This window comes from Vigna unguiculata, chromosome 4 (assembly GCF_004118075.2).
Source record: "Vigna unguiculata cultivar IT97K-499-35 chromosome 4, ASM411807v1, whole genome shotgun sequence".
In the NCBI taxonomy this organism is placed as follows: domain Eukaryota; kingdom Viridiplantae; phylum Streptophyta; class Magnoliopsida; order Fabales; family Fabaceae; genus Vigna; species Vigna unguiculata.
The window spans coordinates 6,889,658-6,960,000 of record NC_040282.1 but is presented as its reverse complement, the minus strand read 5'-3'; the positions used below and the strand labels follow the sequence as shown (position 1 = coordinate 6,960,000).

The window sequence follows — 70,343 nt, the reverse complement described above, 5'->3', positions numbered from 1 at the left end:
TAATGCATAAAGAAATATTACAAAATTGAATTCTTAGTAAAATGAAGTTCAACTCATTTCTTTTAGAATTCATTAAATGAATTCAATAATTCATAATAATAATAAAATTCTTTTTTAATGAAGAATTCAATCAATTCAATATTTTATTGATTTGTCAAAATAGACTCTTATGATAAAGAAGAACCTCTATACAGAAACCTTGTCTTTTGGTCAAATAAAAAAAAAAGGTTCATGTCTATTTTATTTACAACACACAGTACAAATAGTAATTGATGTGATTTGTACATAAATAAAACATTATGATACTTGAATTTCTATTTGAATTTTCTATTTGCTTTAGTTGAATATCTTCTTTTATTCGATTTTTTGAATTGTTTATTTTACAATAGTCGATGATAGTCACAATAGAAATTTCAACGAACTTAGTCAATGAGCTATAATGAGTTATAAAGATCTATCTATAGATAAAAAATACACAAATAAGAAATATCATTTTATGTAAGGAGTATGTTGATTATATAAAAAGTAAGAGGCAACAATTTTTTTCGTTTACCATGGGGAAGGACACTACCATGGGGAAGAGATATTAATTGCTAAGATTCGAAGAAAAAAGGATTCTTTTTAGAAATACACCAAGGAGCACTTCGAGTTATGACTATAATATTCAAATTTCGAAATCAAAAAATGTCCCATCTATAAAAATAAAAATTGAAATATTTTGAAAAAAACAGTTTTTTTTCAAAATATTTCAATCGGTACACTAAATAAATAGGACAATTCTGAAACTTTTTGTGCAATTTTATTTCTAGTTAAGTCCAATTTTCATCAATAAAGAAGCGGTACACCTAAAAAAAAAGATAATTCGCCAGCTCTATTTGCAATTTCTAGTGGAGTCAAATTATCTTCAATACGAGTCAAGGGAATAAACCCCTGTTCTATTGTTTCCATATAAACGAGACTCTCATAAGTAAGAGTACGAGTCAAAATACTTCGTTCTTGAACTCCTGTTATTATTCTGATAGATTTAATCTTGTTCATAGGTATTTTGAGAATAATACGACGATTTTTTCCAGGAAATCCCCAACGAAGAAAACATACTTCTTCTTTATTTTTTTTATCGAAGATATCAAAACCACCGCCAATATCCCACAAAATAATCCACCACAAATAAAAACTAATAAAGAGACCCCCAATTCCATAAAAAGCCATCGCGGCCCCTTGTGGAATAAATGGAAAATTACTAATTTCCTGAGAAAAAAGGAAAAGACCCATACCGAGATAACTGGAAATTGCAACCAACAATAACCCCAATGAACCTAAAAAAATGATAAAGGCTGAAAAGATATTGCTTATTTTTCGAGACTCTGTTATAGAATAGATTAGTACTTCTTTTGATCTTTTTTTTAAAATATTCATTACCCCCTCTTTTTCTTTTTAAGAATAATAATTGTGGAATAAAAAACCCCAGAATTTTACTTGTTTCTAAAGTAATTTTCATCAACTGGCGCTACTGAAATGTAAACCTTTAGGGGGAATTCATCCAATTGCTTCCAGCTCTAAAAAAAAGATCTATAATATTTTTCCCTACTTACCGCCGTATCTAAAAAATCTTGTTTTTTTGAACATAAAGAAATAAAGAAGCCATTGCAATTGCCGGAAATACTAGACCCACTAAAGGAACAAAAATGGAAGGAAAGTTTATCATAAATAAGGGTACCTCGATTTACTATTTGTACTATATCTATTTTTATTTTTGTCGATTTTTATTCTTATTTTTATTAAAAAAGACAGTCTATAATCACTAGAATTCCTATATCTTTATACTTAGTATATAGGAATTCTAGTGATTATAGCTAAGCCGATATATATCAGAATATACCCTTTTATGATTCTTAGTATTTTTTTATTATTCTTTTATTTTATTACTTTGATCCTGTATGTTTTGATTTTGTATTTCAATTCCATAATTTCTTTCCTTTTTAGTCAAAGAAAAGAAATTATGGAATTGCAATAACTCAGTTACAACTCCCTTTAAAAGATTACGCGGTACGATTGAATCAATTAAACCCTTATTGAATAAAGATTCAGCTACTTGTGAATCTTCGGGCACTGTCTTATTCAATGTTTGTTCAATTACTTTTTTACCAGCAAATGCAATATAAGCGTTTGGTTCGCCAATAATGATATCCCCCAACATGCCAAAACTAGCTGTCACCCCACCCGTAGTAGGAGATGTAAGTATCGATACATAGAATAATTTTTGAATTGTTTGATAATAATATAAAGCAGAAGAAATTTTAGCCATTTGCATCAAGCTCAAACTTCCTTCTTGCATACGCGCTCCTCCGGACGAACATACGAGAATAAGAGGTAAAAGTTGATTAGTAGCATATTCTACCAAACGGGTGATTTTCTCACCTACTACGGATCCCATGCTACCTCCCATAAACTTAAAATCCATAATACCAATTGCTACAGGAATACCATTTACTTGACCTGTCCCTGTTTGAACAGCCTCAGTTAATCCTGTTTTTCTTTGATAAGAATCAATACGATCTTTATAAGGTTCTTCTTCTGAATGAAATTCAATGGGATCCAGAGAAACCATGTCTTCATCCATAGGATTCCAAGTACCCGAATCAATCGAAAATTCGATTCTATCTGAACTGGCCATTTTCAAATGATATCCATAGTATTCACAAATATTCCTTTTTGATTTCCAAAATTTTTTATAATTTAATTCATAACAATTTTCGCATTCAATCCACAAATGCGTCAATTGTTCACTTTCATGGAGATTCATATAATTTTCTCCTAGAGTGGAATCACTATCATTTGTATCATTCGTACTAGTTATTAAACTAAAACTAGAATTCTCACTTTCACTACAATTTCTGACCTTACCTAAAAAGTAACTATAAAAATAACTGTCATTATATTCGACTATATTACCAAAAATGCAACTATCAACACAGATTTGAGAATGAAAATAACTATCAATGCAACTATTAATATAATTGTTCCAACTAAAAGGAGTATCATACATGGAATGATCGTAATCACTCTTAATAACAGTATTCAGATAGCTAGAAAAAACCCTTAGAAAAGAATGATTGTTGTTAATCTCCAAAGTTTTATTTTCAATATCTAAATATATGGAATAACTGTTCTTCTTATTATCCCTAACTAAAAAAGTTTTATCAGATAGGAAATCCTGTATGTTATCGACACCTACTAAATAATCAAAAGAATTATAACTAGAATTATCACGATCATCCCACCTCTGAATTTTTTTATCTATATCAGTTAAAATTTTGGGTTCTTCGCTTAGACTGGTATTCTCAATAGGACCAAGACTCTCCATTGATTTACTTAATTCACACCTGTATTCGAACTTCCTATTAAGTAACTTAGAATTGAACCACCATTTTTCCATAGAGTTTTTTCCTGTATTTCCATAAAAAAAAATGTATAGTCATTGGATGAAAAATCAAATAATAGAAATATTCCATTTTGAATATTCTATCTCATTTATTTACTATCAAAAAAAAGTATATAAATCAAATAACTAGAATTAATAACTGAAAAAAATAAAGAGCGAGTCAATATTAAAAAGAAATAACAATAAAATAAGAAGAAATATGAAATAAAAAAATCACCTCATAGGGGCCAGGCCCTTTTATCATGATTTCTGCTCGTTGCATGCCTTGATCCGATACTGTTCGAATAGCATTTCCTGCTGCAGTTTGAGCGGCAAAAGGTGTTCCCCTTCGTGTACCCTTGAATCCACAAGTACCCGCGGAGGACCAAGAAATCACCCGACCTCGTACATCTGTAATAGTCACAATAGTATTGTTGAAACTAGCTTGAACATGAATAATTCCCTTTGGTATTTTACGAGTATGATTACGCGAACCAATACATACATTTTTACGTGAACCTTTTTTAGGTATAGATTTTGCCATATTCGATTATTTCAATACAATATTTCATTAAAAAAAAAAATAAGATAGATCTAGGGTATGGAGATATCCATTTCATGTCAAAAACGGATCCTTTTCCAATTCTTTTCGAATTTGATATTCGATTTTTTCTATATTCTTTTTATTTGCTTTTGATTAATATCAAATACAATTTTTGAAATCAAAGTTAAAAGTTGAAATATCAATAATATTTAAAAAATGGATTTTTCATTTTCATAGAATAATATATATTCTAGATAATTTTATAATTTTCTCTCTTTTTTTATCTAGTCTATTTTTTTAGAAAGCTTCTGTTTGTTCAAATATTATCCTTGTCTTTGTTTATGTTTTGGATTGAAACAAATTACTATAATTCGTCCTCGTCTTCGAATCAATCGACATTTTTCACAAATTTTACAAACCGAGGCGTTTATTTTCATATTTTACATTCCTTAATTAGTTAATCCAAAATTGTGGAAGAAAATAATGGTTCCTTACATTTTGAACGTCTATTTGAACGTCTATTAGTGGCTTTCTCAATAAAATAGAAAATAAAGTTGAGATTAAAAAACATCCTAATTCAATTGAGTGACTTCTCTTTTTTATTTTCTTATCGTATGTCCAGAAAAAGTATTGGAAACATATTCTAGAATAGAAATAAAAATCCAATTTGCATTAATTGTATATAAACCTTAAACCCCGGGCAAATAATTTATGGATAAGTTATTCATTTAGTAATTAAATCTTCGTGAATTTCCCTTTTTTTTACAATTCCAGTGAAATCCCTTCTTACATTCATCAATAAATATATCTATCTAAAAAAAATAGATATATTTCTATCTATGAGGGATGAAGTTCTATTAGAAACTTGCGTTTTATCTCTTTTTTTTTTTTTACATAAATGAAATGGATACAAGTTTCTCATCGAATTCGGATATTAGAAAGATTACCATATATAACATAAAACTTCGCCGCCGATTTTTTCTAATCGAGCCTCTCGATCTGTCATTATACCTCTAGAAGTTGAAAGAATGACAATCCCCATGCCTCCTAAAATTCGAGGGATTTGTTGATAATTGTAATATATTCGTAGACCAGGTGTACTTCTAAGTAATTGTAGATCACATATATGCATGTATGTTCACTTTGCCTAAAAAAAATAACACTAGATCATATTTACTTCATAAACCTTTCATCCAAATTGATCAAAATTTAACCCCAAGGATTTGAACCCACACCCTTTCGGACCAGAACCTGAATCTGGCGCCTTAGACCAACTCGGCCATCTCAACCTTATTCAACCTTGTTCATTAAAGTATTTGTGCAAGATTGTAAGACGATGAAAAAATGAAAATGAATTCTTAAAAAAAAAAAAGTCGGACCAGAGAAAAATGAAAATGAATTCTTAAAAATAAGAAATGTTGAGAATGGGATTTGAACCCACGCCCTTTCGGACCAAAACCTTAATCTGGCGCCTTAGACCAACTCGGCCATCTCAACCTCGTTTATTAAAGTATTTGATAACTATTATTAAGAAGATATTAGCTTAATCTAAAAGTTGAACACAACATAGTATATTTAAGTTAAATTATTGTCAAGAAAAAGATAAATAAAGTGATCATCCATGTACATTTGCCTAATAATAGTATGATCCTTTTAAGTAAACTAAAATTGAAATTGACACAATTAAAATCTGAAATCTAGCTAAAACTATTAATTATTTTTACATAAAAAAGCATAGGTAGATAAGCTAGATAAGCTGCTTTATCATTTTGTTTTTACAACTCGTGCACATCTTAATCAAATTTTCTACAACCCTTTGTTATTTTATCAAAGCTCACAAAACTAAAGAAAAATCTTATGTTGTTATGTGTTAATTAAATCTAGAGTTTGACCTTACAATATATTTAAGGCTTAATTGGTAATTTAGACTTTATACTTAGACTTTTGATTTATTTTGGTCTCTAGATTTTTTTTCCTCAATTGAGTCTCTATTAAAAAAAATCAGCTGAGTGTATTTTTTTGTGAAAAACAAGACTCAATGTGGTCCCTTCCGTTAAATTGGTGTTAACGTATTCGGGAAGTACCACATGTTAAAATCTAGGTCCATCGCGTATAAGGGGCTAGTGTCATAAATTAGGTCATCTTCTACTTGTAAAGTGCTAGTATCAAAATCAAAGGCGTTCCAAGATAGAAGATCACTCGTATTTTGATATGAGGTAGCCTTAGATTTTGATACGTAGCTTTTTCAAATGATATTAACGCAAAATAAATCCCATTAAATCTTTTTAAAAGATTTGAGAGTTATTTGAGTTAAGAATAAATATAAATACCAAAAACAAATAAAAAATCTAAATATAGTAACAAAATATCTTTTAACCATACGTGTAATAAATATACTTTCTCTAAGCAAAACTTCAAATTTAAGTAAACGACAACTCTAATTATATACTTACAATACAATACTTTTTTTTCTTCATAAAACAATAGAGCTTTATAAATGCTAGAATTAATCTAGTACTACAAGAATGTGCGTTATTAGCTTCCTAGTTATGGCGGCAGATAGGTGTAGGACGCAAATAATATCGGCCAGACCCACGCAACACCGACACTAATATAAATAATTAATTAGAAAAAAAACTTATCTATTCACACAAAGGAAGAAATTATTAATTAAAGATTTTCGACGGTTTGGCCGATGCAAAAGAACCAAATCGTTGGCGTTGGATGGCCTATGCATAACAAATTAAATTGTTTCCCTTGGCTGGCCCACACAAACACTCCTAAGGTAAAAAAAAAAAAAAAGGGGGGGGGGGGGGTTAATGTAGATGGGGAAAAATCAGATTTCACTTTTCTCCCTTTTGTTTTCACCCCACCTTCGACTTTTCCCTCGTTCCCTGACGCGCCTTTTACTCCATGAGTGGGCGATGACGAGTTACGACATGATCTTCTTCAATGACAACACCTATTGGGACGATGCAGCTGCGACATGAGAGGATTACTGTGACGAGTGTGGAGACTTGAGCGAGAGAGAACGTGACGACGATGATGAGCTTCTTGTAAGCAACACAAAGTACCAACTCTTTACATGACACCTATGATCAATGCCTTTAGTGGATCAATCCCTCTAAACTCAAGCATTGCATTCAGTTGTATCTCCATTATCATTTAAAAACACTTTCCACTTAGTAAAAAATATCATTTCAAAGAAACAAATAATTAATGTCTATTAACTACTTTAGAATTTATTCATTTATTACTTGCATTTATTGACTAAAGATTCGTATATCATTCATAATTGGTATCGAATTCATCTCACATTAATATCCATCAATTCTTTTACAATTATTTATCTAATAACAAAAGGTTAACATTTTACATTATTTTATTTATAATTTAAATTTATTCAATGAACATTAATTATAATAAAATATTTACAAATCTATCAAAATAATAAAATTTAAATACACAAAATTCTTTATACTTTAATTTATAATAAAATACACTCAATAAATAATCCAATTACTATGATTAACTAAATAAATTAGGCTCCTACCCCCTGCACCCCATCTTTTTCTCTTGCACTTTCTTAACTTTTTAAAATCTCCATTCTATTCTTTTAGTTTATAATGGCAATGGTAATTGTTTTTTTCTCTCTCCTTTGCATGTTCAATGTCAAGTAGTGGAAAATAAATCCGTTTCCGTATGTATTACCTGAACCCGTCCCCGTTTTGACAAAAAATCCCCGCATTGACTGGGTATGAGTATGGGTATGGGAATCCCTGACTTTTTCAATTGGGTATGAGGATGGGTATGTGAATGTACGTATCTCCGCCATAACACCTGTCTCCGTTTAAATTATTAAAATATTCACATTTAATTAAGTAACCATATATATATATATATATATATTTATATTTACAATTTTTTATTTCTTCTAATTATTTGGTTTGTCATGAAACTCATTCGAATCTCCATTATATTTTTCATCTTATCATAACCTTTATGTAATTATGTTAAAAAGATGCATGTTAATTAAAATTTTTTTATGTCTCACATTTGAATATTTCTATTATTTTAAATATTTTTATTTATTTTATATTTTTCTTTCACATGATAATGTTTAATACTCTCAATTTAAGTATTTAAAGCACAAACCTTTCGTTTACTAGGTAATATAAAAAAATTATTTACTCATTATTATTAGTTTTTGTTTTCTTTGAATAACTTTTTTGTTTCGCTAAAACAATTTGTGTTATTTCTCAACCATTGAGTATATATGTTGATATTTGAAAAGTTTTCTTAGATCTCTAAGGTATTTTTCATCTTATCGTACTCTTAATTATACATTTGTTTTTTCTTTGTGCGATTTCTTTCAATAGTCTTTCAAATTGTTTATAAACATTTGTTAATTTGTTAATATTTTTATTTGTTGTTTATTTTCATTATGTAGAATACTATTTCAATCTATTTTATCTAATTGTTTTTTATTTTTTAACTCATTATCAATCATACTGTAATTTTTTCACTATAATTGTATAAATAACTTTTATTTACTGTAATATAAAAATTTAATTTAATTGTCATGAATTTTTTTTATCACAATTCAACATAATTGAAGTTCAAAAGATACAAGATCCATGTTAAAATTTTATTATTATGATTATTATTTATTCTTTGTATTATTTGATCAAGTGATGTATTATAACTTTTATTAGTGTATAAAAAAGAGATTCATTAAAATCTAAAATATTGAAGTAAACAAATTTAAAATATATTTTAATTTGAATATTTGTTTTCCTTTTATATTTTTTAAAAAATATTTTTAAATTTTATCAACTAGGTTTCATTAATGTTTGTAAATTTAATAAAGGTTTTGGTTCCCATGAAACTTTATTTGGTATTATAATCTAAAATGTAAACAATTATAATTTATTTTAAACTTTTATTATGATTATTATTTGTTCTTTGTATCATTTTAATCAAATGATGTATTATAACTTTTATTAGTGTATAAAAAAGAGATTCATTAGGATGTAAAAGATTGTAGTAAACGAACATTTAAAATATATTTTAATTTGAATATTTGTTTTCCTTTTATATTTTTTAAAAAATATTTTTAAATTTTATCAACTATACTTCATTAATATTTGCAAATTTAATAAATGTTTTGGTTCTCATGAAATTTTAGTTGGTATTATAATCTAAAATGTAAACAATTATAATTTATTTTAAAGTATTTGATATCGAAAAAATAAACAACTATCCTTCTAATGTTGAATATTTGATAATATTATGTTTCCTTTACCATAATTTTTTATTATTTTTATAAAAATTAATTAAAATTAATATTGAAGTAGTAAGAAAGCGGGTATGGGTGTGGGTATAAGATTATACCCGTTACCCGGTGGAAATGGGAATGAGACAAAAATTTGATACCGGTTGGGTTTGGGTATAGAGATGTTGATGAATTGTTTTTACGGAGATGAGTATGGGATAGCGAAACATGTCCCCGCCCCGCCCGTTGCCATCTCTATATGGGGAATCTCTGAATTTTTCAATTGGGTATGAAGATGTACATATCCCCGCCATAATACTTGTCTCCGCCATATCTCCGTTTCCGTTTAAATTATTAAAATATTCACAATTAATTAACTAACCATATATATATATATATATATATATATATATATATATACTTTCTATTTTTTATTTCTTCTAATTATTTTGTTTGTATGAAACTCATTCGTATCCAATATATTTTTCATCTTATCATAAATCTTTATATAATTATGTTAAAATGATATATGTAATTAAAATTTTTTATGTCTCACATTTGAATATTTCTATTATTTTTAATAGTTTTATTTATTGTATATTTTCTTTTCACATGAGAATGTTTAATACTCTCAATTTAAGTGTCTAATAGTATAAACCTTTCATTTACTAGGTAATATAAAAAAATATTTACTTATTATTAATAATTTTTGTTTTATTTAAACAACTCTTTTGTTTCGCTAAAACAATTTTTGTTATTTCTCGATCATTGAGTATATATGTTGATATTTGAAAAAAAAAAAGATCTCTAAGGTATTTTTCATCTTATCATATCCTTAATTATACATTTATTTTCCTTTGTGCGATTTCATTCAAAAGTCTCTCAAATTGTTTCTAAGACACACATTTATTAATTTTTTAATATTTTTATTTGTTGTTTATTTTCATCATGTAGAATATTATTTTAATATATTTTATCTAATTATTTTTTATTTTCTAACTCATTATCAACCATACTGTAATATTTTCACTATAATTGTATAATTAACTTTTATTTACTACAATATAAAAATTTAATGTAATTGTCATGAATATTTTTTTATCACCATCACACATATATTGGAGTTCAAAAGATCCAAGATCTATGTCAAAATTTTATTATTATGCTTATTATTTGTTCTTTGCATCATTTTGATCAAGTGATGTATTATCACTTTTATTAGTGTATAAAAAATATATTGATTATAATTTAAGAAATTAAAATAAACAAACATTTAAAATATATTTTAATTTGAATATTTGTTTTTGATAATACATATTTCATGAATAATACATATTTTGAGTTTTTGATAAAAAGTCCATGATGGATTGGATTATTCAGTGAACAGTCTGTGATGAACTTGACTATTCAGTAATCTATTGAGAGGTCTTGATCTTTATTGATCATGATATAAAACTGATATCTCATTAATATTTTTTTATGAGATATATTTAGACTAATCTACCAAGACGAGAGCAATATCATTTCCTGAAAAATTGTGATATAAGAAAGAGGAAGAAATGAGATTAATGATATGATCCATGTATGTATACTTAACAAAGATCGAGAAACATAGTAAAATAAATCCAAAACAAGTGATACTTTTTATGTATACAGCACCAATGGCAATTGCGGGCATAACAAAATTAAGCAACTTTTTTCAACTTCATTAAATTTCTATATTTATCTCACTCTTTAGCAAAGAATTATTTTCATGTGGAACACTCTATCTTCATAATTTCTCTAACCGTTTCATCTAAAACAAACAACCTCCATTTAATAATATAAGTTCCTCTCTTTTTTATTTTTATTCTTTTACATTTCAAGTCTCTACTCGTTAGAATATTAGAGAGGAGAAGTATAATTATTATAATTAATATGATATAATACAAATTAAAAGTGGTAAATGTTGAAAAGGATATATAATAACATTAGTAGAACATTATTTTTACAAATATTGCATGATGGACTTTTATAACAAATCTAGAATCATTATGGAACAAATAATTTAATCCTTTACTAGTGATTTTTTTTGACTTTGAGATAGAAGTTCAATAAAGACAAACTAAACATTAAGATCATGAAGTATGGTGGCTATCTCCAAATTTAAAGATCTCACCTTCATGAACATGGCAAATTGAGGGGTTCAAATACAAAATAAGAATACTGAAGGAATAAGAAGAGAATGATAAAATGAAAGAAGTTTCTTTAGAAACTAAAGCAACCAAATTTGAAGAGAGAAAGATTATAACTTCCATTGTGAAAATTTGAATCTTATGGTAATTAAAGTTCTCAAAATTCTTAAAAAATAAGAATAAAGTCTCGACACTAGAAAAAGTAGAACAAGATACCATATCAACATACACAAGTTTTAAAAATTGTAAGACTGATAATAAAATTAATCGTTTTTTATTAATATGAAGCAACAAATTTCAAGAAGCCTATAAAAAAGAAGAAAAAAAGAAGACATGTATGACATAAAAGGACAATATCTTAAGCTTATTGGTAGCACGAGTAATAATGATGTGAAAGTTAACTTGTATTTTCATCGTTAAAAAAAGTTTATAAAAAATAATTAATTTAGTTATCAATATATAAACTAAAAACTAAAAATTATTGACATTTAAAATAATTTTTATTATAAATAAAAGTTGTAATTGATTTATAAATTAGAGTCTAATTAATCTTTATCATTAATTAAAATTTAAACTATCAAAAAATTAATATCTAAATAATCTCTAATTTAAAATTAGTTTAAATTGATCTCTAACCAAATTTCATGGATTGAATACAAATTTATACTTTTTTTGCAACCATCGATATTTTCCAATTAAACCCTCGATTATAATATAACATCCCTCTAATCGTATATTATAAATATAGATATAATTGAAAGACGTTAATTAGATTTTCTTTTGTTTTGAAGTAAAATCAACCCATAAATGAATATAAAACGGTGAGAATAGATGAGATAAAAAGAAGAACAATTAACCCTTGCAATGGCTCTCTTAAAGATTATCTTTGTTCCCCATGTAAAGTTCACTTGCAGTTCCAATTAGTATCTACAACGTTCCAATTCCACTACACTAACTTTATTCTTTCCGAGTAGAAAATGAAGGAGAAGCTTCTCAGTTCCCAAAATAAAAAAAAATAAAACCCTCTGATTGAAAAATGTGTGAATGATTATTAATCTTCCTTCTCCAAAACTCTGGGGAATTTCTCTAGACACCAATGTGAGTATATATATTCACTCTCCTCACTCTCAAGTAAAAGTGTCTACTCATTTGTGTTGTAACGTGGTTTTCAATGGATTATAATTGGTATCATGATATTCTGCTAGTGGGAGAGGGAGATTTTTCATTCTCACTAAGTTTAGCTACGGCATTTGGCACGGCCGAAAACATGGTTGCTACCTCTTTGGATTCCAGAGGTACATTTTTAACCAGATACATTTTTGAAACATTCTTGTATCAAACTCATTCCTTTAAGATTTTGTTAAAAATAATGTCAATTTTTTATGTGAATTAGATTCAGATCTCATTGGTATTAAATTTTTCCGGATGAATTCTTTCTTTGAAAGATTTATCATACATTTTTGTTCACTGATTTATGATGTTTAATTACATGCACAAAATTTTGAAGTGTCTTTGACGATGAAGTATGCAAAGGCAGCACAAAACTTGAATGAACTTGAGAATCTTGGTTGCACCATTGTGAATGAAGTTGATGCACACAAAATGGCCCAACACCCACTTCTGCAATATCGAAAGTTTGATTGCATAATTTATAACTTTCCTCATGCTGGTTTTCATGGTCGTGAAAGTGATGCTTATCAAATCCAGTAAGTTAATTATGCAAAAAATATGCAAACTCTGCAGTTATTTTTTCTTAGCTTTATGTCATTCACACTATGCATATTCCAAAATAAATGCAGGCTTCACAAGAACTTAGTGAGAGGATTTCTGAAAAATGCTAAACTTATGCTCCGTAATGGTGGTGAAATCCATATTACTCACAAGACAAAGCACCCTTACACACTGTGGGATATCAAGTTGTTGGGAAATGAGGAGGGTTTGTTTTGTGTTGAAGAAGTGGATTTTAATCAAGCTCTTTATCCTGGTTACAGTAACAAGAGAGGATCTGGTTCGTCATGTGATCAAAGTTTTATTGTTGGACAATGCAGTACCTTCAAGTTCATCGCTGATTTTTATCTCTAAAAGAAATATTAGTATTATATTGACCAATGTTGGTGTTGGATACTACTCTTCAAGGTAGCTTTTTGGCTTTTTTGGAAGCATGAAAACTTCAACATTGTGCTTCATTTCCAAGTGATATGGATTTTAAGTTATGATATCATAAATTTTGAATCTCCATTTCTTTCTCCTATTGTCTGAACATGACATTATTGTAGTCTGATATAAGGTGAGACTAAGACGTAGGAAAATTGTGAAAAATTAGTCTCAGCTTTTCAACTAATTCTTATACACTAATTGTTACTATTTCTAATAATTTAACTACATTAACAATTTTTCAAACATGTTTTGAATCCCATTTTTAGTTCGTATACGTTATGTGAAACCTTTATGTTTTCATGGGAATAGTTAGGCATGGCTCAAACAATTTATGACAAATAAGGAAAATGGATTTTATAACTTGTTTATACTTATAAAATGGAAAATGCACGTACAAAATATTAAATTCCTGGACCACCATTTATTAATGAAAAAGCTTACATAATTTTCAAAAAGGGAAGATAATGAGTTGCAGATATACAGTACCACCATTTATGAGGATTTATTATATTTAAATTCAAGAACTATAATATTTTGAGATTTTTTTTTAAATCAAATACGATAAGTTTATTTTTTCAACAAAACTTTTATTTTCTCATGTGTATATTGTCCAAAAGTTTGTTAATAAAACTCTATATAAAAAAATAATTTTTCTAAATTGACAACGGTTCATTACAAACTCTATTAAATTGCTATTTTGAATTGAAAAAAAGAAAGTGTTTTGTTTTTATCTCGGATGGAACCTAGATGGTTTCGACAACCGATTCAAATACGTTGATTCACTTTAATTAAAGAAGATCGATGTAATAATTTTATAAGATTATTTTTATATTGATGATAACATTAATTTTATTTTTGTCAATTATTGATAAAATCTAAATTATTTTTCTAAAATTAAGTCAGTTAGCAATTAATCAAATTCCTGTAATTAAATTACTAAATATTCTAATTTAGATCATACTCTATATATACCTATCTTAATAAGACACACGTTAAAATCATCTTTGTCTCTTTCTCTTATCATTATGTTCTTATTTTTACTATTGAAAAGAATAAAATAGGAAATTCCGCTACTATTTATTCTTAAATGATGTTTTAGATAAAAAAAACGTATAAATTAGTCTAATATTGTAAAACTGGTTGTGCTTTAAATATATTTTTCAAATATCTTTGATTAATTCTTTCTTCCTGTTTTATGACTTGAGTTTTTCTTTTATATTTTTTAAAAGTTTAATATGACAATAGCTTCTTCTTTTTTTATCAATACATGTTACTTTACTGTCAACTTTTAATTAATTTATACTTTTTCATGAAGGTGGGAAAAACTAATTTATTGTGGAGTATATTAAAAGATGTTAACTGGAACTTTTATATATGGAGTAAATTTATAATTTAGTCACTATTTTTATTGAGATGGAATAATTTAATGAATTTTACATAAAAATAAAACAGTTAAAAAGTAACAAATAAATAGTAGGTGAATTTATTACATGTGTAGTGAGTGAATTTTGGTAAATACATGCTTATCAAAGGAAGAGAAATTCATATTACTCAAAGGACAGCACATGATTGGTGTTGGTGGGGAAGAGGAATTTCATCTTCTGCTATACCTTGGTTATAGTAATTAGAGAGGAGATGGAGCTAATTGTGATAGAATTTTCTCCATTGGAGAGTGCAGAACATTCATGTTCATGAGTTATTCTTAAAAGTTTTTATAGTATAATCAGAAAATCATGTTATTGATATTCCTTTAACATCACTTTTTGGCATTGCTTGGTATTATGAAAATTGCAGCAACATTAATGTTCTTTTTCATTTCACTATTTTCATTTCTTCTAGCTCTTGACCTCTTGTAAACTTATAATTGTGCCGACAAATTGGAATATGACATGATGTGTGCTCCAACATATTTATCGCTTTTAGTTTCAAGTTTAGGTAATGTCAACTTTTTAATGTTTTCAGAAAAAATGTTTAGTTTGGCCAGACAACAACATCAATAAAAACGTAAAAGTTTCTTTTGTATTACTTGTTCAAAGTTTTGTATAGCCTAATTGATTGTATGTACAGAATTGGATTATATGCCAAAATTAGTTAATGTTATAACTTAGAGATCTACTCTACTTTTTGAATGAAACCTGTCTGTAATCTGTCACTGTTACCAATTGTTTCAAGCAAATCCTCAACAGGCTTAATTTCAAGAATTTCCCCTTCTCTGATAGATCCTGTTCCTTTGCAGGTGGAACAAGCCAATCTCCTCAGGTTGCCACATCGCTTGCACATCCACAATGAACTGCAAGTAAAACATTGCAGCATGTGGCAAAAAAAAAAAACATCAATGTCTCACTGCACAGTTCGTTTACAACATTTTTCTCATCATACTTCTACAGAATCTACTGTGTTATGTTTATCTTAATAACACAAACTCTACTCCTCAACTAAAACCATTCTGTGATGATCGCCTTAAGAATCTAGCTTTCAAAATTCACTTCATCATTCAAAAGTTTGTGAAAGGTTGAACACAATGGCATAGAATCAAATAATGAAGCACTTCTTGAAAAAGAATCACACACAAGATATATAGAGATAGAGAGAGAACCTGCGTTGAGAAGAAGAGAAGAAGGCATCGACTTTGGAGGAGAGCACCCACTCCCAAACCAGCTACTTCACTTGCTGTAATGTTTTCCATTCTCTTCCTCTATCTTCAATCTCTTTCGTGTCTTCCTTTAGTAGTCACTTCAATTACACGAATAAAAAGAATGATAGTTCTGCAATAGACAGTAATTTTTCTACAGGCAGTATTCATATTCACATGTGAATTTTGTCGAATAGCTCATATGCATGATAGATACCAGCATGCCCAAAAATTGGCAATTCTGAAACGACTTCCAACTAAACACTTTGGACCATCAGAGTATGAGTATGTTTTCCCTCATCTTGTTCCTATGTTTGTTCACTAGCATATCCATGTTAAATTACCTTTACACTGAGCCATTATACCTAGCTTCTATTACCATAGTTTAATATATTAAATAATACGTCTTTCAAGGCTTTTAGATGCGTGACGAAGCTTACACAATGCTACGTGATTTATTCTCCACACCAGAGAATGACAACATAAAGCTTCTAACATCACTGATTCTTAATATCTACATCATATATGAAAAATTATTTATTTTTTAACAAGGTTTTGACGATGTTCACGTGACAGTATTTTATTGAAAACAAAAAGAACTTGGTGTGGCCTGAAAAAAAAAGAAAAAATTTGATATAACTTAAAAAGAAAAGTTTGTCGATAAAAACTTTGTCACACTGTCATTAGCCAAACCATATTTCTCTTCTGACAAATAAGGACAGTAGCATAAGTAAACTATCAAGAGTAGTTTCACCCCATCACCCGAAAACCTGGATATGGAAAATTTGTCACAATGGAATTAAAGAGGTATAATCTGCAATTAAAAAGAAAAAAGAAAAAATCTCTTTTGTGTGATTTGGGTTTTGAGAAAGAAAAACTTGGTACGAAAGAAGAAAAACAGGGTGCAGAAAACAGTGGAAACAATTGAAAACCTAAACTCCCCTAGTGACCCGAAACTTTAAAGAGCAGGTGGAGTTTGAGGGAAAGGATCAGAAATAGATGAAGAACAGAGTTCTAAAGCATTTGATTATTCTATCATTTTGGAATGGATGACGAAGAAAAAAGCGGAGACAGAAAAGTGATACATATTAGGAAGCAAAATAGTCATTTGACTATTAAATCAAATTTCTAAAATTATTTTTAAGTGATTTTTATTTTTTCTATTTTTTTATTTTTTTATTTTAAAATAATTTAAAAGATGATGCTTCATGTTATAAAAAAATTGTTTAAATTTAATAGTTAAAATATTATTTTTGTATTATTAATATTAATGGAAGGAAGTAAATATTGTGTTTCTATTTTATTTTACCATGTTATTTTAGTTTCACAGATTTTTATTTTTATTTTTTTAAGGATAACGTTAATCGGTAGTATTTGTGAATGAGAGACTAAAACTCATAATTTCTCTCGCCCTTCATTTTTTTTTCTCATCTTCGTTTCAAATCCTTTTTTCATTCTTTCTTTTAAACCATTCTCTCGTGCTTTATTAAATTTAATATATATTTATTTAGTTATATGTGAATTTGTTTAAATTTGAAATATTTTTTTAATAAATGTCAATATAAAATTAAAGGGATTTGAAGTTACTTTTTAGAGATGAAGAAAATTATATAATATAAAAGAAAGAGCTTAGAAGTTAAAAGGAATAGGAAGAATTAAGGATCGAGTGAGCGAGAAAATTAGCTTTTGTGGTTATTTGGACGTGGTAACAAGGCAAATGAAAAAGAATAAAACGATATTAGATTAATTAACACCGTGGAAAATAAAATGTACATAAAGAAGAAAAAATATCATTTATATGTTATTATAAAGAAATAATATAACCAACATGCTTCTTAGACAGAGATGTTATCTTAAATAAATATGGTGTCATAAACTAGTAACTTTGTTCATATTTAAGTGATTTTTTTAATAATTATGTTACTTTAAAAATTAAATAATGATTTTATGCATTTTTTTTAGAATGAATATACAGTAATTCATTCATCTTTATTGAATTTTGTAATCTTTTAAAAACTCTAATCATCTTTTCTGTTTCATATCTAATTTCCTACTTCAGAATTTTTTGATGAATAAACATCATAAATCTTACACCTTATAGGTAATGCTAAAGTAAATACTAAGATCGCTAATTCCAAATCATGAGTAGTGTAGTTTTTCTCATGATTTTTCAACTATTTATAAGCATAAGCTACGACTTTTAATTATGAGTGGTGTAACTTTTCTCATGAATTTTTAACTATTTATAAGCATAAGCTACGACTTTTTCCTCTTGCGTCAACACACACCCCAGATCTTAGTGAGAAACATCACAATAAACATCAAAAGGTTTACTTGTATCTAGTATCATTAATGTTAGAATTATGGTGCTTGATTTAGTCCCACATCGCTTAGAATAGTGAGATGTGGTTCTCTATTTTACTATATAAGAGACTCTGTGTAAAGCTTTAAGATACACAAAAAATACAAATACTTCCTAGTGTAGTCGTGGACGTAGGCATACACATTGTAGCCGAACCACGTTAAATTCTCAGTGTCTATTTTTCTCTCCTTTATTCTTTCCTTTATTGCCTTGTTCCTAACAATTAGTATCAGAGCCGATGGTTAATACCGGCTCAGACGAGTGCAGTACCAGTATGGTCCTAGTATCGAAAGTCTTCCTGGCAAGGGTCCCAGATAAGGGTTCCAGGTAAGCGTGTCCCGTTAAGAAGAACGGCGGTACAGAAAAGGGCAGAAAAGGAGTACTCGTGGTTGGGCAGCTTCCGCTGGAGGGGGAGTGTACCAATGTGGTTGAAGAGACTCACCCTTGAGGGGGAGATTGTTAGGAATCCAAGTGTTAGTCTAAGTCCCACATTGACCAGAAATGAGAAAGTAGAGCACTATATAAGAATAAAGACCCATAAACCCATTGCCTTAAGGTTTTGGGTTGAGAGTGGTGTTAGTGTCTTATATGGTTTGGCTCAGATCTCATTGGTGTTGTTCTCCCCAGTGAAACCCCCTCTGTAATCCTCACAAGTAGAAAGTAATGAAAGGTAATCTTGTTGTTGCTCGTGGAAAGAAGCGAGGATCTCTTTACATGATTGCAAATGAGGATATGATATCAGAGGTTGAGACTCAAACAGGTTTAAAGATTAAATGTTTGAAGTCTGATAATGGTGGAGAATATGACAGTAATCAATTCAAGGAGTTTTGTTCAGAGAATGGGATCAGAATGATCAAGACGGTTCCAGGAACACCAGAACAAAACGGTGTGGCAGAAAGAATGAATAGAACCTTGAATGAGAGAGCAAGATGTATGAGAATCCAGTCAGGATTACCCAAGGTATTTTGGGCAGATGCAATAAGCACAGCAGCCTATCTCATAAACAGAGGACCATCAGTTCCTTTAGGCTATCAGTTACCTGAAGAAGTATGGTCTGGAAATGAGGTAAACCTTTCACATCTGAAAGTTTTTGGTTGTGCTTCATATATTTTGTTGAACTCTAATAGTAGAGATAAATTGGACCCTAAGGCAAAGCGATGCTATTTCATTGGCTATGGATCTGACATGTATGGCTACAGGTTTTGGGATGACCAAAACAAGAAAATTATCAGAAGTAGAAATGTTACTTTTAATGAAAACATGTTCTATAAGGACAGGACTGCAGAATTTGCAAATGCAAATAAAAGGCCAGAGCAGGTATCATTAGAAGAAGTTTCAGAAAGTGATGTAGCCAACAGAAGGCAGAATACAGAAGTAGAGCCTGAGTCAGAGCCCGAGTCAGAGTTTGGGTCAGAACCTGAACAGATAGTAGAGTCAGTAACTCCTGAATTACCGACTAGAAGGTCTAGCAGAACCATTGTAGCACCACAAAGGTACTCCCCTTCATTGCATTACTTGTTGTTGACTGATGCTGGTGAGCCAGAGCATTTTGCTGAGGCTATGCAGGGAGGTGAATCTATTAAGTGGGAGCTAGCAATGGAAGATGAGATAAAGTCTCTTCAGAAGAATAAGACATGGTCTTTAACCAAGCTTCCAGAAGGAAAGAAGGTTTTGCAAAACAGGTGGGTCTATCGGTTAAAAGAAGAACCAGATGGCAGCAAACGATATAAGGCCAGACTCGTAGTGAAAGGGTTCCAACAGAGACAAGGAATTGACTTCACAGAAATTTTCTCTCCTGTTGTCAAGATGACTACCATCAGAGTTATCTTGAGTATAGTAGCTGCAGAAAATCTTCATCTGGAGCAGTTAGATGTGAAAACGGCATTCCTACATGGAGATCTTGAGGAAGAAATCTTTATGGCACAACCAAAAGGTTTTGAAGTACAAGGCAAAGAGAATCTTGTATGCAAGCTTCATACAAGTTTGTATGGGTTGAAACAAGCACCGCGACAATGGTATAAGAAGTTTAATGAGTTTATGAGAAACTCAGGATTTCACAGATGTGAAGAAGATCATTGTTGTTATGTGAAGAAATATGTTGATAGTTATATCATTCTTGCCTTGTATGTTGATGACATGTTGATTGCTGGTGCTAATATGATAGAAATTGACAGGTTGAAGAAACAATTGTCAGAAAATTTTGAAATGAAGGATCTTGGTCCAGCCAAGCAAATTCTTGGTATTAGAATTTCCAGGGATAGATCTAAAGGTATTCTAAATTTATCTCAGGAAAAATATATTGAAAAATTGCTTAGCAGGTTCAATGTTGGAAATGCTAAAACCAGGAATACACCTTTGGGAACTCACTTAAAGTTCTCAAAAAGGCAATCTTCTCAGACAGAGGAAGAAGAAAATCACATGTCTAAAGTGTCATATGCATCTGTAGTAGGGAGCTTGATGTATGCTATGGTTTGCACCAGACCTGATATAGCACATGCAGTGGGAGTTGTGAGCAGGTTTCTATCCAATCCCGGAAAGGAGCATTGGGAAGGCGTGAAGTGGATATTGAGATATTTGAAGGGCACTTCAAAAATGCATTTGTCCTTTAAAAGAAGTAATCTCACTTTACAGGGGTTATCTGATGCAGATTTGGGAGGTGATTTGGATGGTAGAAAGAGCACAACAGGTTATATTTTTACATTGGGTGGCACAGCTATCAGTTGGAAGTCCAAACTTCAAGGAAGAGTCTCCCTTTCAACCACTGAAGCTGAATATATAGCTATCTCAGAAACAGCAAAAGAGATGATATGGTTGAAGAATCTTCTAAAAGAATTAGGAAAAGGGCAAGATGAACCTTCATTGTTCAGTGACAGTCAAAGTGCCATTTGTCTTGCTAAAAATCCAATTCTTCACTCCAGATGCAAACACATTGAATTGAAGTATCATTTTATCAGAAACTTGATAAATAATGGAGATTTGATTTTGTTGAAGATTCCAGGTGCAGAGAATCCAGCTGATATGTTGACCAAGACTGTCACAACAACTAAGTTGAGGCTTTGCATTGCCTCAACTGGCCTTCGAGAAAATTGATGATGAAGGCACTACACTAGGTGGTAATGTAAATCAAACCCCAAGTGGGAGAATTGTTAGAATTATGGTGCTTGATTTAGTCCCACATCGCTTAGAATAGTGAGATGTGGTTCTCTATTTTACTATATAAGAGACTCTGTGTAAAGCTTTAAGATACACCAAAAATACAAATACTTCCTAGTGTAGTCGTGGACGTAGGCATACACATTGTAGCCGAACCACGTTAAATTCTCAGTGTCTATTTTTCTCTCCTTTATTCTTTCCTTTATTGCCTTGTTCCTAACAACTAACACTGGTGTACTGGTTAACCTCTACTTTAACTCTTGAAAGCTCGGCTAGCATCTATCAGTCCAAGCAAATGGTTGACCTTTATAGGTCAACTAGGTTAAAAGTGCAACTACTTAAAGTACCGGTGTGTATATAATTATGTTGTGCAAATTGTATGCATGTGTTATGAATTGTACTGTAAAGGTAATTCATTGGTTGATTGAGGATATATGAGGATTTTTAAGATCAATGAATCTTGGTTGAGGCAATTTAGAAAAAGTATAACAATCAAATAACTCATTTCATCATTGGAAACTCTAAAATTTTGTGAATTTGGTAGTTGTTATTGCGTTAAGTGTCACTGCATCATTGTTAGGCACTGTCTTGGCATAGAGCTCCATGACTCTTAGCGTTGGGTGTGACCCCTATTTGATTGAGTAAACTCCTAGTTAAATAGCATCAAAGGTCCTGGCGTCGGGCATTGCCTAATACCGTTGGGCACTCACTTCATAATGAGCTCCAGTGGTTGGGGTATGTAGGTTGGACACTCCTTTCACAAAGATCTCCAATGGAAGACTACGATGGGTGCTGGTGGAGTGACATTGGGTGCAGGGAAAGGACATTAGGCATTGGGCCTTGATGCTGAGCACGATTTTGCTCTATTTTATATTTTTGAATCTTTATAATGTAGACATTTTGGAAATTATGAGAATTGAAGTGTGTGGTTGTTTGGTATGAGGATAGTGTATTGATCCCAAAGGAGAAATACCATATTGATCTAGTATTAGTGTGTATTGAATACTGATTCTATGAAAGGATTATCCTTACTCTACTACCATCCTACTCATATAGATGAAGGTGCATAGTTGTAAGAATTGAAGGAGATTCTATATTTAGAGTTTGAGGATTAATCAACATTTGAAATATAAAATTCACTCTATCATGCTCAATGAAGAGAAAATGACCTATTTGTTATAGTTGTAGTCTTAATATTCTAGAAATTGTGTCATATATTTCATTGGTGTATGAGACTATGTGCTTGATTGACTGGTGTTTTTAGTTTTGTTATGCTTTGCATTATTAAAAGCTATAATTGGTGCTACTTATCTAAAATAAATGGTAAGTGATTAAATTACATCTAAAATAAATGGTAAGTGATTAAATTACACTGAATTATTAGTCATACTTTACTTACACTCTAAACAAATCCATAAACTCTTACTTCATTATTGGAGAGCCTTTTGCATGTGAATCTTTCTCTATAGGAATCGGCCTACCTTATAAAGGCATCCCCAGGATTTCGTCACGTATCTTGTAGACTCAGAATCCAAACCCTATAAGAACATTTTGTAAAACTACTGTAGAAAATGGAATAAGGATTATAACCTTCCACCATTGTCATTGTCATGAGAATCCTTTAATGTGTTTCTTAGTTCAAACCCTTACTCTCTAAACTTTGATGGTATAATACATTGTAAAAGAGAGCACCTATAAAATTTATAGAACTCTCTGCCTAAAACTAATTGCAATAATAAATTGTTGTCAATCCAAATTGATGTTAACATCATTTAGAAGTGTCACGTATTAAAATATAGGTTTCTCATGTGTCGAAATTTAGGTTATTTTTTATCCTCTAACTCATCTGATTTTGACACTTGGCAGAAGTAGAATATGACCAAGATTTTAACACTTGGAAGATCCAAACTTTGGCACATGGAAGATTCAATTTTTGACACGTGACACTTTCAATCGACTTTAATATCAATTTAACGAAAATGATCACATTGATCGTTTTTACATAAGTAAATATTCAATTAAGTCTTTTATAAAATAAGGTTTCAATTGAAAAAAAAAATATAAGAATCAAAATTAATAAAAAACCTAAATATGGAATTACTAACTAAGCCCTCCATGAAAAAGTCCGAAAAGAAGGAAAACTTATAAAAATAAGAATATAATATATTATAAACATGAAATAAAAAATTATTATATATTTCAAACTTTTTCCACTAATAGAAAGAAATTTGCATGAAAAATTAATATGATAATCAATTATAAAAAAATTATCAAATATTAATATTTTATTCATAGTAATTAGTTTTAAATATAATAACATATTATTTAAAATAAATTAAATTAATATAAATTTTAATATTTGATTTAGTTTAATACATTTTTATTTCAAAATATAAATTTTATTTATTGAAATTAATCATATTTTTTAATTTTAAATTTATTTTAATTCTAATTTATTTTTTATTAAGTTCTTTAAAAGAAATTATTTTAAAAATTACATTATGACACTAATCAAATCATCTACAAACTTTTCATTTATTCTCCTTCACTTCTCACTTACTTTTCTCTCTATACAACTTTAAGTGTAATTTCAAAAATTGATATGTAGAATATTTGATAAAGAATAATTTTTAATTAAATTAATTAGTGAATATTGCATTTATGATTACATTAAAATAACATGGTTTTTAGATGTTCACATGTTGTCATGACTAATCAATATCACGACCTTTAATAAATGTAATTTTGATTTTCTCACTAGCACTTTAATAAGTGTGTTTGAGATTGCACTACAAGAAAACAACAATTTAGAATTGATAAAAAAGAATTGAAAAATTGGAAAACCAACGCTATATTATGCTCAAAGCGTTGCAACTCACCGAAACACAAAACCCATGGATGCTATGAAAAACTACAGTTGACCATAAATAGACAAAAGGGTGTTAACTAAGTCGTCTCTAAGATCGACACTACAATAAAATAATGTTTATTTATAGTCGACTAAACTCTTGCTAAGGCCAACTCTAATAAAAAAAATAAAGTGTGTCGTCCTGGTTTTCGTTATTGGCATGTCAACTTTAAAATTATTTTTTGGGTTGGAATCATCGTACCGAACGCTAAGGCTGACTCTAGCTATATGTAGTCTTCCAAACATTTTATTTGATGAATTTTCACACGCTCCTTAACATGATACCTAATAAAGTGTAGGCATAAATACATTCAATCATAATTCTTTTACAAATATAAATAAAGAAAGTAGGTTCTTCCTATGAATTACAAACACAAATAAATAAAGTTTTAATAAAATATCAATCAATTTAGTTATCCAATTTTACAGAAACACTTTTAACCGACTCTAAAGTGCCTTCATTTCACTAATGTGGCATGGAAGATCCTGTCATGGATGCCAACAAACTAAGAATATGTAAGAATTTATGAAATATGATGTTACTTATTTCATTAAGTGTTGTTAGTGTTAGACCAAAATAGAGCCTCGCAATAAGAAAAAATAAAAAAAGAATTTGCCGCCAAAGATGGCAGGTATGAATAACATATTTAAAAACTATGCAAAAAACTTCAAAGTAAATGAACTAAATGAAAAACAAGTGTTGATGCAAACACATAAGTTAGAAACTAAAGAAATTATACATGACAATACTAATATTTATAAACATAAATGCAAACTACAATAAGAAACTACTTTATATTTCCTCTACAAGTAATATCTTTAAGAAACCTCAAGCCTTGGTTAACCTCACCACCAACTACACTTGCAATATTCACAACGAGTTATTATGGGAGAACAACAAATCATATGAGCCTTGGCATCAATTTCAAACCCTAAAATATAACGAAATTCATGTTTTGATTAATCAAATCAAAGGCCACAATGAATTTCAGAGTTGGAGTGGAAGATTGAAACATTAGATATCAACTGACATCGTGAATAGATTGAACAACTCCATGAGCTCTTAAACAGAAAAGTACTATCATGAGTGAGTGGAATATTGAAGATGGAATAGTAGAGAGGGGAGTAGGTTACCGATTTGGAGCACGTGAACCCACGATGAGAAGGAACTAACATGAACGGTGGTAAGAGGTGGAACCAACGGTGAAGAGTAATACGACAATGAGAAGATAATGCGATGATAGGGAGATGAGCTAAGGTACATTCTACATTTTCTTCAACACCGGTGAGTAATACAATGGTGAAAAGGTGATTCGATGAAAGGGAGATGATCGAAGGCACACTCTGCATCTTCTTTGATGAGCGAGGGAAAAACCTAAATCAAACTATTCTATGTTACTCTTTCTCTAAAGGAATTACTTAATGTTAGTCGTAAAGAAGTCTTTTAATTTTTTTCATTTTAACAAATTTATTGAAAAAACTTTCTTAATTAGTTTATTTTTTTCATCTTTTTTTTAATATTTCAAAAAAAAAAAGTATACATTTTAAAAATTCTATTTTACAGCATCAACATGAATATAAATATATTTTTAATCTATTAAACATATAACTCTTTCTGAAATTATAATTTAAAACTACACAAATTTCAAATAAAAAACTATAGTTTTACATAAATATTTTTTTATTTATTTCCTTCTTTATAACAAAATAAACTAAAATTTTAAATTTTAAAAAATAACAAAAAAAAATATATCACTACATTATTTTTTGTAATCTTAAAATATGACATTTCTTTATTTAAAATATATATTTTTAATTTAAACAAAAAAAATTAAATTCCAATTCAAAATTCAGTTTTCCAAAAAACCAAATTGTAACTAGTTTTGTGATGTAGGATCATATATTTTAAGTTTTGTCTTTTGGGTTCTAGGGAACCGAATTCCTACTTAATCACAAGACCATGTTATCCTTGTAATATTTATCTATCCTTATAATATTTATCTACATTATGCTATTTCAGTAAAAGTAAAATTAACGTGGAATCGTGCCACTGTTCAAAAAAAGTCAACAATCTTGTGTGCATGTTGATAATATAGCTTGCAACAATTTGCACCATATATTCTTAACCCAAATTATACATACATATATGGGAGGTAGAATGGAATTAATCATACCACTATACAAGATTGTTAAAATTTACAAGGAAATAATTAGACTATTAAATTATAATTTTATAAAACTAAATTGTTTATGTCAAATTAAATTTTATTAAAATTAAATTAAATAATAATATTATAGTGATAAAATTATTTATATTTAATACATCTTAAAAAATTTAATTTATGTAAGATATGTTAGAAAAAAATTCATCAGATCATAATTGACTTTGATTAAATACAAAGAGTTTAAACAATAATCTTTCTTAGAGTAGATTTGATAGATGTGACGATAGATGCAATGTGTCGTCTGCCACAACAAATGTAAACTACCTTTCGTATTTATCTTTGTGTTATGAGCTTGAATAGACAATAAAGATACATAGTGTTAACCATTTCATGGTACAATTCAAATATTATAAATTTTAGATTCTATGTTGTTGAGATAAACTTATGAAGAATTGTTTAAAAATCTTTTGATAAAGAATATTTTAATGTTGCATAATGCTTATAATCCTTGTAAAGAGTTTGAATGTGTCAACTATGCATAGAGAATAATCTTGTATGCTCATGTATTTTACTCCAATTTAGATAAAATTTCTCTAACCTAGAAATTGATAAATTATGTCAAGCATTACATTGTTGCTTGTAAAAAAAAAAAGTGTATAATGCATCTCTATGCATGAAAATGGATAAATACAACGTGAAGAAGAAGACTTATATGTTAATCAAGAATTAATTTGTTTTCTTAAATATTTTCATATGATTTTTTAAGAAAAAATTAAGCAATCATAGATTGATTTGTTCTCCCCAAAGTTATAGGATATTTTGGATATTTTGTAATTATGAATATATTTTGATATGAATAAGCTAGGAAATCATAAATTGACCCTAATTTCGGATCAAAAGATATTTTATAATTATTGTAAATATTCCTAGCACTATTTATTGCGGGAATAGCAATAGTGAGAGGTGTCAAGCCATCTTTTCATGACATATGTCGCAACTAAAATCGTAATAGGATAACGAACCGAAAATAAAGTTTGAAACAAAGAGTGTTTGGAGTTGTCACAGTTTATTCTGTAAAATTATAGAAAAAACAAAAAAGATAAGACAATGTATGCAAAAAACCAAATTTTGGGTCTGAGAGTCGGTTATGCGTGGGAAAGGTATTAGTACCCCTATAATGTATGTCCTAAGACTGTACCTTTAATTAAATGTAAAAAAACATGTGATTTTGAGATTTTTTTTCAAAATGTTTATTTTTTTTTTCCAAAAGAATAATAAAAGAATGTATAAAAAGAAACATTTTTTCTTGTTAGGTGTAGGGATTTTAACGAGGCGGACAGGATACAGGTAGTAAGTCCCTCGTACCCTACAGGCTACATAAATATTCACTTTGTACTTGTACACATATCCATCGGGTAGGCCTGAGCATTGGTCGGGTTGGATCGGATTCGAGTTCAATAAGCCCAATCCAGTACAATTCGAATATGATATTTTTGAATCCACAATCGACTGTTTAACTTCTCAGATTAGTCAGATTCGGTTTATCGAATCTGAATCTTAGAGATAAAAAAATGGAGTTGAAAGAAGATGAGATAGAAGTTGTAAAGTCCGGCCAAAATGAATGAAAAACTCAAAATAATGAACGAAAAACCCAAAGCATACAATCACGTAAACGAACCAAATGGACATGACTCGACAAAAAGCACCACCAACCGGCATCGAAAGCAATAAAGCCGCAACACCATGGCATCCGAAGCAAGGCTTAAGGGCCACCAATTGGCTTGAGAGAAACATGGGAGAAATTTCGGAAAAAAAAAGAAATGAGTTGTGGTGGCACCAATATATTAGGTTAACTGGGAAGAAAGTTGGGGAAGAAAACAAATGGGCTGCGGGCACTAATTAGGTTAAACAAAAGTGATTCGGGTTGTGTTGGATATCCGCAGATTTAAATTTTAATATCCATATCCGACCACCCAAACCCATTTTTACCTGAATTTCGTGATCCATTTAGACCCGACTCGTATGAAACCGCCCGAATAACAAATTTTTTTACGGGTCGGACAGGTTCGGATGAATTCGCATTATTTGCTCAACCCTACCATCGGGTATCTGTTATGCGGGTACCCGCATAACTTTTTAATATCCATGGATATCCATCGGGTATCTGTTATGCAGGTACCCACATAACTTTTTAATATCCATGGATATCCATCGGGTATCCGTTATGCGGGTACCTGCATAACTTTTTAATTTCCACGAATATCCACAAGTACCCGCAGATACTTACAGAAAAATAAAAATAAATATTTAACAACATATTTTAATCATAAATTCAAATGAAATACAATACATAACATTCATAAATTTCAAACAAAGTCCAAAAATTCCATTTAAATAGGATTGAATTTCAGTTTACAAAGAAATAATTTTTTTTAAAACTAATTGATAAAAAATTAACTCATTCAAAATCAATATGTTAATATTTTAATTATATATCTATATATATTTTTAATTTAAATTAGAGTATAACGGGTACGAATATCCATGGGTACAAATACTATGATACTTGTACCCGCCTCATTAACATGCGGGTACAAAAAATATTTGTACCTGTTATCCGCGGGTATCCATTTACAATATATATTTCCTACCCATTGCGGATTTTATCTGCGGATACCCGCAGGTACGGATTTCTTTGACATCCCTAATTGGGTCCAACAAGGATTAATCATCACCCATACGTATCTTCATTTTCCATTCACAATGGGAGAATAAAGGTTACAGTTCTTTATGAAAAAACTATATGAGAAATGATTTAATTTTTATTTGGTGAACCCAACAAAAATTGAGTTTTGCTCCTATGTATTTCCATTCATGATGAAAGATAAGAATCAAGTATTTCTTAAAGAAAAAACTATTTTGTGAAATTATTTAATTTTTATTTGGTGAACCTCACAAGGATTGACCTTACTTTTTCGTATTTGTAAAAATCAGGTATCATATAGTTTTTAATGAAAAAATTATTCGAAAAATATTTGAAAAATGATTTGATTTTTTTGATAATTTTAAAAATCTTTTTATTTAAATTTTTTAATATTTTGAATTATTTGAGAATTATTTTACATGATGCGAACGGTTGAACAAAACGAAAAATAAATTCTTTTTTAATTTGTTATTTTTTTTTAATTTTTTAATCTTTTAGTCTTTTATAATTTTTATTTTTTTTAATTTATTTAAAAGTGAATATGAACGTAACTGCAATGCAAACAACCGAATAGACATCAAATATCTCACCTTCGTGAACATGTCAACATCATTTGATAAATTGAAGGGTTCAAATACAAAGTAATAAGAATAGTGAAGGAAGAAGAAGAGAATAATAAAACTGAAAAAGTTGCTCTAGAAACTAAAGCAAGAAGATTTGAAGAAAGAAAGATTATAACTCCCACTGAGAAAATTTGAATACTATGGTAAAAAAGTTTTCCAAATCCTCACAAAATAAGAACAAAGTCTCGACACTAGAAAAGAGTAGAACAAGAAACCATATCAACATACCGTTTTAAAAATAATAAGACTGATAATGTTCAGATTAATTGTTGTTTTTTTAATATGAAGAGTATATATATATATATATATATATATATATATATATATATATATATATATATATATATATATATATATATATAAAAGACAATATTTTAAGTTTACCGATAGTATAATTAATGATATGAAAGTTAACTTTGTCTTCTTTATTACAAAATAATTATTAAATACCAATCAGCTATAAAGACAAAAAAAAAATTAATTACTACAACGAGTAATTTAAATATCAATTTATAAATAAAAAATTATTAGTATATAAAATAACTTATATTATAAATAAAAGTTATAATTAATTTATAAATTAGAACCTTTGATTTCTAATATTAATCTAATTTTAGCTACTAATAAATTAGTATCTAAATAGTGTCTAAGTTAAAATTAATCTTGATTCATCAAATTTCAAATTTCAAGAATTGAATTACAGATTTATACTCTTTTTTTTTTGGCAACCATCAATTTTATTTTCCAATGAAATCCTCAATTACATTATAACACTTCTAATCTTAATATATTAAATATGTTTTTGTTTTTGAATCTGAATGAAAATTTGAATTAAATTTTGTTTGAAATCTTAATCCAATTTAGTCTCCAACTTTATAAATTTATGAATTTAGTCATTTTATAAACAATTTTATTATTTATTTCACGTATTAAACGAGTTTCATTATATCATTTTATACATTTTCGTTTAAATATTAGGTAAGAATCGTGTTTGAAACATTAAACAAACTTAAAAAAAATCGGTTAAAATAATCAAATCGACACATTATTTTTAAAGATTAGAGACTAAATTAGTACAAAATTTTAAAGAAAGACTCATTCCAAATTGCAATGGCACTCTTAAAAGATGATCTTTGTTCCCCATGTAAAGCTCACTTGCAATTCCACTTAGTATCTACAACGTTCCAATTCCACTACACTAACTTTATTCTTTCCGAGTAGAAAAAGAAGGAGAAGCTTCTAGTTCCCAAAATAAAAAACAATAAAACCCTCTGATTGAAAAATGAGTGAATGATTATTAATTTTCCTTCTCCAAAACTCTGGGGAATTTCTCTATACACCAATGTGAGTATATATATTCACTCTCCTCACTCTCAAGTAAAAGTGTCTACTCATTTGTGTTGTAACGTGGTTTTCAATGGATTATTATAGGTATCAAGATATTCTGTTAGTGGGTGAGGGAGATTTTCATTCTCACTGAGTTTGGCTAGGGCATTTGGCACAGCCAAAAACATGGTTGTTACCTCTTTGGATTCTAGAGGTACATTTTTAGCTATATACATTATTGAAACATTCTACATTTGATGCATGTAGCTCTACAAACATGGTATATATAATATATTAACATGGTATATATAGTATATTATTTGGAATTAAAGTGTGTGTCTAGATACCACATTAAGTTAGAATGAGAAAAATGAACAACATATAAAATAAAATATACATAAATACATTGTCTTAAGATTGTTGCTGCTAAACTCAAGACGTGAGCCCGGGTGGAGCAGTCATCGGTGCAAATCTTGGTGGTAGTAGTAAATATTCAAATGAGAATTTTGAAGACTAAAGAGGGAAAATGTTTCATGTAGACGACACTTGCATATGAGTTAGTCGATCCTAAGGGATGGGAATGTCCATCTGATAGAGCCTTGGTTAGAAATTGTATTAATCTCTTTTGTGGGATGAATTTGAGTTTTATTGGTGTTGTATATTTTTCGTGATAGATTTTTCCCTCGAAAGACTTATCATACATTTGCTGAGTGACTCATTATGTTTAATTTCATACACAAAATTTGGAAGGATCTTTGATGATTAAGTATGCAAAGGCATCACAAAACTTGAATGAACTTGAGAATCTTGGTTGTACCATTGTGAATGAAGTTGATGCACGTACAATGGCCCAACACCCACTTCTGCAACATTTAAAGTTTGATCGCGTAGTTTATAATTTTCCTCATGCTGGTTTCCGTGGTCGTGAAAGCGATTACTTCCAGATTGAGTAAGTTAATTATGCAAAAAATATGCAACTCTGCAATTATTTTGTTTACAAGTGAATTTGGATTCTCTAATAAATTTTTCTGTAATGTTCCTATGCTACTATGTTATGTACTCAAAATCAATTTTTTATGTCAAGCAAAGTATACAGGGTCAAAATATCCAGTAAAAAAAATCTGAACTTGTTTACTTGTATATCATTCACATTATGCATATTCCAATTCAGTGCAGGCTTCACAGGAACGTAGTGAGAGGATTTCTGCAGAATGCTAAACGTATGCTTACTATTTGTGGGGAAATCCATACTACTCACAAGACAAAACATCCTTATAATATGTGGAATATCAAGTTGTTGGGAAGTTGGGAGGACTTGGAGCTTGTTGGAGAAGTAGAATTCAAACAAAATCTTTATCCTGGTAACAAGAACAAGAGAGGAGATGGTTGTAAAAATGTGATCAAAGTTTTCTTGTTGGAGAGTGCAGTACCTTCAAGTTCTCATTAAACTAAGCTAAAATAAAACATTAATATTATTGACCTATGTTTGGTGTTGGATACTCTAGAAGTGCCTTTGAAAATTGCAATATTGTGTTTCAAGCTAAGCTATATGGATTTTAAGTTATAATCATATAATGTATCTACATTTCTTTCTCCCATTGTAGTCTTATTAAGTGTGAGAATAAAATTTATGAAAATTATGAAAAGTAATTTTATGAAATATTAAATCTCAGCCTTTCAACTAATTTTTATACACCAACTGTTACTACTTTAATAATTTTCCAAACATATTTTAAATCCCATTTTTATGTTTTCATGGGAATAAGTTAGGTATGGTTCAAACAATGTATATCAAATAAGGAAAATGATCTTTACAGCTTATTATACTTATAGAATGAAAACTGCACTTACAAAACATTAAATTCATGGACCATCATTTATTATAATGAAAAAGCTTACATAATTTTTAAAAAGGGAAGATAATAAGTTGCAGATTCGTAGAACCACCATTCATTTATAAGAATTTATTTATATTTACCACTCACGATGGTTCAGTACAACTCTATTGAATCGATATTTTGAAATAAAAAAAAAATGTTTTAAAATATGATAGCAATTCAGAGAGTTGTGCAAAAAAATGTGTTGTCTATATACACCTTTTTTAAGGATTGAATATTTATAAGCTTTTTTTTTATATTTAATTTTTAAAATTTAAGATAACATTAATTTTTTCAGAAAGTTGTGCAAAAAATGTGTTGCCTAAATATATTTTTCCAATAGATATCTTTGATTAATACTTCCTGTTTTATGACTTGTGGATTTTTATATTTTTTATATTATTCACAGTCGATTTTAATTAACCCATACTTTTTTATGAAAGTGGGAAATGAAAAACTAATTTATTGTGGAGAGCAAAGAAATTCAGTCTAATTCCTTTGCAGGTGCAAGTAAAACATTGCAGCATGTGTGAATAAAGAGAGGAAAACACTGATAATTTCTCACTGCAGCATAGAATATGTGTACAACACAGCCAAGCCAGCTACTTCACTTTCTGTAATGTTATCCATTCTCTTCTATCTTCACTCTATTTTCTATTTTCTTTAAATACTCACTTCAAATATTAGTATACTTATATATAATGTAAAGGAAAAAAAACAAGTGGCCTATTAGCTCAGCTGGTTAGAGCGTCGTGCTAATAACGCGAAGGTCGCTGGTTCGAGACCTGCATGGGCCAGTTTTTTGATTTTGAAATAATCTTCTTTTTTTACGTTGTGGACTAGGCGTGACTCTGGGCCGTTTTTAATTTAAGAATTTTATGGGCCAGCCTTTTTGTATTCAAATCACAATATTATTTGAAAATTTATAAATAAATTAATTAGTGTATGGGCCGAAAAAGTTGATAAAACTTAAGGTAAACAAATTACAATGATCTTGTTATGTTTTTTTAACTTAAAATATTTTTTCAAACCATAAATCTAATTAAATTAAATATAGATGTAATTGAATATATTTATACTTGAAAGGGTAATGAAAAAATGTTAAAGTTACATTACAATAAGTTTTTTTTTTATTTTTACGGTTGGCTTTTAGCATAGTATTAGGGGTGGCAAACGGGCCAGCCCGACCCGTTTTGGCCTAGCCCGTATGTGGCCCGTCAAAAAATGGGTCGGGCCGGATCGGGCTGGCCCATCAAACAGAAACGGGTCAATAGTCATAACCCGTATAGGACAGATTAACGGGTCGGACCGGACTGGCCCGTCTAATTTTTTTTTATTTATTTTTAATTAGTTTTCAAATTTTTTAATTAGTTTTATTTTTTAAATTTGTTTATATATACATATAAATTATTATTAAAGTCATATTTAATCAAATAAAATATTATTTTAATTTTTAATTGATTAGTTAATATTTTTAATTAGATAAGTTAAAATAATTATTAAATTTACATATTAAATTATTCAATTATAACTAATAATTCAAACTTAATTTGTAGGTGTTAATGATTTAAATTATAATATTATTATATATTTATACATTAAAAATATATAATCTAAAAAATTAATCTTTTTAATTATTTTTATTTTATTTTATTTTTTTAAAACGGGCCAACGGGCCAGGATGGGTTGATATCAATTTCCCTTGTTTGATATCAATTTTCCAATGTACCTAATAAAGTGAAATTATTAGTTAAATGTATTATAATGTCATGAAACATAAATGAAAGGATAACTTACATGACCTACACTTGCATGACTAAAATTTAACATGAAGGTACCTCTAATAATTACTAATGTATCAAGTCATAAAATGTAAATAGGAACAACAAAAGTATTACTCTAAAAGCATTATTGTTCCATTTCCCCCTCAATCTTGATTATATGGTCAAAACTAACCTATGGAATCATCTTCAACTTCTTCCATTTCATCATTGTCATCACCATCAATTATATTCTCTCAACACATTTTTATCATGATGGACAAATCTTAAACAAAAGCTAAAAGCTATTTCAACATGATAAAATTATAAGAATAAAAAAACAAAAATTAATGTTTTTTTTAATCGTCTAACATAGGCTTGTCCGGTAACCTAAACTATTTTTTTTAATCTTTTATTATATATTGTGTAATATTATTTGTATGTTGAGTATAAATAAATATTTTCATTCATTATTTAATTATTGATATCATACATTTACATGTAAGAATATGTATTTTATTTCATGGTTCACTTTAATATTATTTTTTAGAATCCTACCTTATTTACTTGTACTAAATAATAAATCATTAGTCTTTAAGTTTTTGTTTTTATAATTGTTATACTTACTTAAATAACTATTTTTATAAGATAATAAACTTTGGAATTAAAATATTACAAAGGAAATGTTAGATATTTTTTTTAATTTGTGCATGCTAGCTTGTAAATCCATTAACCTACAAATATGTAGGGGTAAGTTAGACCTATTAAATTGTAAGGCTTAGGTCATTTGATGGAAAATGAGAGAAAAGATAAAAATGGAGGATCAACCCACATTGCCGCTCTCAAGGGACACCCTCTTTCACTTTACCAATTGGGATTATCTTTAACATATATAATTCACACTAGTTTGCTATATTAGTTTGAGAAAGATTTATTTTATAGTTACACTTTATCGAATTTAATTTTATTATTAAATTTAAATTTTTTCTATCAAATAATTACAACCTACAAATATGAAAATTGTTTTTATATAACAAAATCAAAATGTTTAAATTTACTTTACTATAAATAGTTTTTACCAACTAATTGTTCTATGAAAAAGTCAAAATAACTTTTTATGTGATTAATATATTTTAATTACTTATAAAATATTCAAATCAGTTTTATTTCATTTACAATTAGTGTTTAAAAATAATTAAAAAACTAACTTGATACTATTATTCTGTTTATTACAAATTATTCAAGGTTTTAATTTATGAAGATAAGTTTTAAGCAACATTATACTTTTATATATATATATATATATATATATATATATATATATATATATAGTTGTAACACTAGTATGTTTTTGTGAACATGAATTTCAGTTGATTGATTTTCTTTTTTAGTTGATTCATTTTTTGTTCCAACTTGCTTTCTAGAATGGTATTATTTTCATCTGTATCAATTACCACTTGGTCTTGCAACTTTGAGTCAGATTCGTCTAATGCAACATGTACAAACCCTAAATGGCTATCAAAGGACAACATCATTGATGATATTTATAAGAGAGTATCTACTAGACGTCAGCTTAATAATTTTTATAAACATGTTGCACTTGAATCACAAGTTTAACAAAAAAATTTGAATAGCGCATTGAATGGTAGTAATTGGATCATTGCCATGCATGATGAACTTAATCAATTCACTTGAAATCAAAAATAAATATAGCTTGAAAGAAGGAAAAAGCATAATAAAAATAAAACTGTTTTATTTATTTATTTTTATTATTGTAAAATAAAACTGTACAAAAATATTTTTTTGTTATTATGTTGCAATAATAATAATAATAATAATAATAATAATAATAATATTACGCCTATCAAAAATATTATTTAAGTTTATATATATATATATATATATATATATATATATATATATAAATAAATAAATATATATATATATATGAATTTAAATTAAATGGAGAATAATTTGGCAATAAGGTTTTATTCAATATGGTTCTAGCAAGTTCTTCAAGTGATCTATTCTTTCTTTCAACTACACTATTTTGTTAAGGAGTTTTAGGACCAGAGAAGTTGTGTTTTATGCTATGTTTTTCACAAAAGTTTTCAAACTTTTCATTTTGAAACTCCCCCCCTCCTCCATGATCACTTCAAATAGAAACAATTTTAGAACTTTTTTCATTTTCTAAGACTTTGGCAAGTCTTTTGAAAGAAAGATAAATATCATTTTTGGATGCTAAAATAGTGTCCATGTGAACCTAGAGAAATCATCTAGTATGACTAATGCATAGAAGTTCCCACTAAGAATCATGGTTTCAAAAGGTCCAAATAGGTCCATGTGAAGCAATTGTAAAGGTCTTTTAGTTGAAACACAATTTTTACGCCTGAAAGAAACCTTAATTTGTTTTTGCTTTTGGTATACTTCACAAATTTTATCCTTCTTAAACTTATTTTTGTAGTCCTTCAACACTACAAGAAAATCCTTAATTAGAACCAATTTTAGAAACAAAAAATAGTTAGTCACTATAGTGACAAATTTAGATACCAATTTACAAAATTAAAAACTATTGATTACTAAAATAATCACTGTAATGAATAAAAAATTATAATGGGTCACTAATTAATTAGAGATCAATTTAGAAACTAAGTCATTTTGGTAGCCAAGGTAGCTAAATTTTAGTGACCAATTTCCCTTGGTAGCCAAAATCATAGTAGCTAATTTTAAAGACCAATTTAGTGATCAATTATAATATTTTATTCATAATAGTGACTATTTTAGTAACCAATTATTTATAGTTTGTAAATTAGTATCTAAATTGATTAGTTTACTTATTAATCATTATTGGTCTCTAAAATCAAATATATTAAATTTATCTTAAATTTGTTAACACACATAAATTTAAATTGAGTCATAATTATATTCTTTTTATAAAATTCAAGTCTTACATCTTTCCTTCTTCTTTATTCTCTTAATTGTCAATTCCTTTTAATCTTCATTCATATTTTCTTTCCTTTAGCAACACATGCATAAATGGTGTGTGGGTTTCAAATATTGATTTGAGATAAAGAGAAACAAACTTAGGATTTTCAAATTAAGAACTTTATCGATCTTTCGGTCAAATCTTGAGAGTGAGAACTAACGTGGACTTCAAAATCTTAAGTTTTTTTTTTTTTGTTGGATCTTGATCTTCTTTAAGGAACAACAAATTACAAAAATAAATAATTTAATGATTTATAATTTATATTAAATATTAATCTAAAATTTATCATCTATTAGTTTAAACAAAGTAAGTATTGATTTTTATTTTTAAATAAAAAATAAACAACAACAAATTGTACAAGTAAATAATTTAGTTAATTATAATTTATGTTAAATACTATTTTAGAATTTGTTATATTCTTAGTTTAATCCGATTAAATAATTTATATTAATTTTATAGAAAAATGTTTGTGGATTTAGCAACCTAATATTTTTGGTCGCTAATCTAATCGCTATATATTATTTTGGTCGCTAATTTGGTGGCTAAAACATTACTTTTAGCGACTCAATATTTTCGGTCGCTAATTATTATATTAAATATAACTTTAGCTACCAACATATTTTCGGTCGCTAATACAATTTTATTTTAATCACTAATTTGGTGGCTAAAACATTATGTGTCTATTTTTTGTTGCTAATGACCATATTAAACATATTATAAAATTTTTTGTGTCTATTTTAATATTATTTTAGTCGCTAATTCGGTGGCTGAAACATTATATGTAGCGACTAACAATATTCAGTCGCTATTTTGATTGCTATATGAATAAATGTTACTATGCACTGATTTGGTCCCTATTTCGATTACTAATCTGCAACTACTTTTGTTCGGTCGCAATTTGCAACCAAATATTTTCGGTCGCTGGTTGCTAAATTGTGTTGTTTTTTTTAATGTATAACTATAAATGCTATTTATTAATAATAAAATATTTTTATATGTAATTAGCTCCCCATCTCTCGAGATAAAAACAACTCCATTATTTAAAAACTTATAAACTCAACAAAAGAAAACTTCAACTTATGATTAACACTTCTACTTAATCATAAGCATCGTATTCTTCATTAACTCATAAAGGAAAAAAAATTCAAATATAAAGGAAAAATAAGAGAGAAAAATCAATAGTAGGAGAACAAGAATAAAGATTTTGATCAACATATATTAATCTACTTGTAGTCCACCTACTGATAGGCGAAACCTAATCATAAACAAGATGAACAATCAATTTTGAATATGAGAGAGAGTGTGCAAAATATTTAGAGAGATTAATTTTTAAATTATTTTGTATCTATTTATACATTTATTTTTTAAAAAATACTTTATTCTCCATTTAATTTAAATTCATATATATATATATATAATAATATTTTTGATAGGCGTAATATATTATTATTATTATTATTATTATTATTATTATTGCAACATAATAACAAAAATATTCTTTTTTACAGTTTTATTTTATAATAATAAAAATAAATAAATAAATAAATAAAACAGTTTGATTTTTATTATATTTTTTCCTTCTTTCAAGCTATATCTATTTTTTCTTTTCACAATCAGATAACCTATTTTCTCACTTATTTCTTACTTTTTATTTTCTTTTCTCTTCCACTAGTTTTTCTCCCCTGGTAGATAATTAAGAGTCGAAGACAAGTTTACAGTTAGTAATTATATCTCAAACTTGACTGTCTAAAAGATATATTTGGAAAACAAAATATACATGAAAACGGAAATACAGAGAAAATAAATCAATTAACCATATTTCATGTCATTAAGTTAATTAAGTAAAAAATATTTGTAAATAAATATTACAAATTTGTAATATTATAAAATCCCTCTTCTTCCACATTTTTCTTTACATTTTGGAGAGTAGAATCCTTGTCCCTTTACACCTACATTTTCTTTTCTTTATATGTTTTTAAACATTCCAAGCAAATAAATAATATATATCGAAATAGAGTTTTCATTCTTCTTGTTTTTATTTGGAAAAATTGTACAAAACCCCTTTAAAAGTGTATTTTTAACTACTCATTAAACTTATTAGAAACTAAAAGTAGTAATCAAATAAGAGGTGAGACTTATAAAAAAAAATACACAATTTTTGATAAATTCAATTTAAATAAGATAAAATGTGTTCTTATCCTTTCTCAAATTGCGAAATGACATCAAACAAGTATATAAAGTGGAGAGAATATACTATTGATGCTGTTCACTTGGACTTCCTCTTGTTGGTATAACGTTTCACTTCCCAAAACTAAAATAGTTCCCAATACATTAAAAACTCTTTGTTGAAAAATGTGTGAATATGTGTTAAATACATTAAAAACAATTAATAAAAAAAAGTGTGAATAATCATTGATTCGCCTTCCCCAAAACACTTTGTGGGGAATTTCTTCAGCCACCAACATTTGTGTATATATATTCATCTTCATCATTGGCTATTTTGTTCACATTCAAGTGAAAGTGAAGACTTTTACTAAAGATGTGATTTAGGGTTAGATGGGAGATAAAAGAATAAATCACTATCGTAGTTCTCACGAGATTTTGTTAGTGGGAGAAGGAGATTTCTCATTCTCACTATGTTTGGCTAGGGCATTTGGCACAGCCATAAACATGGTTGCTACCTCTCTAGATTCTAGAGGTACATTTTGAATTTACACATTTTATATTTATATAAATGCATGCAACTTTTGATCTTGTTCATTTTGCTAACTTCAGTTTTTAATATTTGCATATATGTGAATTTTTCAAGCATCTTTAAGGAAGAAATATGGAAGTGCATTGAAGAACTTGAAAGAACTTAAAGATCTTGGATGTACCATTGTGCATGGAGTTGATGTGCACACAATGTTGGAACACCCACTTCTCGAAGATCTTTATTTTGATCGTATAGTTTTTAATTTTCCTCATGCTGGTTTCACTTATCGTGAAAGTGATGACCGTCAAATTAAGTAAGTTATGAAAAAAAAAATGTGTAATCAATCTCTTTGTTTTTTTTTTTCTTTTAACATTAATTATTTTCATTTTTCAATTATAGTCGCAGTTTCTATCTAGTTTTAATGATAATGTATATACATTTCATGTGATATGATATATTATGCTTTTGAGGAACGAATAGCTTTGAATTTTTCCCAAAATCCATTCGGTAATTTATGTGTAAACTATTTACTCCCACCACCATTGATACTCTTTGTGAATTGTTCAATATTTAAAAATTGATTCTATTTATTTATTACTTTTAAAGTCTATTGTCTAATATGCTTTTACTTTATATGAATATTGAATTGATTTATATGACTGTTTATTTCATTACATCTATCCACTTTACTTAATAAAGAAACGAAAGCAAAATGACCAATTTTATAACTGATTTATTAGGATTAAAAATAAATACTATAGTTTTTAATCTTTGTATAGAGACCTTAAAAACATGTTCTTTTCATATATATGATGTTTTAAGGGAAAAAAAAGTTATAAGAGCTTTTTTTTTTAAATAATATGCTTTAAATATATATTAATTTAAATTATACAGTTATTACGAAAGTAGAGATGTGAAAAACTTATTGTCAAATTGAAAAACGAAGGTGTAAAATTGAAAACTCAGTAACTATTTTACATGGATTTCTTGTGTTTCATTATTTTCACATAAAACACATTACATTTAAAAACAAAGGATAAATTGTTAATGACTTTCTTATGTTATCTTTTTTTACCTCTGTTAATACTACATATATTCTACATAAATGCAGGCTACATAGGGATTTAGTGCGTGGATTTTTGTGCAATGCTAAATTCATGCTTAAAAAAGGAGCAGAAATTCACATTACTCACAAGACAGCACACCCTTTCAGTAAATGGAATATCAAAGGGTTGGCTAAACGTCAGAGTTTGTTGTTGGTGGAAGAAGATGAGTTTTATCTGCATCTTTACCCTGGTTACAGTAACAAGAAAGGAGATGGACGTAACAGTGATGAAAGTTTCCCCATTGGAGAGTGCAGCACGTTCATGTTCATGAGTTATTTTGATCGTCCATTACAAAATCATGCTATTGAAAAGACTTTTTGGTATGACTTGCCAGTATGAAATTGCAGCAATATTAGTATTATATGCAATTTTAATGTTCAAATATGAGTTTTGGTATCGCAGGATGTATTCTCTGAACAAATTTAAATTGACTTTTAATCTCCTTTATAGGTCAAATCAACTTTTTGTTTTTCATAAAATGTTAGTTTTAGCAAAGAATTATCAGCAAGACTGAATTAAAGTGTTTCTTTTGTTTTACTTAGTTACACTTATTAAAAACGACAAATTAGCAGGCCTACAAATAGAGTAAGGAGTGGAAGAGGTTGGCATAAAAGTTGGTATTTAGAATATGTTTGCATGTATGAATAGATGAATGCAGTAGTCTTAGATGAATGGTTTCCTAGTGATAAGAAAATGCATATGGTTGCAAAAACTGCATAATGCTAAAATTTCAGAGATTCGGTCTAATACTTTGAATGAAACTGTGACTTGGTTTCTAGTGCTATTTTCTGAAGGTTTCTTTCAATTTCACATGCTATTAAACAATCAAATACAATTTGCTAGCCTTTTTAATCCAAGTGTATTCATAAACGCGTGATTTCTGTAACATGTTGTTCACCGACTAAACAAACAATGATCTCAGTATAAGGAACTAAAGAAGATCTTGTGGTGTACTAAATTTAGGACACATAAATGGCTTCAAAACTTGTAAAATAAGAACAATGAGGATGTATAAACAAATGTAATTGATTAACAACATCAACAACATTAACAATAAAACACACCAAGAATCCAATCCAGGCAAAGCGGTACATATAATTTCTATAGTTTTAGCAAACAAGGTATAAAGCGAATCTAAAGCAGGAGCAGAAGATAATGGGGTTTCATACCACCACATATGAAGAGATATAATCATAATTAACAATGTTATAATTGGAAGCAGATAAAACAAGAGTGGTTATAGTTCAGAACAATTAGGACATGAAAAATAACCTTTGGCTTGACATTTTACACATGCTATCTGCTTCACCTTTGATTCACTGTTATCAATTGTTTCAAACAAATCCTCAACAGGCTTCATACCAAATAATCCCCCTTCTCTAATAGACCCTGTTCCTTTGCAGGTGGAACAAGCCAATCTCCTCAGGTTGCCACATCGCTTGCACATCCCCAATGAACTTCAAGTAAAACATTGCAGCATGTGTCAATAAAGAGAGGACAACACTGATAATTTCTCACTGCAGAGTTAGTTTATAACATTTTTCTCCTCATTTTTCTGCAGAATCTACTGTGTTATATTAATCCTAATAACACAAAGTGTCTATTCCTCATCTACAACCATTATTTGAAGATCACCGTTAAAATATAGGTATCGAAATTCACTTCATCGTTCGTGCAGTACAATTCAAAGGTTTGTGAAAGGTTCAACAGAATGGCACAGAATCAAGTAACGAAACAGTAATTGAAAAAGAATCACGTTCACATAACTAGTGTCTGAGAGAGAAAACCTGCGTTGAGAAGAAGAAAAGAACGCATCGACTTTGGTGGCAGCAAGGGTGGCAGAGAAGAGGAGAGCACCCACTGCCAAGCCAGCTACTTCACTTGCTGTAATGTTATCCATTCTCTTCCTTCTATCTTCACTCTCTTTTCTATTTTCTTTAAATACTCACTTCCGTTTATTATTATTGTTATATATAATGGGAAGAAAGTTAAACAAGTGGCCTATTAGCTCAGCTGGTTAGAGCGTCGTGCTAATAACGCGAAGGTCGCAGGTTCGAGACCTGCATGGGCCAATTTTCTGATTTTTGAAACAATCTTCTTCTTTTACGTGGGCCGTTTTCTTAATGTAAGAATTTTATGGGCCAGGCTTTTTGTATTCAAACAAGTCATCTTGTCTATTATATTAAAATGAAAAATAAATCACAATATTATTTACAAGTTTATTAATAAAGTAATTAGTGTATGTATCAAAAAGTTGATATACGATGATCTTTTTATGTTTGTTTAACTTAAAATATTTGTTCCAACAATAACTTAAATTAAATATAAATGTATTGAATTTATTTATATTTCAAAGTGTATAAAAATGTTAAAGTTACTTTATAATAAGTTTTTGATTTCTACGGTAGGGTTTTAGCGGAAAAAACAAAACTACATCACAATTTAATCATTTTGTACGACGATAATTAATTTTCAACGGGGCATGTAATAACAAATAAATTAATTACATAAGTAAAAGTTAAAAAATTAAAATATAACAATAACTGATAATTAATATTTTCCTATAATATATATATATATATATATATATATATATATATATATATATATATATATATATATATATATATATATTTGTATGCATTATTAGATATGCACCTTTATGTTGCCAAAAACTTATAGATGAACTGAGGCTTCATATGCTCCTAATTTTCCTTGTTCCATATCAAATTTTCAATGTACCTAATAAAATGAAATTATTGCTAAAATTTTTAACATGGAAGTTCCCTGAATAATTTGTAAATAGAAACAACAAAAGTGTCATTCTAAAAGTATTGTTGTCTCACTCTACTACAAGGATTTCCTCCTCAACCTTAATTATATGGTAAAAAACTAACTTATCAAATTATTTTTCAACTTCTTCCATCTCATCATCATCATTATCATCATCAATTATATTCTCTCAATACATATGTTTATCATGATGAACAAATCTTAACAAAAGTCAAAAGTTGATTCAACATCGATAAACTTATAAGAATACAAAATAAAAACAGAAATAATCTCACACACTATCTTTGTGCATGCTAAGAGTTGCATGACCAAATGTTTTTTGGCAAACAAAAAATGTGTTTACAAACTTTGTGACCAATTTAACATTTATAATGCGTAGGGTCACTCGACTCGAAGCATTTAAGGCTTTATCAACCATTACCTACGTCTACTTTGGTCATAGAAAAACACGAGGGATGCCAGACATACAAGCTCACAACCTATTATAAAAGTGTGGCACGAGTTGAACATTCAAGTCCATCATCTAGCATAGGCTTGTGTTGTAACTTAAACTATTTTTTTTTTTTTTATTTATTGTGCAATATTATTTGTATGTTGAATATGAATATATATTTTCATTCAATGTTTCATTGATATTGTACATTTATAAGTACAAATGTATATTTTATTTCATGATTCACTTTAATATTATTTTTTAGAATGCTTCCTAATTTACTTATAATAAATAATAAATTATCAATCTTTATTTTTTTATATAATTATTATATATACAATAAATAACTATTTTTATCATATACTAAACTTTAGAACTAAAATATTTTACAAAGGAATTTTTAAATTTTTTTAAAATTTTTTTAATTCATACAAGCTAGCTTGGAAATCCATGATGAGTAAGTCAGACATATTAAATTGTAAACCTTATTGAATAGTCTTCCTTAAATTATTTGGTGGATCAAACAAGAGAAAGGATAAAAATGGGAAAGTCGACCCACGTTGCCACTTTGAAGGAACAACATGGATGGTTAACCATCCTCTTCTACTTGGCTAATTGACGAAGATGTGAGAATAATAATAATAATAATAATAATAATAATAATAATAATAATTTATTTTATAATAATATAATAACAAAAATAATTGAATGATATATATATTATTTATAAGATAAATGTAAATATTTTAATGCTTATATATATTTTGAATTACTTTGAAATATAATAAATAATGGTTGTTGGAGAATTAAGTTGTTATGTTAGTTTCTTTTTATGATACAAATATGAAATATTTATTAATTTTATTAATAATTATAATATTTATGAAAACTTAGCTTATTTATCTTCAATAAGAGAGTTCTTGAAACTATTTTTTTTTTCATATTATAAACTCAAACCCAAAAAATTTATATATAGAAATCTAACTCGATTCCACTTGGCAGAACATTCATTATAGTGGAGTGTTAAATTTCAAATGCAACCATACCACGTTCTCCATAGTGTTACTTTTTCCCCTAATCTATGCAAACAACCAAAATTAAAAAAATATGAATACTGTGAATTCTTTACAATAACTTAACTTGTGGGGGTCAACATAATTTTCTTCTAGATTTTGATAATGGGTCGATTTTCTTAAATTGATCAAGATACATTGTATTAACCTCTGCATGCTTAAGACCACCTAATCTTCAGAATAAACAAGGAATAGTCTCTTTCCATCAATATCAAACTTCTATTGTAGTACATATATTTTTAACATTGTTTGCTAGGTTGTTAATCACCAATTTCATTTAAAAATGAAAAATATATAACGATGCTATTCATCAAATTTGAACAAATATAAGAAAACAAAGTTGTAGGGCTTAATTTTCATAAGTAACTTTGTTATAGCCGCGAAATGATAACCTTAAACAAGATAAGTCAATTATTCTAATTTATAGCACCACAAAGAACAATTATATGAGTTCATATTTGCCACATGATATTTATAATCCAAATTATCAACGTATTATTTTATAAATCTTTTTTCAATTAGTGCTCCAAAAATTAAATTTGATCTATCAGCGTGATCTAAAGTATCAAAACATCCATAATTTGATTCTTAATTTTTAGTTTATTTTTATGTCTACATATAAAAGTTGAAAATAAAACTATTTAAATAAAAGAAGTTGAAATGAATTTAAAATAATCTGAAAATTAATTTAACTTATTTTCGAGACAAAAATGGGATAAGCGAAAAAGAGAAATTATAGATTTGGGAAAAAAGAGGTAAACCTTGTTTTTTTTTTTTTCAAAAGAGGATTTATTGAATAAATTATTAGTACACTACTTCGGGATAAGATCAATTTATATGGGATTGAAATTATAGGATGACTCAGTGGTAAAGATGGAATAGGGTCCGGGAGATTTTATGAGGATATTTAAATTTATAAAATAGGATACATTGATTTTTTTTATTTATTCTTTTAAAATAAGGTAAGTGGTTAAGGAGGATTCTCTCGGCCAGTTTTTCTTATTTTTTTCTTTTTAAAAACAAAGTCATCTTCACATATGACGGTTTCTATATGATATAAAAAGTGAAATCTTCTTCGTACATAACAATCTCATTTTTTTAGTTTTTCTTTTTTAACGTGTTGCAGTTTTAAATCTTTTTCATAAATAATCAAAATGTTTTCGCTGCATAACATTACACAATTCCAAATTCTTCACTAGATTTGAGTTGCCGCTGGATTATACAAAAGTTTTAGCTTTTCTCCCTGCCAAAAATTGTAAAAATATTTACTATAAGTTAATGGATTATGATTCAATTTCCAATTTGTTAACTCAAAACGTTACACTTAATGAGGTAGGAGGAAGGCCATTCATTATTTTCCGGTACACAAAAGCTCTTCCAATCTCAAACCGAGTCCATAAAGGAAGCTTGTACATGCAACGTTCAAAAGAAAAAAATTGAAAACTGAAATCGTCTTGTATGAGGATTTTACTTTTTTCACTTTTTACCTTATACAGAAACCGTCTTGTATGAGGATGACTTTTTATCTGTAATGTCGTTCTTCCCTGACAATTTGATCCTGTTTTGCAAAAACAAATTTAATGGACCCTATTTTACAAATGTAAGTTAAAATCGACCTCAAAATACAAAAAGTCCGATTATGAGTTTAACTTATTCTATTGATATTATAGAATTATAAGGTTTATTTAGTGGGTTTGGAAGAAAGGGTAAGAGAATTGTATTATATGAGAACTAACCATCATAAACTATAGATGAATTGGTTCTCCTTTGATAAATGGAGGTTTATATAATCTTTAAGCCTATTGACGTAGGAATTTTCATTTGTATGTAATCCATAGATAAATTGGTTTTGCTAATGGATTTTGTGCGTTATTTACAAATTTTAAATTTTTGTGATAAGTAATATTATTATGGATAATGATTTTTTGACTACTAAATTTTGACAATTTTCTTTTACAATATGATGTGTCATTTTCTAAGTGATTTTGGAATATTGAGAATGAGAAAATAAAAAAGTAAAAAATTATTTAAAAATTAACACGTAAAATTGTAAGATAAAGTTGTCAAAATTTAATAGTTGAAGACTGATTTTCCTACTGTTATTTTAGGTAGTAATATTTCTTTTATGATAGTATAAATATAGTTGAATATTCTCAATCCGTTCAATATAAATTAATTTATACTCTCACAGCAGGCTCTTGGATATGTATCAATTAATCGTCTCAAAGTAATAAAATAAGAACATGAAAATTATGTTAACATCATAGGTCATCTCTACAAAGGAAAATGACAGAAAAGGAAGACATCGCTTGCGTGGCTGACATGCAAGTTAACTGTGCAGAAACATTGAGACAGCATATGAAACTCATCATATTTTTATTCGAAGAAACAACAATTGAAAGTCTTGTTAGAGATTTGAGTTGGCATGGAGAACATGGAGGAGATGCTTTTGTCAAGCTGGTACCATGTTCATTCCACAGTGCCTTCATCCTACGTGCAATTACCAGAAAACAGACCTGGAATGGTGGTTAGTTCTTTGCATGAGGCCATACCAGTTATTGATCTTGGAAAACGTGGTCGCGCTGATCTCACAAAACAAATTTTGAAAGCCTCTGAGGAATATGGCTTCTTCCAGGTTAATTTCAATCTCACCATAACTTTCTTTCTTTACCTGCTTCTGTTTTATTAAGAGTTCAAGGTAAATTGAAAGTTTTATTACAGTTATCAAACTCGTGATTCAAATCGTAGAATCGTCCGAGTTTCTGTTCCTACATCTATCTCCCGAGTTAACTCGATAATAAACTCGTTTTTTCAATGCATTCACTAAACTCATCATGAACTCTTGAACTCAACTAACTCGCGATGGCAATCGAGTTAGCGAGTTCACGTGACTTTTTTTGAGTTTTTGGTCGTTAGGAATGAAATTTAAAGTTTGGCCTTTTTGCGGTAGTTTCCTTTCTTTATTCTGGACTTTTGGCTTTTGGACCTCAACAAAATAACCTTTAGTTTTACCTTAAATATAATGTAACTGATTAAATTTATAATAAAACTACATAAATACAGTTGACGTGCATATATTTTTTAAATATGCAAAATATTATATTAATACGTGATAATATTATAATATTATTAATTTGTTATATAAATTAAAATTATATTTATTAAAAATAAAATAAAATATATTAGAACAGATAAAAGAATAATCATTGATAGATAAAGAAGAGAAGAAACAGAAATAACCGAATTTATAACAAAATTGTAAAAGTAACGGTCAATTTTTAAAAATTGGTTTAATTACCCTTTTGGTCCTTCTATTTGTCATGAAATTTCATTTTGGTCCTCACGTTTTTCGTTGTCTCAATTTGGTCCTCATTTTCTTAAAAATGACTCAATTTGGTCCTCACCGTTAACTTTGACCAGACGGTGTTAAAGTCAATGCCACGTGTCAATTTCTGGTTTTTTTGAATTTTTTTAATATTTTTTGAATTTTTTTTTTGAATTTTTAATTTTTTTTTTGAAATTTTTTTTCTTTTTGACACGTGTCAGTTCACAATTTTGCCACGTGTCAAAGTGACTCAATTTGGTCCCTATATTTGTTTTTAGTTTCAATTTAGTCCCAATTTTTTTAAAAGTGAAGCAATATTGTCCCTCCTTAGATTGAGATTCAATTTAATCTTTGTATACAACTTATGATGATATTTTTAATAAAATTGACATTTTTATTAAATATTTATAGAAATATTTTTAAATAATTTTTTTTTTAGTTTTATTATTAAACAAAGTTAAATCCCAAACTTAATTTCAAAAATTAACAATTTTGTCATCATATATAAAGACATCAAGTGTATCATATTATACAAACTTGGTAAAGATTAAAAATCAAAATTTGTAAGAATATCACCATAAAATTTATAAAAAAGTAAATTTAGTGTCAATTCGAGGAAGGACAATATTGCTTCACTTTTACAAAATTTGGGACTAAATTGAAACTAAAAACAAATATAGGGACCAAATTGAGTCACTTTGACACGTGGCAAAACTGTGAAGTGACACGTGTCAAAAATTAAAAAAATTCAAAAAAAAAAAAAACCTGAGGACCAAAATGAAATTTCATGACAAATAGAGGGATCAAAAGGGTAATTAAACCTTAAAAATTTAATAAAATAACCTTTTGATTTACATTAAATATAATGTAACTAATTAAATTTATTATAAAATAATGATAATATTAGAAAAATATAAAAAAGTAAAGGTGTAATATTATAATATAATACTAATAATAAAAAATTAAAATTTTATTAATGAAAATTAAAAATTTATTATAGAATATGTAACAATAAAATATCATATTATTTATAAATATTTTAACATTTTTTATTTAAAGTAAATTTTTATGAATTATTATCTGAGTTTACTGACCGTCTACGAGTTTACATAAACTTTCTCAAATTTGACGATTTTAAGTCGTATATCAATTAAAAAAATAACTAATATATAAGTAGAATGATTTATAAACCTATTATATTAAAATTTTAAATTAGAAGTGGTGTCTAGAGATGACAAATAAATCTGTCCCCGTGGGTATTGTCCGAACCCGTCTCCGTTTTGACGAGAACCCCCGCATTGACTGGGTATGGGTATGGGTATGGACAATCCCCGATTTTTTCGATTGGGTATGGGTATGGAGATGTGGATGAATATATCCCCGCCATAATACTCGTCCCCGCCATATCTCAATCATCATTTAAATTATTAAAATATTCACAATTAATTAAGTAACTCTCTCTCTCTCTCTCTCTCTCTCTCTATATATATATATATATATATATATATATATATATATATATTCTTTGTATTTTTTATTTCTTCTAAATATTTGGTTTGTCATGAAACTCATTCGCATCTCCAATATATTTTTTTATCTTATCATAACCTTTATGTAATTATGTTAAAATGATGTATGTCAATTAAAAAAAATTTATGTTAATATTTCTATTATTTTTTAATATTTTTATTTATTGTATATTTTCCTTTCACATGAGAATGTTTAATACTCTCAATTTAAGTGTTTAATAGCATAAACATTTCATTTACTAGGTAATATAAAAAAATCTTTACTTATTATTATTAATTTTTGTTTCATTTGAAGAACTCTTTTATTTCGCTAAAACAATTTTTATTATTTTTCAACCATTGAGTATATATGTTGATATTTAAAAAGTTTTCTTAGATATCTAAGATATTTTTCGTCTTATCATACCCTTAATTATACATTTGTTTTTCTTTGTGCAATTCTTTCCAGTAGTCTCCAAATTGTTTATAAGACATACATTTGTTAATTTTTTAATATTTTTATTTTTGTTTATTTTCATCATGTAGAATACTATTTCGATAAATTTTATCTAATTATTTTTTATTTTCTAACTCATTACAATCATACTTTAATTTTTTCACTATAATTGTATAAATAATTTTTATTTACTACAATATAAAAATTTAATGTAATTGCCATGAATATTTTTTTATCACCATCCAACATATATTGGAGTTTAAAAGATCCAAGATCTATGATAAAATTTTATTATGTTTATTATTTGTTCTTTGCGTCATTTTTTTTATCAACCATTGAGTATAGATGTTGATATTTGAAAAGTTTTCTTAGATATCTAAGATATTTTTCATCTTATCATACTCTTAATTATATATTTGTTTTCTTTTGTGTGATTCCTTCCAATAGTCTCCAAATTGTTTATAAGACACACATTTGTTAATTTTTTTAATATTTTTATTTTTTGTTTATTTTCATTATGTAGAATACTATTTCGATAAATTTTATCTAATTATTTTTTATTTTAACTCATTACAATCATACTTTAATTTTTTCACTATAATTGTATAAATTTTTTTTATTTACTACAATATAAAAATTTAATGTAATTATCATGAATATCTTTTTACCACCATCCAACATATATTGTGGTTCAAAAGATACAAGATCTATGTTAAAATTTTATTATTATGTTTATTATTTGTTCTTTGCGTCATTTTGATCAAGTGATGTATTATAACTTTTATTAGTGTATAAAAAATATATTCATTATAATTTAAAAAATTGAAGTAAACAAACATTTAAAATATATTTGAATTTAAATATTTTTTCTTTTTATATTTTTTTAAAATATTTTTAAAATTTATCAACTAGGTTTCATTAATGTTTGCAAATTTAATAGATGTTTTGGTTCTCATTAAATTTTATTTGGTATTCTAATCTAAAATGTAAACAATTTTAATTTATTTCAAAGTATTTGATATCGAGGAAACAACCATACTCTTAATATTGAATATTTGATAATATTATGTTTCCTTTACCGTAATTTTTTATTATCTTATAAAAATTAATTAAAATTAATATTAAAGTAGTAAGAAAACGGGTACGGGTATGGGTATGAGATTATACCCGTTACCCGGTGGGGATGGGACAAAAGTTTGATACTCGTTGGGTTTGGGTATGGGGATGAAGATGAATTTTTTTTATGGGAATGGGTATGTGATAGTAAAATCCGTCCCCGCCCTCTTGCCATCCCTAGTGTCCTTATCTCTTATCCTTATTATAAAATAATTTTGTATTTAATTTGGCTTTGAGTTCATCCTGGATTGAGAATTTATAACTTTGCTAAAATAAAAGCATACTTTGATTTTGATTCTGTTTCTTCAAATTTATATAAAGAGGATTGAAACTATTTTTAATTTATATATAGTAAATTCATTTATAGGTTTTTTTTATATACTATTTAAATTTTTCATTTTTACTTAATAGGATTCAAATTCATAGTTAGATTCTATATTTCCATAGAAAATTGACCTAGTAATAAAAAAAAAAAACTTTGAAATAGGTGATCAACCATGGAGTTTCCGAGGATTTGATGGACGAAACACTGAACATTTTTAAAGAATTCCATGCCATGCCTTCAAAAGAGAAGGTAAAGGAATGCTCCAAGGACCCAAATGGAAGCTGCAAGATTTACACAAGTGGTGAGAATTACAAGAAAGATGCCATAAATTATTGGAAGGATTCATTGATGCATCCTTGTCCTCCTTCTGGAGAAAACTTTGAGTATTGGCCTCAGAAACCATCTAACTACAGGTGAAGTTTTTTTTTTTTTTCATATTTTTCGTCAATATAAATTTTCATTTATTTTAAATTATGATAGTGTTTTCATCATATAATATGAATTTAATAAGAATCTATCAGCATATATATATATATATATATATATATATATATATTTCTATACAGTCATCCACCTATAATATTTGTTAGACATGATAAAGCAACTAATTTTTTTATATTTCTTTTAAACGTCCTTTTAAATTAATTATGAAACGTTATTATTCTTTAAATGATTACGTAGACATGCATAGAGGTCACCTTCAATAACACATTTCTTTATGGATCGATCACTATCGTAATCTTAGACTGTTTATGACATCATATCAAATTTAAATATATGCTTTTCCAATGAAAGTAATTTTATTTGTTTGGATTCCTTTGGTTTTTTTTAGAAGAGGCGGATTGTCATCGACGATTAGTATTTTTTTTTTTGGTATAGGTTTTGCGGGTGCTAAAGCCCATAAAAACATATAATGAAATTATTAGACAATAATCCTTTATAATCCCAACAATATTTTATGTATTTTATTTTTAAATTTATAAAAAATACATTAATAATCCTTTATAATCCCAACAATATTTTATGTATTTAATTTTTTAATCTCAATGACACATGAGTTGTTTCCTACTAGGATTCTTCTTTTAGTTAAATCATCTTTTGTAAATACTCTATTTAAAATAATTCTCCAAGAAAAATATTTGCGTCGTAGTGAGTGCTTTTATTTTTCACAATTCATTATACATGTCATCGTGGCAAAATGTTCTTGGTCTACAAATCTAGTTAGTATTTTCAATCTGTTAGTACATTTTCTAAAAATTAAAATAAAGAGTACCTTAAGAGATTAATTTTTTTTACTATGTTACTTGAAAGATGTCAATACAAAAAATATTATAACTTAAATTATTAATATGTAAAAATTAAATTTCAATTATTAATTATAATAAAATAACTTATAAAAATGTAATAATTATTATAATTTTTCTAATTAGAAACATTAATTAATTAATTAAAAATTAAGAAAAAAATTATTTATATGATTAAAACGATATGCCCTAGAAAAGCTCAAACTAAATTTATATTATTATAACATGTAGGTTTGAGTGCTACAGAATTCGACTTCCTAAAATAAAGCTTTTCACATTTGAATTTTGTGAAAGAGAGAAAAACACAACAGTCAGAGACACTACTAAAACTAGTTAACAAGCACATCATAAAGATTAATTATAAGTTGGTAGATATTCCACATTAATAATATGATTATAAAAAAGATTGAATTTGCATCAATAATAGTTTCTATAATATTATAAATGCTGCTTAGCCATGGATATTATGCTTCCTAACTAAAAATATTTCTTATCAAACATTACTGACGAAAAGTTTTCTCCAGATAACTGCCAGTAATGTTTATTTGCAACGAATTTAGACTTTATCCATAAATTTGTTCAGTCAGAAAATTGATCTTTTATTTATAATAATAACAAATAATGAGATTTTGTGTATTTAATTAGCCAACTAACAAAAAGCTTTGATGATGGAACCTTTTAGGGAGATTGTTGGAAAATACAGCAGAGAAATGAACAAACTTACCCTTGAAATTTTGGAGATTGTATGTGAAGGGTTAGGGCTTGAGCCAAGATTTTTCTGTGATGGACTGTGTGAAAATCCATCAGTGGCTGCTCATCACTACCCTCCATGCCCTGAACCAACTTTAACATTGGGCTTAGCTAAGCACAAGGACCCTACAATTATCACCATTCTGCTTCAAGATAAGGAGGTTGAAGGACTTCAAGTCCTTAAGGATGGGACATGGATTGGTGTTCACCCTATTCCCAATGCTTTTGTGGTTAACATTGGTCTACTCTTACAGGTTCTTAATTCATTTTCTCTCCTTTTGCTTCGTTTTGTCACACACATATATATTACAATGATGGCATAATTTCTTTTGCAAGTATTTATGATAAAGACATGTAATTATCCTTTAGTTATGTCTCATAATAATTCAACTTGAAAAGAATATACACTTAAAAAAATATATGTAACTCGAGTCGATGAGTTTTATTACGAGTTTGAGCTGGATTAACCTAGAAAAAAAAATAACTTTATAAAAATGAGTCAAATTGAATTTAACTAACTTAATTTATAAGTTAAACCGATTGAGTCAGGATGAAAGTGGGTTAAACCAATGTACAAACAACTCTTTTATCATTTTTTAATATTTTTTCATTAATTTTTTTTATTATAATTGTTTACTAATTCTATGTTGATTGACATTTTGATTTTTTTATAGACTAAGATAAAAAAATATCATTCAATAATATTTGAATAAATTTATTTTTAGCTCAATCCGTAATAGTTAACTAATTAACATTACAAAAAAATCTTTGATTAATAATCAATTTTAATGACAAAAAGTAATTAGTTACTATAGTGACCGATTTAAATACCAATTTATAACTAAAATTATTGGTAACTAAAAGAGTTTCAAAAAATTATAATTAGTTTATAAATTGGTAACTAAAATAATTTCTATTATAAATTGGTCTCTAAATTGGTTATTAACAGTACCTACCTAAGATTTGACTACCAAAAGAATTTGTTTTTAAATTAGTCTTTGATTAAGAAAATGATTTCTAAATTAGTCTCTAAACATATTTTCTATCATAGATCACTATTTGATAGTTTTCTTATAGTGTAATCTAATTGAAATTGACTCATGACTCACTTTAACACTCAATCTATTGTTGATATAGAATATATAATATCATGCATGCTATCATTAGATAGTTGTAAAAATTTACTTAACTTATTTCATTGTAACATAATTAACAAAATCCTTATTATTTTACTGGTATCAACTAATTTCTTTCTTATAATTTTTTTTTTGCCAGAATTGTTATTTATTTGCTAAAAAATAGCCATGTCAAAAAAAAAAACAAAACACTAATATATAATGAGTCATATATGTTTATCTTCATATAGAGAGAATTTAAACATGCTATTATGAATTTTAAAGTTGTTGTACAATCTCTCTTTATGAGAAACAGTGAATGCTTAATTAAATTAATTATCAATTTGATCATTAATTTGTTTTCTAACTCTCATTACAGATTATCAGTAATGGAAGGCTTGTTGGTGTAGAACACAGAGCTGTGACAAATTCGAGCATTGCACGCACAAGTGTTGTATATTTCGTGTATCCATCATTTGAAAGCATCATAGAACCTGCACAAGCTTTGCTCAAAGGAAACAATACTCCACCACTGTACAAATCCATCACTTGCAGAGAGTTTCGTGCAAATTTCTTTCAGAAGGGTCCTAAGGTTGAAGAAGATTTAAAATAACTCAAATAATGCATGCTTACACGCACGTATCATATGTTTGTAAAACTATTTGGTTTTCAAAAGTTTAAGGCTATGGTACATCCGTTCATATATTGAACAATAAATAACTTCTTACATCTATTAATGAAGATATTTTTGTTTATAATTACTTTTGTCAAAAATCTAACGTTTCTCGTTTAAGAACTTTGTAATCGTGTTGTACATGTTTAATCGAGGAGAAAATGGTTTTTATTAAGCTTAACGTAAAGTAATCTTATTAAAAAGAAAACAAAAATGCAAAGGGGAAAAATGAATTAAAATAAAATAAAAAACTGCAGGTTTAAATATCTAAACTAGAACTAGAATTATCTAAACTGGAATATTTTTATTATGCGTGAATGCAATGCATATACCGGATATGCAACCTAAGGAAAGATTAAATGGGAGTCACAATTGCTGCTAAAACTAGCAAAGAACACATAAAACTATAGATTATGATAGCATGCTGTACTAAAAAAACTTATATTTCCTGTCATTTTTGTTTTGAATTTTTTTTTAGAAAATATTTACAAATTTTATTGAGAAAAGAAATTTGTAAGAAATTGCTACTAATTTTTTTGCAATTTTGTATAAAACACTTTTCGCAACAAATTTTGTAGGAAATATTTGCAAATTTTATAATTTTATAGAAAATGATTACCCGAGAAAGAATTATCTGCCAATTAAAATTCTTAGAAAAAATGATAGAAAATTTTTTTTTTACAAATTTTTTCAATAAATTTGTAAGAAAAATTTCATGTAATATGAGAATATTTTATAGAGATGGTAATTTCATAAAAATGAATGCAGACCATATATATTTTTCACTAAGTTGAATTGGATTAAACCTTTTTCTTCATGAGCTGAACATTTCTATCTCTCCTTTGGAGATTTTCTCATTTCTTCTCAAATTGTTCTAGAAATATGTTAGAACTTACTTTTTGGATAGAGGTCAAAATCGCAATCTAATTTTATCTTTCAAAGGTGTCACTGTTATTAAATAATATAACTTTATAAGAACTTTACAACTTTACAATATTACACCATTACAAAATTATAAAATTACAAATATATAAAATTATAAAATTATAAATTTTTCAAATAATCAAATTATAAATTTATAAAATTATAAAATTATAAAATATCAAACTACAAAACTATAAAATTATAAAACTATAAAATTATAAAATTATATACTTATATAATTTTAAAATTATGGAATTATGAAATTAGAAATTATAAAATTATAAAGTTATAAATTTTACAATTTTACAATTATAAAATTATCAAATAATAAAGTTATAAAATTATTAAATTATATGACTGCTAGAAAAATGCAATTTAGCCACCGATATTAGTCATCGAAATATTTTAGTCGCAAATTGTGACTAAATTAGCCACCGAATTATAGTAGTCACAAATAGTAAGTGATTTAGCGACTAAATAAATGTACAAGAACTTGTATTCCTGTTGCAACTGAACTAGTGACCGACAAGTTTTAGTCTCTAAATATTATGTTTTAGTCACCAATTTAGCGATCAAAATAAATATTATTATGTAAAATATATTTAAAATAGTAATTAGCCACCAAATATTTTTAGTCGCTAAACATTATTTGGTACGTAATATTGTAGCCACCGATTTAGCGACCAAAACAAATCTTATTCTATAAAATATATTTAATATGGTAATTAACCACCGAATATTTTTGGTTGCTAAATATTATATAATAAGTAATGTTTTAGCCACCGATTTAGCGACAAAAATAAATCTTATTCTGGAAAATATATTTAATATGGTAGTTAGCCACCAAATATTTTTGGTTGCTAAAATATTATTTAATACGTAATGTTTTAGCTACCGATTTAGCAACCAATAAAAATATTATTTTATAAAATATATTTAATATGATATTTAGTCACAAAATATATTTTGTCGCTAAATATTATGTAATATGTAATATTTTAGCCACTGATTTAGCGACTAAAATAAATCTTATTCTGTAAAATATATTTAATATGGTAATTAGTCATCAAATATTTTTGATCGCTAAATATTATATAATATGTAATGTTTTAGTCATCGATTTAGCGACCAAAATAAATCTTATTATGGAAAATATATTTAGTATGGTATTTAGCCACCAAATATTTTTGGTGGCTAAACCATACACATATTCTTTTCATATAATTATTTAATTAGATTAAACTAACATGACAAAATTTTTAAATTAATATTTAATATAAATTATAAATTAATTAAATTATTTACTTTTATAATTTGTTGCTACTAATAAGTTTTTTTCCTTCCACCTCCACCACCAACACCACCACAACCACCACCATCACCACAACATCCACCACCATTATCACCATCACCATCACCAGCACTACCACCACCACCACCACAACCTCCACCACCACCACCACCACAACCTCCACCACCACTATAACCAACATCACCACCACCACCAACACCACCATCAACACCATATCCACCATCACTACCACCTCCACCACCACCACCACCATCACCACCTTCATCACCACCACCACCACCACTATCACCACCACCACCATTGCCACCACCACCTCCATCACCAACATCACCAGCACCATCACCATCACCGATTAAGAGAAGTTGACAATTAGGTGAAAAAACTATTTTAAATCTAAATCTTCTAAAAAATATATTGGGACTTAGTTTATTTGTGTTAACAAATTTGAGATGAATTTAATATATTTGATCACTACACCATTTTTAACTTTAAGCAACACTAAAATTTTCCACGAAAAGTGTTGCCTAAACATAATATAGGCAACCATTTTAGAAACATGACTTAAAAACTTTTAATGACAACACTTTTTAAAATGTTGATACTTTATGCCACATTTATTCAAGTGTTTGCTTTAAAATATGTGGGCTAAACCATGAAACAATTGTGTTTAACAAATTTTAAAATATAAACTATAAATAATTTAGAAAAATTAATTTTCAGCTTTTGTCTTAATGTCTTAATGAAAAAATTTAAGGGAAAATTCTTCCCTTAAAATATGTGGGCTAAACCATAAAACAATCATGTTTAACAAATTTTTAAAAAATAAACTATAAATAATTTAGAAAAATTAATTTTCAGTTTTTGTCTTAATGAAAAAATTTAAGGGAAAATTCTTCCCTTAAAATATGTGGGCTAAACCATAAAATAATCGTGTTTAACAAATTTAAAAAAAAACTATAAATAATTTAGAAAAATTAAGTTTCAGCTTTGTCTTAATGTCTTAATGAAAAAAAAAATTAAGGGAAAATTCTTCCCTTGAATTGGTTCTATGTCGTGAAACCAAAACCCTTTCCCTCCTCATTGTCTTAGTGAAACCAAAACCCTTTCCCTCCTTATTGTCTTAGTGAAACCAAAACCCTTTTCCTTCTCATAGCCTCCGCGTTCATCTTCTCACCCCAAAACATTGTCCATCTTCTTCGTGTTTTCTATCACTGTTTGCATTCAACCTTTGTCATTCGTGTTCTCGTTCTTTGTGTTTCGTGTTCTCACTAGTTCATTAGCAACAATTTCCTTCACACTGGTTCGGTTCACGTACTCGCTGGTTCGTATTTGTGTGTTCACTTGTTCGCATTCGTGTTTTGTCTGGTTCGCATGGTCACTACTTCACGTTCAACAGTTCAGATTCCACCGTTTGGATCGGTGTCGTTCACTGTTCGCTTAGGTTTGGTAGGTATAGATCTTCTCACTTATTACCTTCTTTTCTAGGTTTGGTAGATACCCATTTCTTTTGTTAAATATTCTGCAACATTTTTAGTTCTTTGTAGTCAAGAGATGTTTATTTTGACAAAATTTTAATTTTCTAATTGTTTCTCGGGATTTTATTAAGGGGAATAAGTAATCATAAAGTATATTTTATGTTTATGAGTTATTTTTTTGGGGATTGATAAGTTACTTACTCTACTACTCTGGGAGGGACGTGTTTGTTTCTTGAGAAAAGAAAGGTGTGATTTGGCAGATGTATGATTTGGGAAGGACATGTTTATTTCTTGAGAAAAAGAGAAAGACATGATTTACTAAATCAAGGGATTCAAGGAGAAAAATTAAAGAGTGTAAAGGATCCTTTTTCTCTGATAGAATAAAAGTTATAAAGTTTGTGTATGGTGTGGCAATCAAAGGGCAAGCGATCCAAAAGTTAGCAGCCATGATAAGGTTAGATTAGAATGAGAAAGTGTGGGTCAACAAATTGATTGTTGCCCAAAAGGATGCATGTTGTATTATAAGGAAAATTCTTATAAAAGTATAACTAATTGCTCTATCTGTGGAATGGATCGATATAAGACAATAACTAGGAGAGGAATTGAAAAGAAGATTGTTGTTAAAAAATGTGGTACTTTCCTATTATCCCAAGACTAAAAAGGTTATACTCTTCAATTCCCACTACACCTCACATGAGATGGCATAGTGAGAATCAAAGGGACTCGTCTATTTTGTGTCATCCATCTGATGGGGAAGCTTGGAAACATTTTGATAGAATGTACCCAGAGTTTAGTCAAGACCTAAGAAATGTCAGATTAGGTTTATGTGCAGATGGGTTTAATCCTTTTGGTCAATATGAAAAAAGTTATTCTTGTTGGCCGGTTATACTAACTCCATACAATCTTCTACCTTTAATGTGTATGAAAAGAGAATTTATTTTTTTGACCGTCTTAATTCCAGGCCCTTCAAATCCAAAGCATAAGATTGATGTGTTTTTGCAATCACTTATAGATGAGTTATGCATCCTCTGGACTGAAGGGATAATGACTTATGATGTGTCATTGAGGGAAAATTTCATAATGAAAGCTACTTTGATGTGGACAATCAATGATTTTCCAACTTGTGGTATGTTATCGGGTTGGATGACTTCGGGTAGACTCGCTTGCCCTATATGTATGGAAAGGACAAAGGCATTATCTCTTAATCATAGCCATAAGATATCCTATTTTGATTGTCATAGTCAATTCCTTTCACTTGATCATCCATTTAGAAAGGATAAAAAGGCATTCAAGAAGAAGTTTGTTGAGAATTTCCCCCTCCGGGGTCTTGATATTTGGAATAGGGTTGCACAATTACCACTATGCACTGAATTACAAGAAGAGAATATTCCTGAATATGGTATAAAACATAATTGGAAGAAACAAAGTATATTCCAGAGGTTGTCATATTGGAAAACTCAACTTTTACATAATAATATTGATGTTATGCACACAGAAAGAAATGAGTTCATGAATGTGTTTGACACTGTCATGGATATCAAAGGAAAAACTAAGGATACAAACAAGGCTCGATTGGATGTAGCAGAAATATGCAATCAAAAAGAGCTAGAATTAAAAGACATTGGTCGTGGAAAACTTATCAAACCAAAGGCAGCATATGCATTCACCAAATCTCAAAGAGTATCTATTTGTAAATGGGTTAAAGAACTTACTCTTCCTGATGAATATGCTTCCAATTTAGGTAGATGTGTTGACCTTAGTCAAGAAAAGTTACATGGGATGAAAAGTCACGACTGTCATGTTTTCATGCAACAATTGCTTCCAATTGCATTTGACTCATTACCAAAACTAATTTGGAAAGTTGTTGTTGAGCTAAGTCTTTTCTTTAGAGAATTAACTTTCACAACACTAAATGTTGAACACCTGAGAATTCTGGAAGAAAATATACCCGTGTTATTGTGTAAAATGGAACAAATATTTCCACCAAGCTTCTTTTATTTCATGTAACATCTTCCAATTCATCTTCCTTATGAGGCAAAAGTTGGTGGTCTAGTCCAATATTGTTGGATGTATCCATTTGAGAGGTATAAAATTACTGATCACTTTTTACAACATTTGTTGTTTATTCCTTCATTTTTTAAGCAATCCAGTTTATATCCTTTATTAGGTTCTTAAACTCTCTAAAAAAGAAAGTAAAAAACAAAGCTAAGATGGAATGCTCTATTTGTGAAGCTTACTTGGTGGAAGAAACATCTACATTTGCCTCATTTTATTATCCTCATCATGTTGAAACAAGAAGGACTAGGATCCCTCGTAACCTTGAAGTAGGTGAAAGTTCTTCATGTACTCCTTTAATTTCAATTTTCAATTATCCAGGAAGAGCAATTGGAAAATGCATGACATATTATCTGAACCAAAGAGACTTTGATGCTGCCCAATTGTATGTTCTTCAAAATTGTGAAGAGGTTCGACCATACATTGAGTAAGATGATGTTCACTCCTTTCACACCCATGTTAATTATGTTAATTTGTGGGGTTGAAGTAATTTGATTTCTTCTTTGCAGTATTTATGTTGAATATTTACGAGAGATTAATCCTACAACTTCTGAAGCTAAAATTGGTCAGGACATTTCATCCTATTTTGCTACATGGTTCAAACAATATGTAGGTGTTTACGTACATTTCATCATATACTTGCCAGTTATACAAATTTTCTATTTAGATTGACATGTATAATGTATAATCTTTTATATATTTAGGTTCTCAATCCAGAAAATAATATTCAAGAACCATTATTGGTTAATTTGGCATAGGGTCCTAAGAAAAAAGTTGAATCATGGCCTATCTATGTTATCAATGGATACAAATTTCACACTTTTCTTTGGAGTGAAGGAATGAATTCCTTTAACTATGGTGTTTATGTACGGGGAAGCGATGGTCAATTAGAGTCGAATTTTTATGGGATATTGTCTAATATTATTCAACCGGAGTATAGTGGCTTGCCAATCATGAATTTATTCTATTTCAATGTGAATAGTTTGATAATACTCCTAATATAGGAACCAAAGTAGATAATAAGTATGGAATTGTTCAAGTAGAGCAATCACGGAGATATAATAAAGCATATGATCCATTCATATTTGCACAATAAGCAGAGCAAGTTTATTACACCAAATATCCAGAGGGACACCAAGGTTGGTTAGGAGTAATTAAGACAAAAGCCCATGGTAGAATTGTTGATAATATAGTAAGTCAAGTTGAGCATGAGACTCCATACCAAGATGATGAGCTTATTCAACTTCAAGTCATGCTACATGTTGATTTAGACTTCATTCAAGATTCTCTTGCTCATGTTAGTGACGGGGGAGAAGAAATCGATATACACTTACTAAATGATACAAACATAGAAGAAGAAAGTGAGGAAGAATATATTTCAAGTGAGGGTGACATCGATAGTGATGACACAAATACTTCTTTGATAATTCATGCATTAAAAGTGATTTAATATGCTGTGTTAATTTTGTTTTACATTAATATGATTGTGATTTCTAATAATTGTAGTGAATGATGGGCAAGATAACTCACACATTTGCATGTAGAAAACATGATCAGGTTTGAGCCTTTTATCATAATTAGCTAATATGCTTATTGAAAATTGATGATTCCAACATGTTTACTCTATCATATGTTATATATGCAATAAGTTTAACTTGTAGATGACACTAAGAGGGAGAGGTGGTCGCACACCACCTAATCGTGGTGGTCGTATACCAACTAATCTTGGTGGTCAAGGTGTTCATGTTGGTGAGAGAGCTTCACCCAACACCAACTCTCCCATTTCGTCTACTCATCCAACAACTATGGAATCTACGTGTCCTACCTATGAAGGACGCCCACTTCCTAATGCAGGAGAATCATGCTGATCATTTTATAAGAGAATCATCTCCTGTCGCATTTTCTACAGAGCCTACTATGAATCAACCTTCACCAATACAGGGGTCAGTTGCAGCTGAGTATGAATCTAACAATGTTGTTGATCAAAGGTCGTGGCTTCATGCTAAAAAAGGGGAGTAAGTAAAATTTAATTTATTTATTATTCTTTGATGTCATTATTTGCATCTACCATTTTGACAATATGTTTGAACATAAATTTACACCAGCAAATGGTCCTTCTACTATAATCTCACACATCATCAAGCAACAATTTGATGAACCTAGTCCCAATTGGAAGAAAATTCGAATCGAACTTCGAGATAGATGGTTTGGAGAGTTTAAGGTAATTCCAATTATGTTTATGTTTAAAATGTAATTTTATTATTCTACTATGTTTTTTTTCTAACTTATTTTTCATGCAGAAAGAGTATAGGTGGGATCCTAAACAAGAACGAGTCATAAGATCAATTTTTGATACAAAAGGCTCACGTATTTTGAAAAATGCAATGAACAAAGTTAGGACTGGTCAAAATAAAGGGACTTGGATTCCAACAGCTGTTCGAGCAGCCTTAGACCTACATTGGAGTTCTGCAAAATTCTAAAATAAAAGTGTCGTTGCTAAGGCAAATCGTGTTATTGAGAAGGGAGCCTTTGCATATTGTGGTGGTTCTATATCTATAGTAGCTCACTTTGAGAAAATGGTAATCTTATTATCTATTTATATTTTATATTTAATTTAAATACAATATATTAGACTTACGTATTCAATTTATGTTGTGCTTAAATATATGTAGACTAAAAAGTTAGAACGACCACCAACTGCATGGGAGGTTGTAGAAAGAACAAAAAAATTTAAGATTGGAGAGTGGGTCAATGATAAGACTCGTGACGTTGTGGTATGTTTAAACTTTAACTTATAGTTTAATGTTTGTTAAGAGTTTTCTTCACAATAATAACATTTTTTACTTCATTTTTAGGACAATTATAAGCAACGACGAGATGAAGCCCAACAAAATCAAATGCTTGAAGGATCATCTTCAGAGAACTCTCATGTTGCCTCCATTGATGACAATGAAATATACTTTACTGTAGCTCGAGGTGGAAATAAAAAGGGTAATGTGTATGGACTTGGTGCATTGAGTAAAAGGTTTACTACTTCTACAAGTGCTTACTCAAGTACTAGTCAAACTCCAGTAGTTCATCAAATAGAAGAAATGCGTGAAACTATTCAAAAATTAAATGCTGAACTTATGGGAAAGGATGCCAAGGAGAGGACACTTGAAGAAAAGATGGAGCACTTGATGAAAAATCACGAGCAATAGAGTGAACGCATGGGCCAACAAGATGGAGAAGATGCATCAACAAAATGAGCAAATGAAACTTATTTTGCAGCACATCCAATTGAAGAGTCCTATGCCAACTACTTCTTCTGATCCTCCTAGTAGTGATGATAGTGGACCATAGGATCATTAGTTATAATTTTAATTGTATGATGACTTCAAATTTGCTTACAACTATATCCATTTTTTCGGAAATGGTTCTTGTGACTAGAATATGTTGGGTCATGTAGATATACTTTTAATTTTTATATTAGTCTTTAATACATTATATATTTGACTTGATTGTTGTTTAGTATAATTAAATGTTTAAATATTGTGTACAAGAAGGTAAAATTATGTATTCAAATGTAGCCATAAAAGATATTGTTGATGTTTTTTTTGGCATTGATTTAGCCACCGAAATATATTTGTAGCTATACATTTCTAGTTTTTGCCATTGATTTAGCGACCAAAAAGAAATTTAATTAGAAAAAACACCGTTCATTATTAGTGACCGAAAAAAAATGGTCGCTATTTTATCATATTTGTGACCGAATTAGTGACCAAACTAGTTTAAAGTCATAGATTATTTTTTTGTCGTTAGCGACCAGAAAAAGGGTCGCTAATTTTTTAATACTAACCACTGAATTAGCTACAAAATTTTTGGTGACTAAATTGGTCTTCAAAAGTTAATCGTGACCAATCCTTTTAGCGACCACTTAGCGACTATAATTTCGGTAACTATTTAGCGACCAAATTTCGGTTCGGTCGCTAAGTGGTTTGCGACTAGGGTTTTCACCACTACTTTTGTTTAGTCTCTATTTCGGTCGCTAAACGATTTGTGACCGATTTTTGGTCATTTAGCGACCAAAATGGGTGGTCACTAAAACATATTTTTTTTGTAGTGTATATTTTTACATTATATTTTATATTTTTAAAAATTCATAATTTATATATTTTTATTTTTAAATTTTAAATTTTATAAATTTATGATTTTTATTAACTTTAAGAATAAATACAACAGTGAGAGAAACTCTCAACACTATGGTATTTCATAGTGAAATATAATGTACGTTATTTAAGTGGGGTAAAAGTAAAAAATAATTGTCACCTAATATATGTAACAATGTTATAACATAAAGTTAATAATATAGAGAACAGAAGGAAGAATAGAGAAGAAGATAATATGGAGCAACTTTTTTGTATGTCTTATTGTTGATAGGAATGGTCCTATTTATAGATACAACATGTAACCCATAAATGATATATAAATCAAATAGTTAATACAAAATATTACATAAAGAGTAATGAATCATATGAGTAATTTTATCAAATTGTGTTATGAATAAATATAAATGATCTTTGGAGCATTAACAACTGATATTAGTTCCCCTTTTTCTGTCAGTAAAACATAAGGTAATTGATTGACTAATTTTGAAAATGAATTATCCTTTGAGCTTTTAGTTCACATTCTTTTGTACGAGGATCAAGATGAGATAATAATATTTCATGCCAACCAATACTTTTTTCCAATTGTTTTCTTTTTCCCACTAATGTTGAAAAATTTATTCATCGAAGTGACAATCGAAAAATCGAATTGTAAATAAGTTTCATGTTGGTAGTTCAAGATATGAGAGAGAATCATATCCAACATATATTCTCAATTGTCTCTAAGGACCTATCATAGTCCCCTATTGTGGGGAAAACATATACACCACACCCAAAAATTCTTACATGAGAATATTAGGTCATTGACCAAAAACCAACTGCATAATAGAGTATTTGTGATAACTTGTTGGCTTGATGCAAATTAATAATGCAAATGCAAAATTGCATATCTCCAAGTAGCCATTGGAAGATTAGCTCTCATAAGTAATGGTCTTACAATGATTTCGCAAGTCTATTTTGAGTATGAGCATGTGCTACTGGATGCTCAACTTCAATTCTAATTGATATACAATACTCATGAAAAGCATGAGATGTAATTTCACCAGTATTATCAAAACATATTTTCTTAATCGGTTAATTTGGGAGGTGAGCTCTATAAGACCCGATAAAAATAAAATATAATTAAATATTTAATTTTAATATGGGAAATTGGAAGGAGCATTTAATAGCATTAGTTAGAAGATTATGACGTGGAAAAATATTAGTTCAAGTGGTTGAGAGTACTTTGATTGTGTGAGTGGACTTTGGTTCAAGTCCTACTTATGCTAATTGTGTGAAATTTAATTATTATTTACTTTCATGTGTGTTAAAAGTGTGGGATATAATTAGGTTTAATAACGTGCGAGTTATAATTAGTGTTGGGTTTGAACCTTGGTTAACACTAAATTAATCTAAATTTTTTTATGTAAAATTCTTTTGGGGAATTGAGAGAGACACAAGAACCCTAGCCGTCAGTGGAGGAAACAGAAAGGTAGAGATAAACCTACTGTTAATGGCACTTGATTGTCAATTAATCTCATTGAATTCATTTTTGTTTTTTTTTTATTTAATAAAAAAAATTAAAATGGATTAAAAGTGACTGAAATAGGGAATTAGTGGAAAGAGGGGAGACCTTCCATATAACAAAATTTACAGAACCAAGAGGGGGAAAGGATTCTGAAAAATTGAGAGAGTGAGGGAGAAGAAGACGTACCGAGGGGAAGAAAAGAGAAGGTTGATAAAGTTTTTGGAAGGAAGCACTCTAAAGGACCAATTGGAAAGCAAATTTTAGGTTAGGGGAGTTGAACGAATGTATTCTTTTCTTATTTTGTAGTCAGTTGCGTGGTTCATGTTGTCTACTCTGATGTGTGTACTGGTTCCGTTTATGTTTTCATCACATTACACTATTTGATGCTTTATATGAAAACCATTGTATGTGTACAAATATTGTTCTTCTGATCCACATTTAAGGTGCAATACTAGCTTTTTCTTTCTTTTCTATGTTGCTTGTTTTGGATCTGGTTCACGACATGGTACAACAGTACCAGTGTGTTTCTTCTATTTTCTTTTAATGAAGTGTATTTTGCGCGTGGTGTTCCCGATACGGGGTGGCTCGTTTAGGATTGTTAACGATAATTTGGTGGCCTGTGCGATATGGGGAGGAACAAGGTGTGACAGGGTGCAAATTTGTTTGCGTCTCGCAGGCGCTAATGCAGTGGCCAATGTGCTGTGCCCGGTGGCTGAACGGACCGTTGGAGGCAGCGTGGTTGTCGGCATTGAGAAACCTTTTGGTGCATACACGGGTGCTTTCTTGTGTATGGTTCAATCTCAAGTTTTAGTTGGTATATGGGGGTAGTGCTAGAGTGGTTTGGAGACACAATATATGCGGGTCTGCGTGTGTTGTTTTGGATTGGGGTTGGTATCCCTATTTTGTTGAGGTAAGGGGTTGGTCCTTTGTTTTCAATCTATTTCCTCAAGCCTTAATTAGTTGGGTTCTTTGGAACCCATAGCATGCATAGAAGAGATCCTTCTTTTTATGGTGCAGACACAGGTCTAGTTTATGGACACAATTCCTTTTCGATTATTTGGTGTTTTGTTTACTTTTTGTCAAATTGCGATGCTTGTGGATGGACGGGTTGTGTCCCGTGGTTCTTGCCTTTCGTTAATGGTTTAGTAGTATTTTTATAACATAATGCATGTATATAGTGGTATGCTGCAGTCCCGTTTTGTTCTCCTTGTTGGCATAAACTTTTCTTTCTTTCAACTTGAAATCGTGATGGTGATTGACGTTAGCATTGGTGGTGGCATTTTGATACCTTTTCTTATATTCACAACACGTGGTTGTCCTTTTAATAATCCTTACCATATTAGTCGACTTGTTAAAAGGCCATGGGACCCACACCATACTTATTTCCTCCTTGCTTCACGTGGTGTAGAGATAGATCTAAGCCTTAGCTTTTATTTTATTAAGTTATTAAAGCAATGTTTAGGTGTGATTGGACAACCACGCAGAAACTTTAATTTTTAGGTGTGCCTCACATTGTTAAAAACAATTGGTACATGGCGTAACTTACATATACGTAACATAAATATATATAAATTAGTTATATATATCCTTTATATACATTTATATATATATATATATATATATATATTAATATATTAATATATGTATATGTAACGTATCTGATAAATTATTATTATTATTTTATCTTTTATTATTTTATTATTATTATTATTATTTTATTTTTATTATTATTATTATTATTATTTATTTTATTTTATTAATCATTATTATTACTATTTTATTAATATTATTATTTTGTTTTGTTTTTTTATTTATTATTGTTGTTTTATCATTATTGTTTTATATCGATTTTATTATCGTTATTGTTTGTGAGACTTTTTGGGGGCAATAACTATGTGTACGTCCTAAACTGTATATTTGTTAGATTGTCCTGTGTTGGGTATAACACTTGTCGTTGATGGTTTTATGCGAATACATGTGAAAGTATAGGTGTATATGATTGATATGTATGATGTATGTTGGTGCATTTTGAGTCATACTATGGTAATTGGATGTTTAGTTCATTAGAACATGTGTTGGGTTGTAAAACTAGTAACCTTCACGCTAATGGTGTGGCGCTTGGCAGCACGGAGTAAACCGCCAGGTGATAAGCCACCATGGGAACTATGGAGCAATTTCTCGAGAG

At 28.5% G+C, this 70,343-nt stretch overlaps 5 protein-coding genes, 3 non-coding genes and 1 pseudogene across 8 annotated transcripts; 6 read left to right on the top strand and 3 right to left on the bottom strand.

Annotated features, from left to right (window-relative positions):
• Positions 1-5,381: 5,381 nt before the first annotated feature.
• TRNAL-AAG lies at positions 5,382-5,462 on the bottom strand. The gene has a single exon. It is a non-coding gene; the product is annotated as a tRNA-Leu (tRNA).
• A 7,123-nt stretch (positions 5,463-12,585) lies between these two features.
• On the top strand, positions 12,586-13,496 carry LOC114180436 (uncharacterized protein At4g26485-like). Its single transcript, XM_028066755.1, has 3 exons — positions 12,586-12,709; positions 12,922-13,120; positions 13,214-13,496. Exons 1-3 carry the CDS (start codon positions 12,586-12,588, stop codon positions 13,494-13,496), a joined length of 606 nt encoding a protein of 201 aa, XP_027922556.1.
• A 2,106-nt stretch (positions 13,497-15,602) lies between these two features.
• On the bottom strand, positions 15,603-17,235 carry LOC114182628 (annotated as a pseudogene).
• A 14,967-nt stretch (positions 17,236-32,202) lies between these two features.
• LOC114180435 (uncharacterized protein At4g26485-like) lies at positions 32,203-32,891 on the top strand. Its single transcript, XM_028066754.1, has 2 exons — positions 32,203-32,393; positions 32,621-32,891. Exons 1-2 carry the CDS (start codon positions 32,203-32,205, stop codon positions 32,889-32,891), a joined length of 462 nt encoding a protein of 153 aa, XP_027922555.1.
• A 1,153-nt stretch (positions 32,892-34,044) lies between these two features.
• TRNAI-AAU lies at positions 34,045-34,118 on the top strand. The gene has a single exon. It is a non-coding gene; the product is annotated as a tRNA-Ile (tRNA).
• A 6,505-nt stretch (positions 34,119-40,623) lies between these two features.
• LOC114180434 (uncharacterized protein At4g26485-like) lies at positions 40,624-42,207 on the top strand. The gene is made up of 3 exons (XM_028066752.1): positions 40,624-40,765; positions 40,877-41,075; positions 41,874-42,207. Exons 1-3 carry the CDS (start codon positions 40,624-40,626, stop codon positions 42,205-42,207), a joined length of 675 nt encoding a protein of 224 aa, XP_027922553.1.
• A 671-nt stretch (positions 42,208-42,878) lies between these two features.
• On the bottom strand, positions 42,879-43,774 carry LOC114182440. Its single transcript, XM_028069308.1, has 2 exons — positions 43,656-43,774; positions 42,879-43,325 (listed from the first exon to the last, which is right to left on the bottom strand). Exons 1-2 carry the CDS (start codon positions 43,766-43,768, stop codon positions 43,106-43,108), a joined length of 333 nt encoding a protein of 110 aa, XP_027925109.1. The 5' UTR covers positions 43,769-43,774; the 3' UTR covers positions 42,879-43,105.
• A 92-nt stretch (positions 43,775-43,866) lies between these two features.
• TRNAI-AAU lies at positions 43,867-43,940 on the top strand. The gene has a single exon. It is a non-coding gene; the product is annotated as a tRNA-Ile (tRNA).
• A 4,652-nt stretch (positions 43,941-48,592) lies between these two features.
• Positions 48,593-56,680, top strand: LOC114181363 (protein DOWNY MILDEW RESISTANCE 6-like). The gene is made up of 4 exons (XM_028067788.1): positions 48,593-48,802; positions 53,061-53,311; positions 54,885-55,206; positions 56,447-56,680. Exons 1-4 carry the CDS (start codon positions 48,593-48,595, stop codon positions 56,678-56,680), a joined length of 1,017 nt encoding a protein of 338 aa, XP_027923589.1.
• Positions 56,681-70,343: the final 13,663 nt, after the last annotated feature.

What these genes read in the sequence shown, in the direction of transcription:
- LOC114180436 (XM_028066755.1), top strand. Translation starts at nt 12,586, where the DNA reads ATGGATTATAATTGGTATCATGATATTCTGCTAGTGGGAGAGGGAGAT. An exon ending in TACCTCTTTGGATTCCAGAG is followed by an intron (nt 12,710 to 12,921) that starts GTACATTTTTAA and finishes AAAATTTTGAAG; the next exon opens with TGTCTTTGACGATGAAGTAT. An exon ending in AGTGATGCTTATCAAATCCA is followed by an intron (nt 13,121 to 13,213) that starts GTAAGTTAATTA and finishes AAATAAATGCAG; the next exon opens with GCTTCACAAGAACTTAGTGA.
- LOC114180435 (XM_028066754.1), top strand. Translation starts at nt 32,203, where the DNA reads ATGATTAAGTATGCAAAGGCATCACAAAACTTGAATGAACTTGAGAAT. An exon ending in AGCGATTACTTCCAGATTGA is followed by an intron (nt 32,394 to 32,620) that starts GTAAGTTAATTA and finishes AATTCAGTGCAG; the next exon opens with GCTTCACAGGAACGTAGTGA.
- LOC114180434 (XM_028066752.1), top strand. Translation starts at nt 40,624, where the DNA reads ATGGGAGATAAAAGAATAAATCACTATCGTAGTTCTCACGAGATTTTG. An exon ending in TACCTCTCTAGATTCTAGAG is followed by an intron (nt 40,766 to 40,876) that starts GTACATTTTGAA and finishes GAATTTTTCAAG; the next exon opens with CATCTTTAAGGAAGAAATAT. An exon ending in AGTGATGACCGTCAAATTAA is followed by an intron (nt 41,076 to 41,873) that starts GTAAGTTATGAA and finishes ACATAAATGCAG; the next exon opens with GCTACATAGGGATTTAGTGC.
- LOC114182440 (XM_028069308.1), bottom strand. Translation starts at nt 43,768, where the DNA reads ATGGATAACATTACAGCAAGTGAAGTAGCTGGCTTGGCAGTGGGTGCT. An exon ending in TTTTCTTCTTCTCAACGCAG is followed by an intron (nt 43,326 to 43,655) that starts GTTTTCTCTCTC and finishes TTTTACTTGAAG; the next exon opens with TTCATTGGGGATGTGCAAGC.
- LOC114181363 (XM_028067788.1), top strand. Translation starts at nt 48,593, where the DNA reads ATGGAGAACATGGAGGAGATGCTTTTGTCAAGCTGGTACCATGTTCAT. An exon ending in AGGAATATGGCTTCTTCCAG is followed by an intron (nt 48,803 to 53,060) that starts GTTAATTTCAAT and finishes ACTTTGAAATAG; the next exon opens with GTGATCAACCATGGAGTTTC. An exon ending in CAGAAACCATCTAACTACAG is followed by an intron (nt 53,312 to 54,884) that starts GTGAAGTTTTTT and finishes GGAACCTTTTAG; the next exon opens with GGAGATTGTTGGAAAATACA.